This window comes from Nothobranchius furzeri, chromosome 6 (assembly GCF_043380555.1).
Source record: "Nothobranchius furzeri strain GRZ-AD chromosome 6, NfurGRZ-RIMD1, whole genome shotgun sequence".
Lineage (NCBI taxonomy): Eukaryota > Metazoa > Chordata > Actinopteri > Cyprinodontiformes > Nothobranchiidae > Nothobranchius > Nothobranchius furzeri.
This window is the reverse complement of record NC_091746.1, coordinates 64,710,692-64,782,780: the sequence shown is the minus strand read 5'-3', so window position 1 is coordinate 64,782,780 and position 72,089 is coordinate 64,710,692. Positions and strand designations below refer to the sequence as shown.

Genomic DNA, 72,089 nt, shown 5'->3' with positions numbered 1-72,089 from the left:
CAAAACTGAAACTGTGCTACAAAATGTGTTGATTGGTTTGAAATCCAGTTTGGTTTAATTATTTTCTTTCAATTACAGTTCCTTTGTTTTGTTTACTGTCTCCCAAAGAAATATAAATTGAGAAAGCCCCTGGCAGTGTGCCAGCCGATGGCTTCCTCCAGAAGGCTATGACAGCTCAGCAGAGCACCAGTGTAGCTTCTTCTGGGGAGAAAAATACATAGATAAGCTCAACAACGGGGAAAAAATAAAACAGGAAATAATACAATTTGAGAGTAGTGGTAGAAGGAAGTAGCAGATTGTGGAAAGTGGTCAGTATGTCCTCATGCAGTCTAAGCCTATAGCAGCACGACTAACTCAGGATAACCTAGCCTTTTAGATGGAGGCATATGGGAGGCAGGGTCAGGGAGAGCCATCTCTACCGACTGTATTCCCCGCTGTGCAGTTGATGCCAAAGCTGTTTCAAACGAGCCACCGCCATCTTAGTTTGGCTTAGTCGCATCAATGGGACAGCAGTAGCTAAGGAGGTAGAGCGGGTTGTCCAGTAAACGGAAGGTTGCAGGTTTGATCCCGAATGTTGGGTATTTTATAATTGTACCTTTTTGAGGCCTAAAAGCTGCCCAATTTGTGTTATTAACACTTCATGAATCTCTGTGTTTGCCAACTGTGACTGTTCATGAAAGGTTGAGCAGAGAAGCTTGTTTGTAGTCAAGGATGTTGATTCCAACCAAACCTCTGTACCTCTGTAACCTGAGAAGGCCCCGCCTTCTCCATCCTTTGCTAAATAAAACCCCTGGCAAACTGAGAACACATGGGAGTTACGTGGGGTTAGCCTCGGAGGAGGTTCCTCTGCGTTATCTCTCCATTATTTTGGGGACTCAGGGTAAAATGACTTCCTTGTTGTCATGAGTGTTATTTCAGGTTCCAGGGTTATTACCCCACATTTAATTACCTAACATTTTGGTGGAGAATGCGGGCATGCAGAGCTGGTGAGCAGAAGGCTTTCCCCAGGAGCAGAGGGGGCCGGGTTAGCTCCATGGAGGGGGTTTCTGCGCCCAGCTCTCGCATGACGATTCATGGACATTACGAATAATCAATCTACTCTCTCTCTGTGTTTGTCGTCCTTTAAGGTAATATGGGATAAAATTAATTACCTATCACCGAATCAGACCAGAGAAGGCTGCTGTTGTGTCCTTGGGCAAGACACTCACCCCGCCTTGCCTGCTGGTGGTGGTCGGAGGGACCGGTGGCGCCTGTGTTTGTCGGGCCTCACCTCTGTCAGCGTGCCCCGGGGCAGCTGTGGCTACATTATACCTCATCCCCACCAGCGTGTGAATGAGTGAATGACTGAATGTGTTGTGAAGCACCTTGGGGGTTTGCAGAAACCCAAGAATGCCCACCAAACCAATGTAGTTAGCAAGACCCAAAACTGTTCGGGCCAACGATAGGCCTGCTGAGGCCACAATAGAGCGTGGCTAGACTGACCTGCAGAGCACAATCCTTTTGTTTCTGCTGCTGTCTGTCTACATTTCTAGGCTACAGAAGTGCTGCATATATCTAAGTAGAAGATTATACACACACATAAAATAGATAATAACATTTTTATGTATAATTTGTCAAACAAGCAGACAATCTAAATCACATCAAATGTCCGTTTTAAAATGACTTCTGTTAACAAACACGTAGATTTATTTTATACTTCTGTCTCAACCCCAAAAGCTCCATACAAGCATCTGAATCTGCCTCCATAGTTGCTCCCATGAAATATCTAATCCTCTCACATCCTGTTTATGTCAGACTGACATCCATCTGCAGCCGAATGGGGCTGCTAATGCCAAAACCATGGTGAGGAAAACACAAACTTCTCAGAAAGAGGGAGCCTCGATGGAAAGCTCTGTGATACGGGAAGCTTGAACGCTGGATGTCATCGCTCTAAACCAGATGTGCAGACCAATCAGCATACGGCTTCTCGAGATGCTCAAAACACAACTGTGAGCTACACACACAAAACGTGTTTTTGTCAGATATTGTGCTTATAATGTATATTTGCTAAACACTTATTGCTCAGTTGGTTGATAACACAAGTTGCAAAACCTTCCAATCCCATTGCAGAAGCTTGTTGCATTTGGCCATGCAGGCATGGTGGAGACCAGCTGCTAAGCACAAACCAAGCATCAGAATAAAGAAGAGCGGAGGTTTAGTGACTAAGAACGTTGAATGTTTGTTGATGCCAGGCAGGCTGGTCTGAATAGTTCAGAAGCTACTGTTCTACTGGGGTTTGAACCCACAACCACCTCTAGGGTTCACAGAAAACAATCCACAAAAGAAGATAAAAGAGCAGCTGTTTTGCAGATAAAAATCCCTTATTGAGATCAGAAGATAATGGCCAGACTGGTTCCAGATGGCAGAAAGACACAGGAGCTAGAATGACTGATTCCTAAACAGATTTAAAAGCCACAACGTCCACACACACCATTATAACTGAAAATTAAATAAAGAAATAGGAAACTGTAAATGTTGCACTTACAAGTCTTTTACCCCAAACATGCTGCAACACAAGCACCAGGGATAAAACTAAGTCCTGTAGATGAAGCTGATGTCCACAAAAATCCACTTGTCCCTGAACACCACGCCAGATCTCTAATCACAACATGAGACATGTAATCCAGCTGGGTCGTCAAAGGGCTGCTTTAGAGAAAATATCTGTTCATTTACAGCTAATAAATCTGGAGAAAAGTGTTCTATCTGTGCACTCGGTGGTCCACAGTAGATGATATGTGCATGGGTCAACCGGCCTCCCTGCAGGAAGTGTGCAAAACGAAGAAGCCAGAATCAATACTACTAATAAGCCATCAACAGAACAAAAGAGGTCAACGCCTCCAGACAGCAGGAGATTAGAGCTGGCATCCTCGTCTGGTGCTGGGCTCTGCTGAAGTTATACTGGGATGTGCTGGCCTCACAAGAACATATCTGCAGCCCAGCAATCACATTTTGGTCCATTTGAAAGTTGTTTTTTTTATATGATGAACAAATACATGTTCCTATAAGCTTGTTTACATTTAATCTAAAATAATGTAATGATTTACGTCTGCAAATCCACAAAAGAAAAAAGATTTAGTTTAAAGCAAAACATTTTTATGTTTACATTATTTTCATAATAACAGTGATGTGTATTTTAATAAAATCAACCCAATCTCATAACTATTTATTTTCCCTCAGTTTGAACAATCTTTTAATCATAAGATTTGTACTTTTACTAATTGTACTGCATTAATTTAATCCCATATAATTTTATGGTTACCGCAGCAGCCGGGAGATGTTCAGCAGGTTTATCAGTATATCTCTGCTAAAATAACTAAGTAATGGGACAGTTGTGGTGTTTAAAAGTTAGTTAAACTAAGGGATCAAACACTATGAAATATTTGGACAGGAGTTGTTTCAGGATTCCGTTATTAGCCCCAGAGGTGCTGCACGCTGATAGGCAGGGCAGGCAATTGCTTTGGGGCCCCCTGGCCATAAGGTGCCCCCAGAGGGCTGGCAAACTTTGAAAGCAGAACTGCAGCAGTAGTGGCCCTTCTGGCCACACACTTCCTTGTCTGAACACCCCTCTTCTTTGATTGTAGTTTAGATATGCTAAACATTCTTTTTGAATTCTTGCCAGATAAATCAATGTGGCTACTTATACTGAGCCAGGATCCTCTGGAGGTTTCTTCCTGTTAAAAGGGAGTTTTCCTCTCCACTGTCGCTAAATGCTTGCTTAGTATGAGGATTGCATCAAGTCACTGACACCAGTCAAGCAATTTGCTGGGTTCCTTACATAGGAAGCTTTTGTCCGATTGGCTTAATGAACTGACCTGTACTGGAATGTTTACTGTGTGAAGTTCCTTGAGGCGACTCTTGTCATGATTTGGCGCTATATAAATAAACTTGAATTGAAAAAATTTGAAAAGTCAACATCACTCTCTCACGCCTTATTTTCATCATGGGGAGCAGGTGTCTACCTCCAGCAGTCATCAGGTGAGAGGCAGGCGATTCCCTGGACCTCCCATTAATCTAAGGGAAACACAAAGACAAACAACCAATCACACACACAAACACACACACACACAAACACACACACACACACACACACACACACACACACACACACACATGCGTAGGAACAATTCAGAGATAGATCACCAACCTGAGAGCTACTGTATAAGTATTAAGCCATACAAAGGGTTTCCAGTTTGTTACTGGCACAATTCTGACCTTCTAATGGATCAGAGTTAATTTACCCTCATAAAAACCTTTTTTATTGTTTTCTAAGCATTTTTCTTTCTAACCTTGTCATCTTCAAATCTATATCAATGTGATTTTGATTAAAGAAAAACTGCACCAGAAAAAAGATTCAGCTTTAGATGCATGGGCTTCTGTGGGGTACCCAGGCAGATAGGGTGGGGGTGGGGGTGGGGGGATCTGTACCCCCCAGATTCAGATCGAACCCGTTCCGTGACCCCAACTAAGGCCAGAAAGAAAACAAAATCGGAGGTTAAGCGCTTGAAGCTCCTTTTTCCAAATACATTGAATGCAGCATGACGTAAACAAACACCGACTCCAGAGGCGCAAAAGTGGTTGCTGCTAGGATGCAGGATGAAGCGAAAAAGGCAAGCAACAATTACTGCGTAGTTAGAAAAGACCAACAGTGTAAGTAGGCGGGACCGAATTTCTAAATAACGTAAAAATACGAAGGAACTTCTTGGTAAGGCTGAAAAGTTTGGGAACGACTGCTCTAAGTGATAAATGAATATCGTTTTTTAAATATATTTTATGTGCAGTTTTTTTAGGGCTTTTATGTTTTCTGTAAAGATTGGTATGCTGAAAATCATTTAATGTTTTGCATAAAGCATGAGGTTTTGGTTAGTAATTGATTGGGAGAATAAATGACTGATTTGGATAGTGCTGATCAGGCAGAAATTTGTTGCCAGCGTTCCATTGCATAATGGTTTCAAACCCGCATATAAAAGTGTCCGTTTTTTCGTAAACCATTGGATGAAATTACACAAACTGACTGAGCTCTAGTTAAGGCGCTTGCAATAGTTTGTGTATGTGTACGTGCGTGTGTGTGAATGTATTTGGGGGAGGGTTAATTGGAACTTTGTCCCCCCAGTTTGAAAATCCTATCTGCGCCCCTGTACCCAGGTGCCTGCGGGCACCACATTGGTGACCCTAATTTTGAGTCTCCAGCATAATAAGACTGTTTTGTCTGTGGGAGGAAGCCAGATAAACCCCACACATGTAGAGCACACAGAAAGGCCACAGCTGGGATTCAAACCAGTGATCTTCTCAACAGTACTGCCAACTGCGCCACCATGCAGCCCAAAAACAAAGATATGTATTTAAAAAACGATGTTCCTCTATCGGAGGATGGCTGATATGATCCAGTAGCATGTGTTTAGAACCACCAGCATGTTTGTAAAAAGTTATGATCTGTTTCATTTAGAATGTTTAACATCTCACTCTAACGGTGCCTAGAGTAAGTTCATGAAACTCGGTTTTCCAGCTTGTTCACAGAAAGTTACGGTGAGAAGGTCAGCATTAGTCAGATTACCATTGATTTTGATGTGTTGGGACATCTGTGGCAACCCAATATTGTTATAAATATAAAACATGTAGCGTTATGAATATGCCATTTCTGCCCTTAACAGCTGCCCTTTGACACAGTGACAGTGTGCATAAATTACCAAGGTCGTGTGCTTGCTTCTGATCTTTACATTCCAGCAAAGAAGACAGAAGAAGGACGAAGAACGCTTTTCATTAGTTAATCAAAGAACTTTATTTCTAATAAAGCTAATCAAAACAACTGTTCGTCAATAATAATCAGGTGACTGATCTGTGTAATCACAATGTTATGATTTATGTGTTTAATGAATAACAGGACTCGGGCTAACTGAGCTAGACATCCTGATCCACACAAGGTAAACACATGACACATTGTTCACTCATCCAATCAGAACTTCCGTTCTGTTGCGTGGCAGAGTCCTGTGGTGTTTACTTAATCTGTCCACTCCGATTCGCTAAGAATCAAAAACAACTAAGCTTAATAAAACAGTACAACGCCATTTTAAGTTAGTTCCAACGAAGTTCAACTTGGTTCAACGCAGTTCCAACCAAGTACTCGACCAGCTCTCAAATCCATCTGATGTCCATCATCGCTAAGTGAAGTACAGACTGGCCAGCTGTATTTTCTACTTTTAAGCTGAGAACTGTCAAGCTGGAAAATTCTGTCGTTTTATCAACAACACGACAGTTCCTTCAGAATAAAAGCTGAACTGTCTCTACGTGACGCTGAACCCTGCCGTTGTACCGAGAGACGATCCACAGACTGGTTTGTCGTGCTGCCGACGCTGTTTCACCTGGTCCAGCACCAAGGAGAGTCCGAGGACCTGGCATCCGGATCTAACACGGAAGTCTCTGCACGGTAGGTAGATCTGCATAGATCGCGTCTCATGTCTTCCTCCTGAAGTCCATCTTCGGTTAGTTAGGGCAAACAACATCTCGCACTCAGACTCGCCTCCACCAGATGGAGATTCTGAACTGACACACACTGACACACACACACCAACACTTCAGCATTACATTCATCTGCATCCATCATTAGAGAGTTAGTCCTGGTGATTGTTTCAAATAATTATAAAATAAATATTCTTAAACGTCCCATCTCTCTCTCTCTTCTTGTCTCTAATTCAATTCAAAGTGTTTGAATAAAACTTCCTGTAGTAAAAACAACCTCTTTTGATTCTAAGGGCCCGGTTCAAAGATTAATGATCCAGCTCAGGTTTGGATCAGTGATATCTCTGGACCTTAATAAAAGTGTAGGAATATACCAACTATATTCCGCTACAAACATTTGTCTCGATTCTTAACTGTTCTTAACAAAAATGTACTGGAAGCCTTCAGGGAACTCATATTCTGTCAGGAGTTTTGCAAACTGACTAATTCAATGTGAACTTTACATTTTCATTTAGTAAACGGACACCTTTTGATATTTGAATTTCACTCAAACGTATGTAATCATTATGTAAATCTGCATAAAACACAACATACTTGTGCATTTTTATAATAAAGGTGCATTTGTGCACTGAAATGGTTCATCTTTGATAAAAGTCAGTTTTCCAGAGCGAACTTTAAGTTTCTTGTGTTAAAAAACGCAGATAAGCTGGATAATAAAAATGACTTTTAAAAGTGACCCAAAAACAGATCTGACAGGATTTCTGACACACAAGTAGTTCAGGAAGTGTGTCTGTGTTCTGCTTTAATTATATATTGATGAAACCCTGAGGTCTGACCTCATTTTAAACCTAATAGACATTTTGTCAGCCAATGTGGGACCTGATGTAAAATTGCCCAAAGGACACTTCACATTTTCCTCCATGAGGAAGTGATTTATCCTCAGTCAGAACGTTTTGTTCCAACGTATTTTGTGTTATTGGTAAATCAGTGTAACGTGATGACGGAGCTATTCCACCAAAGGTTATTTACCCTCTCTCCTCAGGAAGAACTAATCTGCATGAGACTGCCTCAAGGTCATGCATTTGCTTCTGAAACAGTTTCCTTTCCAGCTCAAGAGAAGAATGAAGACAAAGAATTCTTTCTTTTTAATAAATCAGAGAACTCTATATAAGCTAATCAAACAAAGTTAGCCAATAATAAGATGTGAACCAATCTGTGAAATGACAATGTTATGATTAGTAAGCTATAATAAATAATATAAGTTTAAATGTTTCCACTAGACATAATGATCACATGTAAGGTTAAGTCACATGACACATTTGCTTTTACTGATCCAATCAGAATCTTCCAGATCTGACGGAGGCGTGGTTTTGGTGGTGCTTGGTAAATCTGTCCTCTTTTGATTTGACCGTAAATCAAAACATCCAAATTATAAAACTATGCCCACGTCATCTTTAACTTCAGTTCAAAGCGTTCTAGAGAAGTTGTCGGAGTGGCCAATCCGTAACTTTCCTCTTCAGCCGAAAGAACCGACGACAAGCTGGATAAATCTGTTGCTGTTACACCTGCTGCAACGGTTCCTTTCAAAATAAAAGCTGAATCATCACGATCCCTTTTTGGGTCTTGCTAGATGCCAATAAACTGTTGTGACCTGGAAGTATCTCAAAGACAGGACTGGTCGGCAGCCGCGGCTGGGCTACAGGCTTTGGCTCCAGAAAGGTCAAGCTGGACCTCTACACCTCCTGATCTAGACGGGGACTTCCGCCAAGGGTATGTAGACCGGCAGCATGGCGTCTCAGTGTGTGTTACGAATCTCCAAACCAAAAGCTTAGCACGAAACATCATCTTCACTCCCAACAGAACTAATCATTTCCCCGAATTTGCTGGTTCTGAACAACATTCCATATTACACCATTCTCCGTCTCACTTCACCTTAGTTACAACATACATTTAGTGCTTAAAGTTAGTCTAGTTTTAATTTGTTTAGTAATAAATCTTTAAACTTTTAAAACTTGACTCTTTCTTTTGTCTCTGAGTTAATACGAAGCTGTTACATAATCCCTGCAATAAAAAGTTCCAATCTTCTGGTTTAAGTTATCCACAGATCCATAAGATTAATTTCATATTTCCTATGGAATCTCACATTTTATGGTTCATTAAATAATATGTAAATTTAATCGTTACATCAGTCTTCAGAGAGCAGCATCACTTGGTCTGACGACCAGATGAAAGTAAGAGTTACTCTACTATACTGTTGTCTTTCATTCTCTATGTGATCCACACAGGAGTCTGTTTCACAGTGCTGTGGATTTATTGGGATAAACCACTATTTTAAGTCTAATGTCTCATTTTTGTCAAATGAACGTAAGCTTTCTTCCACCAGACCTGAATAACAAAGGGAAAACAAAGGAGATGTGGGTGGATCTTCAAAGACGCCAGCCTGCCGTTCCTTCACCGGTGAACATCTAGGGAACGGACATTGAGAGAGTGGATCCTACAAATACCTGTGTGTTCACCTGAACAATAAACTGGACTGGTCTCACAACACAGACACACTGTACAGTGTGGTCTGTTGGAACAGCAGCATCACAGAGAGAGAAAGGAAGAAGCTGAACAGGGTGATAAAATGTCCAGCTCTGTCCCGGGCTGTCCTCTGGACTCAGTACGAGAAGTGGAGGACAAGAGGGTGCTGTCAAAACTCAGATCAATGAAGGACCAGGAGTCACACCCCCTGCAGGACGCCCTGTCTGCTCTGGAGAGCAGCTTCACTGACAGGCTGATCCATCCTCGCTGTGTGAAGGAGAGATACCGCAGGTCTTTCCTTCCTGCTGCTGCTAGACTCTATAATGGTCACTAACCCCTTCATCTGGTACGATCCACGACAAAGATCATCACCGACATGTGCAATATTACTACTACTATCGCTATTATGTGTAATAATAATAGTGATTATCTTAATTTACAATTAAATTCTTGTGTGATATCTTTTGTGTGCTGCTGCTGCTATCCTCTGTCCTTGAGCTGTTGCAATAATGTAATTCCCCCACCGAGGGACAAATGAAGGTATTCGTACCAGGCTCTTCGCTTCAGGAGGGCGCGCTTTGTTTTATCTCCTCATCAAATCGCACAGGAAAAAAAATAGATGTAGAATTCACAGTAAAACGGCAGCAGCTGAAGTATAGGAAATACAAGAATTGTTATTTCATGGTGTGAGAACCCTACTGACCAGTCCTGTGAGGGACTATGTGCCGGTTGGATGATCCGTTGGTATAAAGCTGGTTCAGAATGCTGCAGGCTGTCTGCTCTCAGGTAACGAGTGTGGCACAAACGTGCTGCTACCATTTTGTCTGTTGAACATCATTTCTGGGGGTGACGGTGGCTCAGGGGTTAGGAGTTTGCCCTGTAACCAGTGGGTTGCTGGTTAAAAGCCAGGCTGTGTGTGTGTCAGTTGTTGTGTCCTTGGGCAAGACACTTCACCCTCCTTGGCTGCTGGTGGTGCCTCACTATTTCTACAACTCTGTGGAAGAAGAAGGTGGCCAGTTCAACCTCTTAATTGCAAATACTTGTTTTTATCTCTTTTATATTGTTTTTCTAGAGTAGCAGCTTTGTGACAGTGAAATTATTTTCCTGAACTAATGGAACAAATATCTGGGTGTATTAAAATGTGAGTTTAGAGCCTAAAGTAATGTCTTCTACCAGGTGACACTGGACAGATTAAAGGTGTATGATGTAAGAATGAAGAATGACATCTAGTGGCCACATTTAAGTACTGCAGTCTACGTTTATGAACAAAGAGGGACCCTCTCACTGCCGCTCCGTGAGTTTGATGGCTGCTGCCAGCCATGGATCAGAACCAGATGATTCTAGATGAGTCATAGACAGAAGCTTGATAAGAAGATAAATAAATTTGACTGTAATATTGAGTTGTTCTTATTCGAAAAAGCAGCCTAGATGTTTTTTGAGCCAACTGTTTCAAATTCACCGTTAACAGACTTAGTAAAACCTTAGCCTCTATCCTTCTTCACCCGATATTAGAGTCAAACAAAATTATTTTGTGGCTTTTAGGGGTACAATAAATTAATTTAATGGTTAATTAAAAGCTTTGGCCAACTAGATCTGAGAAGGCGGCCGTTTACCAAGACCCTCAGGCACTCCCCTTTCTGTGATGCTTAGAAAGCTTATTTCACTTAATATATGGAGTAAACCTTGGTTCGCTGGAGTTTTCGACAATTAAAATTGCACCCACATTTTCTAAGTTAAACACGTCTCCTAACATCGGTAGTTTCTGCTTCAGGCCCCCCCCCCCCCCCCCCCCTCCTGTGCAGCGGCCGCAAACTCATTGATGCACCTGCAGCCTCTCAGAGTTGCTGCTGCTCTAAACATTAAAATAATTATTTCATTTTCTGTTCCTCACTTCTGATTACCTGCAATGGTGTCTGTTTGTTGCAACCACCAGGTACAAAAACTAACTTATTTTTATGTCCTGTCTGTTTATCTTCCTGCCTCTCCTCTCAATCCTAAAGAAAAACTGCTACCTGGCTTCATATATATTCACCTTATGAGTTACCTTTGAACTGCAGTTCTAAAAGATCTACCGACCTCAAAAACAGCAGAGTGCGCGCTGTGCGCCGGCCGCACCGGTGAGGAAAAATTGCAGGAGGACAAAACAGGTGATGCGCATCAGGCACAAATAAAAGACATAAAACATAAAAGGAAATGAGCCGACATGAACGATCGAGTGTGAAATTTGTTTTTGAGGTGGTGACACCTGATTTGATAATGTTACTGTGGCCGTGCTCAGGACGCAGATGTCTGGAGAGCGTCAACGATCAGAGCTTTGAGCTGGTTAAGGTTAGGATGGGGGTGAGGGGAAGGTTAAATTGCAAGAGGGTAAAGGTCACAATTTGGTCCAATGTCCGTTTTACGGCAGGCGTCAGTACCGACGCTCTGGCACAGTGCATCGCCTCCCGATGTGCAGGGGCTCATCGCCTGCTGTCTTTTCCAAGGACTGCATCTCGTCGGTCATTATCACGTGACAGCGACTAGTCCATAAAAGGCATAAAAAGTCACTACAGAGCAGTGAAGTCGACTAGTCGACTAGTTGATACAACCCCTATAAGGTGTTATATCAAATACAGGCCATTTACCATTTAAACCTGTAGATTGAAATAAACCCTTTTATGAGACCAAACTAAGAATAATTGTATTAAACGGAGTAAGAGTCTCGTCTTCTGCATCAGACCTTGGATTTGCAGAAGCAGGTAAATTGTGACTGAAAAGAAGTCAGACATTGGAACTGTTCTGGCGCAAGGTTACAGACAGCCTGTGTCTTGAGGTGAAAAGCACACAGTTAACCCTTGATGAAGCAGGCTGTGGAGAAATCAATGTCGGGTGACCTTTGACATTACAGTGGACAAATAACTTTGGACAATTCCAACGCTACATTAATAAACAATCCTGGAGATTTTTGCTGGCCTGCGTTGAGTTACGAATGCCGGCGCTGACTCGGCACCCCACAAGCTCACCGATTGTAAACAAAGACCACGTCCCTCTTTAGCTTTTTTAAAAGAAGAAAAATTGACACTCTGTTTTAATATAATCTTCCTTCCAACATGACTAAGACATTAGATTGTTTTGCAATCACTTCACTGTAAAATTCTTACTTATTGTACCTTTAAGTAAATATCTTACTGTGAATGTTTGTCTAAAAATCCTGAAAAATGATTCTGTTTGAAGTGAAGCAACCAACTAAATGCAATCAGTCAACCTCATTTTACCGGTAGGAAGTACTCAGTAAAGGAAGCTACTCGTAGAGAGCGATAACCCTCCCCACCCCCATTGTGGTGAACATAATCTTGCAGCCCGATGCCTTTTCATTGTTCTAATCTCGCTTTAAAATGAGCTTTAACTTCTGTGTTTGACAGCAAAACAGCTGTCAGGAAATTAAGATAGCTGTACTTGTTAAAACCACACTTATAACATTTATTTGTAGCTTGAACATGAAGTCGTCACATAAAATAACTCGACCTGTTTGTGCAGATGCTCACTTTACTGGACTCTGCATCTAGGATGGCTGGATTTCCTCAAATGCATTTATGTTTGGTGAGCTTTCTTTGACCGCGAGCCATTTTCCAGTCTGTTTTCAGATGACAGCAGAGCTTCCTGGCAGCTGCAAAGTCCGCTGTGCTTTTAATTCAATGTTTTGGAAAACTACTTATAAATACTTAAACAGAGGAACTACAGGTGCCCCGTTTCATCTCCTTTAAGTGACCGCCAGCAAAAATACCAGGCTTCAACAATAGCAATTATCAAATTATGGCTTCAGCTCAGAGGGACCGGGACAGCATGCATCAAACTTTGACAGGTCAAATAAATGTTTAGATTACAAAGAACACATAACATTGTCAAAAAAGGACAAAATCCTTCTAAAAGTTCAGCATAAGTACTAGAGAAGTGTCTGCAAGAAGCTAAAACACTTCTAATCTGCAGGATTATGATGAGAAGTCTGTAGAATGCTCAAGTAAATTATCTTTATATAGATTAGCACACAGCCTTGCCATAAGGCCAAGAGTCTTTAGGTCTTAGACAACTCGTGTAATAAAAAATAAAACACAATAAGTGGCATGATTTTCGTAGCAACATTGGAATGTAAATACTTTAGAAAACCTTTTAAACCAATCAGCTGTTTCCTACATAAATATGAGCAGCTGTGGCATTTGGGGCCAGAGGAGCCGGGCCCCATCGGATGTTGCTGTGGAGTTTTATGCTCATAGTAATCAGCGTAAAAAGATCATTAGTATTGAAGTGATATTGTAAAAGGTTATAAACATTTGTGTACATAAATCAAAGTCTTTACTAGAGTAATGACAAGATAAGCTGACTAAATCCTCTTGAAGCACCGGGAACACGGGCTGGCCCATTAGCGTTTGTAACAGACTTTTCCACATGATCCAAAAAACTTTGAAATTAAATGTTGCAAATGTGTCCATCCATACATCCATGTTTGGCCGCGGGGTCGAGTCGCTGGAGCAACAGCTTAAGCAGGGAGGCCCAGACTTCCCTCTCCCCATCCACTTGGGCCAGCTTCTCTGGGGGAGTCCTAAGGCGTTCCCTAGCCAGCTGAGAGACATAGTCCCTCCAGCGTGTCCTGAATCTTCCTTTAGGTCTCCTCCCGGTTGGACGTGCCCGGAAAGCCTCTCCAGGGAGGCGTCCAGGAGGCTGACCAGATGCCCGAGCCACCTCAACTGGCTCCACTCAATGTGGAGGAGTAGCGGGTCTACTCCGAGCCCCTCCCGGATGACCGAGCTTCCCACCCTATCTCTAAGGAAGAGCCCAGCCACCCTGTGGAGAAAACTCATTTTGGCCGCTTGTATCAGCGAACTTGTTCTTTCGGTCGCTACCCAAAGCTCGTGAACCCCACCTATGCTAACCACCGATGATGTGTGATTTAGTTTTATATATTCAATCAATGAATCTGTGACCTGTCTTTGTTGCTACTGGACCTGTAAGTAATAACATTTTTTCACCCAACAGTGGATCTTTTTAGAATGACTTTACTCGTGTTAGCGTTAGCTCATTGTTAGCGCTTGTTTGCACTAGCTACAGCATTTCGCGGCAGTGTTATTTTGCAGCAGTTATGCACTATTTCACTAATTTTTTCAGTAAACCTGTGTCAGAGAAACCAACATGTTCTAAATGAGTTTTGGTGGCTGCTTGACATTTAACAGCGGTAGGCCAAAGTGCAGCTGTCTATAAAAGGTGGTTTCTTGTCCAACCACTTCCTGTGAAGGTACTCACCTTTATCAGTCCTTCTCTCAAGCTTGTGTCTGAAAGCTGATCAGCTTTTTCAAACACCATGAGTTAGAATGGCATTCGTATGTTGTGGTCTAAAATACTGAAGAAAAAATTGGTTCTTTTAACCTTCAAAATCTAACCATGACTTATGTTTTTCATCATGAATAATTTTACTTTCAAAAATATAAAACACACCAGTATTACTTTCTATGGGATCGAGCTATTAAACACACCACTCAATGCATCATGATGCTCTGTAAGAATGAGAAAAAGGCTCTTTCAGGTTTTTTCAAAGTAGATGCAGATTTTTCTGGAACACACACAGCGCCCTCTGCTGGTGAGATCAATCCTAAGACTCACATTCTTTTGGACTCCTGTTAATCATTTGATTTCTATCATTAATGTAGTCAATACAGGCCAAAGCAAAGTAAAACTATTCATAAATTACTTATAAAAAGTTAAATTATACAAAGTGGTCAAATTGTATATAAATTTGTACACTTGTTCATTTAAAAAAATGACACAAGTCAGGCTCATTTAAAATTTTTGATTCTGATGAAATAAAATTTTACATGTGTTTTGGAATGTTTTATGTTGTTAGAAGTTATTTCATATTATAAAACAGACAGGAATTTTAGCTCCAGATGTGTGTGAGAAGGTAATTATGGCTCCAACTGTGAACAACAGAAAAAACCAAAGTCACTTTGTTCATTTAGGTACTTGAAAAAGCTCAGGAGGCAGAATCCAACACTTTTATTACAGACTGCATGTCCTCTTGTAGCATGATACAGCAATTATCAGATAGATGTACATAGAAATATTTATATATGGCTCTGCTTTAAGGTACATAAAATCACTCAACAAAATACCCTGTTAGGACAAATGATACAAAGTGCACAAATAAAGTCGGTTCAAGTCAAGTGCATCATGTGACTAAACTGTTGTTTTTAAGAGAAGGACAAAACCAACAGAATGAAGCTTACATTCAAAACCTCTGTCATCTGAGGACCGTCTCATGGGCCTGAATTAAAGGTACCGACCCCAAGCAGCGTATCAAAACGGCACACGCCCACACTCACCCACACGCATATAAATACAGACTTAAATATAAACATATTTGGCACCATATATTAGCATAGAACATAAAATAAAAACTTGCTGTACAACGCTGTTTAGCATACGGAGGTAATTCTTCATTTTGGCAAGTTACAAGAACACCCAGGTTTAGAAAAAGTTCATGTGACATGCTCATTAACACATTTTAGAGTCAAGAAAAAAGACACCGTATGCAAGAAACGTTTCTAAACAGTTAAATGGTCTTCCCTAAAAGCCGACTGAGCTAGTTCTCCGTGTCGATGAAGCAGATCAGAAAAACCACCGCGTTTCCTCGGAAAGTTTGAAGTCGGTCACAGCTCTTCAGCGCCATAATGAGTAATGTAAACAAATGGCAACAAATAGCATGACCTCTGAACCCCCTTAAAGCTGAGGTGGTTTAAGTGAGGTGATGGTGTATTGCACTCTGAAAGTCCTCGCTGCACAAAGAGGTCGCCCTGGCCTGTTCAAACCATCAAACCAAAAGCTGGTCTACAGATATATAGAATTAATAAGATATTCAGTAATACTATGTTTATTATAACATCTTCTGTATATTAACATCAATATATAGATTATTTTAACATTATGATATGAAAGATACATATTTATAAATTGCTATGAATATAGGCAGCTGCCTGGGTCGGGCAGCGCCAGATATAACATAATAACTATTCTATGTTCACGTATTCTCATCCAAACAAATACAAATAAATGCGCACAGCTCACAGAGTAAACCAGCGTCAAACTCTATAGTGAAAATGAACTGAAGCCTCCCATGCACAGAGAGGGTTAAATACAGGTTGAGACTGGTTTCCAAACAGGCCAGTGGGAACCTTAAAACCTCAGCACGCGTGCTAATTAACAGCAATCTCTTGTGGACGTGTAGAAAAATTACACCCTGACCAGATAGATCGATTGGAGAGAAGTGAAAGCACTGCAAATAATTTATCTGGGGCTGCATTTAAAATGTTAAGTTACAATAAATATGGCCAGTAAAGGCCTGGAGCCTACAGCGAACTCTTTACAATCTCGTTTCCAGCCACCCGACCACCACACACATTTAGCTCATGTCTACTTTCACTAACACACACACACTCAGAGCAGCTGACACACATATGCACTGGAAACTATACGAACAGACAAACGATCCTTTAACCTCAGCGAATCTGTGTTAACCTCGGTCTGTGGTGGGGCTCAGTACTACGTGTCGAGTTGTGAGCAAGTGAGCAAATCCTGCAGGAAAACTCCAGCTGTGCATGTTTGTCGGAGACAAAAGAACACATGCAAGTTTTACGCCTCGTGCCTGACTGACTCCTGACTCCTTGGGTAACTCCGCTGTATCTTCCACAGATGTACCAAACCACCTATCAGAACCTCCGACCCTCAACAGGAACAAACACGCAACACTCCACTCTACATGTAAATAGCCTGGTTCCAAAGACATGCAGGCAATGTCCACCATCACGGATGGCTAATTCACTAACAAGTTTACGGCAAACCTTGGTGAAGCAAGGCTGGGGGGAAAAGGGAGCCGTTTAAAAGACGCCAGCGGCATGCATTCGGCTAAGAAAGAAAAGCAAAAGCAAACAAAAAACAAAAGCCTGTTATCTTATTCATAACATAACTCCACGTTTGTCTATGCAAAAATCACTCGACATGGCAAGCTTACAATATCAAAAATCTTCAAGAAGGAAAAACTGCATCAAGCTCTACCTCTAAGACAAGCCAGCTTTATGATAAAACCACACCAACTATCTGTAGTCTACAATCCTGTGCTAACACAATGCGCTTGTTCCGAAAGTCCCCCTAAAGCAGAGGGTTAAAGATGGTTCCTTCTCTTCTCTCCATCGTAGCGCCTCTGCGTTAAACCACGACACACTGCCGCTCGCCTTACTGTCCTTCAACTGAAAACATGTGCAGAACTGGCTTTTAACCCCGGTGGGGATGATGTTAAAGGAAATTAAGTTTTGCACCCAAAATGTACATCAATGATGGTGGTTCTCACACAGATACCACCTGGTATGACAATGCGAGCACTGGACTGAGCAGCCGCATGCAGCATACAGTCGCAAGCATGTTTGCCTCCCCGCAAGTGCAGGGGGGACAGTACGATGCCCCGAACAGAGCCTTAACGGGACCATGACTGAGCCAAAAAGAAGCTGTAATGGTCAGAGAGCTGCCAGGTTGTCAAATTGCAATGAGTGGAGCCATCTAGAGCCCGGTGAGGTCCACGATGGCTTTGATGAAGATGGTGTCGTCTCGGATGTAAGAGTTCTTGCCATCAAGCTTGGAGAGAGGGCAGAAAAGCGGACAGCCGCTGGCGATGTTCATCTCACTGACAGGTCTCTGGAAGGACGAGGAAGTGACATCTGGTCGAAAGGCATCGATGATGTGCTCCCTGCTGCTCTGGTCCAGCAGCATCAGAGTCACCTGGAGGTAAGACCAGAGAGAGAGAGAGAGAGATGTCGATACCACGTTTACCTTCAGTTACTGTAACTAATAGTTAAGGTATGGGTACTAAAACAAGGGGCTTTAGTAAAACAGTTCTATGTAATTAAAAGTAAACCAGTCTCAACGTTCAGTGCAACACAACATCGTGTTGACCAGAGAAGGATTCCCCCTCGTGGTCTAATCAACGGTGAATCCATTCCTGTGGTGGAGGCTACATGGGTAGTTCCCACAGGACACCAAGGTAGGCAAAAACAGTGACCACGGACAGTGCTCCAACTATTCACACACACACACACACGCACGCACGCACACAGCCTACTGGGAAATTCAATCCTAGGGTGCTGAAAAGGAGGATCTAATCAACTGTCAGACTTTGGATTCAAAAGGAGAAGTGGGGCTTTTGTACTGGCCACTGTGGGGGGGGGGGGGCTTTGGGATAGTGGGGTTCAGGGGTCCCTTTAGCAGGCTGTTCATTCTCTACAACCAAAGACTAGAATGCAGACTGAATTCTGCCAGAAAGTAAATGAGAATGACCAGATTCTCCTAAGACGTACTGGTCCAACTGGGGGCCCGGGTCTTATACCACCCAGTAACTACAAAGGCCAATAGCACAAATGCACGGGCATGGTCACTTCCCAGTGTTACAGCTTCATCTGCTGTTCAACCTGATTGAAAGACTGCTTTAGGTCTCAAAGTGCACTGCTTAGAAGGGTTTCAGATTTGGGCTGACAGCAGCTTCATACCATCTAAAACTCAACACCTCAACACATTCTTTGTGGAAATTTACTTTCAGAACTGCCTTCGTGTTAGAGCTGCGCAACGTTACATTTGAACATCAACACTGCAATGCACGTGTCCGTAATAGTCACAATGCAGGTTCCTCTGCAATGTCGGCCTTAATGTGTTGTCACTTACTGTTAACTCATTCGCTGCCAGACAATTCCTGATCGGTAAAGCCCTTCGCTGCCAGCGTTTCTCACCGTTTTTACTGTTTTTTTTAAGAGTGACAGAACGTTGCACACTAGGATGATGTTGACACCAAAACAACCAAAACAAAGCGGAGACTCACCTCTTACGTCAGGAAGAATCCGCACGTTTCGAGCGTTTTCCAATCTTTCATAATCCGTTGTTGAATTGTGATCGGCAGAAACTTTTCCGGTTCACGCCTGACTTTTTTTTTTACAGCAGCGGCCCCAAACGATCTCCTAACACGTGGATTTTCTGCTTCCTGATCACATGACGTGTGACGTACGCAGATGAAGATCGGCTTTAGAGCTGAGATTGTCACGATCTGCCCCTTCCCTCTTGACTGTGTCTCTCTCCTGCCTCGATTAGTCCAGATTGTTTTCACCTGTCCCTCGTTAACCTGCCCATGTGTTCCCAATCAGCCTCGTGTATTTATACCACATGTTTTGCTCCTGTTCCTTCATCAGATCATTGTTGTTTGTTGTCACCGTTGTGTTTGTTCCTGCCGTTCCCGTTCTGTAATTAAATTCGTTTTTACGTTCTCCGTGCCTGCTCTTCTGCCTCCGGAACCCACCACCACACATGGTCCACCATCTCCAGCCACACACCGTGACAGAATGATCTGACTAACCTGGACCTGTGGTGAGCTACCATCTGTTTTTTGGAGGATTATTTTTATTTTTTCTCTTTTTCAGTGGAGGGAGATTCCGGCCTGAGGGGCTTCGGCGCATCCTACAGGTTTTCGGGGTGGTCGAGCCCGTTTGGGAGATTTTGGCGCATCCTACCTGTTCTCGGGGTGGTCAGAATCATTTCTCCTCTCCTGCTGTTTCGCCCCGTCCTGTTTTTTCCCACGGAAGCTGCGGATCCTGGAGTTTTGGTGAGACAAACACCCCTGCGCACGCCAGCGTTCTTCGGAGTGGTAGGGCTGGTCTTCCTGCTCCTTTCCTGCTTCCCTTCACCCGAGCCTCCGCCGATGACCCAGCAAATCGGGAAGTGCACCTACTCCGACCAGATGTCGAGTACCTGCCGCCGAGCTGGGCTTCCTCACGTCGCTCCTGCAGTCCCACCCACTTCCTGGTCCACGCCTGCGGGGCCTACGCCTGCAGGTCCTTCTGGCTGCAGCCTTTTCTGCATCCTGCTACTGCAGCCCAAACCAGAGCTCATGAACTCACAAGGACCAGAGTTGTGCCGCCTAATTCAGAGGCCCCTGCTCTGCCATCCAGGACTGAACTCAAAGAGCCCGCAGAAGCCAGAGTTGTGCCGCCTATATCAGAGGCCCCTGCTCTGCCGACCCAGTGCTCGAGTTTCCAGTATCCGAGTGTCCGAGTTCCTGAGTCTACGTGTGCGGAGTCAAGTGTTCCTGTGCCCCGTGTTCCAGTCAGTCCCAAGTCAAGTGTTCCTGTGTCCCGATTCCACGTGTCCCAGTTCCCCGAGTCCTCCGAGTCCAAGTGTCCTGAGTCCGAGTGTATTCGAGTCCCCAGTCAAGTCTTCGAGTCCCCAGTCAAGTCTTCGAGTCCCCAGTCAAGTCTTCGAGTCCCGAGTGTTGTGTGGCCTTGTGGGCGTCTGGTATCCGCCCCTTGAGGGGGGGTACTGTCACGATCTGCCCCTTCCCTCTTGACTGTCTCTCTCCTGCCCCGATTAGTCCAGATTGTTTTCACCTGTCCCTCGTTAACCTGCCCATGTGTTCCCAATCAGCCTCGTGTATTTATACCACATGTTTTGCTCCTGTTCCTTCGTCAGATCATTGTTGTTTGTTGTCACCGTTGTGTTTGTTCCTGCCGTTCCCGTTCTGTAATTAAATTCGTTTTTACGTTCTCCGTGCCTGCTCTTCTGCCTCCGGAACCCACCACCACACATGGTCCACCATCTCCAGCCACACACCGTGACAGAGATGTTTGTTCTCACGGTGCGAGGGCTCGTTCCGACGCCCACACAGTAAAAAAAAAAAATGCTAATGACGACTTTGGCAGTGACCGTTTGGATTTAAAATGATAACTTTAGTCGTTAATGCCAGTGAATGAGTTAACGGTACCCGACACACAACTATCCACCAATCACAATTGCTCTTACTCAGTTTGTGGAAGCAGACCAAGAGTGGTTGGTCATGTGAGATTTAGTTGTTTTCCAAATTTCATTGGCTATGTATTGCATTCAGCACTATACAGTAAAACAGAGGGGACGTTAGTGAACGATCAAACAGAGCAGGGCCTGTGGGCCTTTGAAAGAAATATCTTCTGTTAATGTGCCCATTTGTCTTTTACCTTCTGGTTGAAGGGCCATTTGAGCAGAGCATCACTCAGTCCTCTCATCACCACAAAGAACAAAGACAGGTGGCTGCCGCGCCCCGTCCCGTCTCCGTTCAGATAGATCCGTAGGCACATCTTGTAGCCGTATTTACTGGTATAGAAGGCTTGGAGGGACAAAGGAAAGACAGATTTAGCTGTTCGGAGTGACTGGGTCAGTCTAAGCTTTAAACACAAGGCTTATCACAATCATCGTGGAAATAAAGTTAGAATTTTGCAACAGCAGGGACACATTCGGAAAGTAAACGCCATCTTCTGTTGCTGTATTGCAACTCTTTTACTGACCAATCAAGACGATTGTGCTTGGGATGGCAAAAGTCTGTAACACTGTTACCTGGTGAGAACATAGCAGGGGCCCGACCTGCAACAGCATCCTGTCGCTTTTTAGCAAAATCTGAGATTCTCCAGATGAAGACTCCATCAAAGGTGGTGGCTGACATCTCCCTCAGTCGTCCCTCCATCTCAGCCACCGTAAGGTCCTTCAGTCCCACGGTCCTCTCCAGCTGTCGCACCTGGAAGGTGGACACAGTGATTACTCTGGGTCAGTAGAGACAGAAGTCAGCTACACCTAATCAACAGATTTGCTTCCAAATTGAGATTTAAACACTTGTCGTTTTTTTTAATGAGGGAAATTATTTGATTTGTCATGATTTGTGGGCTCGACACACGGGAGGCGACAAACGACCGCAATCAGCGAAATTTGTCGCCGTCGCTTTTATTACCTGACACACGGGAGGCGATCCGCAGCAGCGGCCAGCGGCAAAGCCGTCTACGCGTTCTGTTCCATGGCGAAATCGAAACTGTGATTTTACTATATAAAACATAATAATAATCAACTTCTCCTCCATGTTTGCTCGGAGATGTACGGAGCATCCTGTCCGCTCATTGGTCAGTAAATGAAACCTCCGTTGATTGATCCTCGTCCGAGCGACAGCGATGAAAAGTTGAAAATGTTTCAACTTTCTGGGATCGCGTCGCTGGGTCGCCTGTGCACGACACGTGCACAAAATTTCACACGCACGTTTTTCGCGTTTCGCTTGGTAGGAGGGAGACCCGCGATTATCGCTTTGTCGCGCATGTCTCACTGAAAATGAATGGAGGAGAGGCGATGTCGCCTCCCGTGTGGCGAGCCCATAACTCTGCGCCCTAAAATTGAGCGACTGTATGATTTATCAACCATCAGCAATAGAGCAATCGTTCTTTTAAGTGATATTTTTTATGCTTGTGAAAATATTCGTGCACTGCGACATTACATACTCCCAGGTCAAGTCAGCATGTTTTTAGCAATGCTCCATGTACAAAAACATTATACATCATTCGAAAGCTAGGATTCTTGTATTTTAAAAACCCAACTATTTGAAATGTGGGGCTGAAAATCCCGTCCACGCAGCTAACAATGATTATAGTGTTTTTAAAGCACCAAATGGCTAATAACAGCTAAACAGATAAAAGACTGAATATTTTACATAGTAAGAACCACGTTGGTCAACAATGATCAGAGGTGATTTTTGTGGCCTAATGGTAGAGTGTCCGCCCTGGGACTGGGAGATTGGGGTTCAAATCCCGGTCGGGTCATACCAAAGAGCTTAACAATGGGACCCAATGCCTCCCTGCTTCACACTCATCTTTAACCCTTTGATGCATAATGGTCACTACAGTGGACAGGTACTCAAAATTATTTATTTATTTTTGCTATTAAGCACAGCTGTTGAAGACTTTATTGCATGTGAGCCCCTCCATTTGGGCTTCAGCAAGTCAAGCCAACATATTTCATGTTCAGATTGCACGCTGTCCACTGAGATGGACGTGTAATAAATTATTTGTAAATTAACAAAATGTTACAAAAAAAATGTGTTGAAATTTGTTTCATTCACACCTAAAGATGAATGGAAAAAAAATGTTTAAAAAATCATGGTTGAAGATTTCATAATTCATGCATCAAAGGGTTAAGAGGTTGGACCAGGGGGGTAATACTACCACATAGCTCCCAAGTGTGGCCGCTGCTGCAGCTCACCGCTCCCCACGGCATGGGTCGGATGAGATGAATTTCACCAGTGTGTGATGAATTAATGGGACTTTAACTTTAATCAAGAAAATGTCTCATTTGTTTAAATGGAGAACGTGGGAAACAAATGTAAAACTGGAACCTGTCACTAGAGTCAGTGTTTCCCAACCCAGGTCCTCAGGACACACCGACCTGCATGTTTTCCATGTCTCTGCTTCAGCACACCTGATTTACACTGCCTCCTCGGGAGGACATCAAGTGCTGCAGATGCCTGTTATTCACTCATTCATTTAAGTCAGGCGTGTGGCAGCAGGGACACGCTAGTGTTTAAAAGGGCAACGCGGAAAACATGCAGGACGGTGTGCCCTGAGCAGCAAGGTTGGGAAACACTGCTCTAGAGGGAGGTTAGGAGTTGTTTGTTTATTATGTAAACAACTGTTTTGTGTATTGGGTCCACACTAAAAAGAGGCAACGGAGCTATGGATTAAATAAACGGCGGTATTTCCAGTCCTAGTTCGATCTCATACCTTATTACTCAGAGCTTCGATCTTATCTTGGTCCAGTTTATGCTGCCGGGTGCTGGCCTCCATGGTTGTGGCAAACCTTTCCACTTCTCTGTTTAGAACACACACCACGTTTTCAAACGTGCCGGATTTAACCTCCAGTTCTGTGCACCTGCGGCCCAGCTCGACCACCTTGGTCTTCTCGCTGTGGAGCTGCAGCTCCAGCGCTGCGCCCACCGAGCTGGGCAGGGGTGTGAAGGAGGTAGAAACAGAGAGAGTGGGAGGAAGAGTGGGAGGTGGAGGGAGAGGAGCTGAAGCGGCTGGACCAGGGGGACCAGAGCTGGAGGAAGAGGAGGAGGAGGAGGCGGCAGCTCCCTGCACGGGAGGCCCAGAGGAGGTGGTGCTGAGCAGGGAGACTCGAGCCTCGAGTTCCCTGAGGGATTGTTGGAGTTCTACCAGTTTGTGTCCGGCTATTTCCAGTCCCTGGGGCTGCAGGCCCTCCATGCTTACTTTCATGCCCATAATGTAGTGCAGGAGCAGGTTCAGGTGCTCATAGGCAAAAGCACGTTCATGGTCATGAATCTTCTCTTTCTCCACCTTCAAAAAACAAGCAGGCATCACACCAGGAATATGATGAGCTGTAACCGGCTGAAATGTAATTGAACTACATTCATTTCCACATGTTACATATATGACAATAACTTGATTGAAAAGGGGACATATTAAGCTAAACTTAACTTTTGCATCCTTATGTTCTGCCATGAGGGTCTCTGCTGCCTCTATACACACTCCAAATGTGAAACAAATGGTCCGTGTGTTTTCTGTCAGTGTTTGGATTTAGGAGTTATGTGCCTAAAACTGCCCTTTTCAGAAAGTCCCAGTTTGTGATGTCACAAAAGGAGAAAGTAGAGTAGAGCCACCTTTCATGTCCAAGAGAGAGCTACTGCTTTCTACAAGCCCTTCCTGAGTATTTGAGCATCTCAGCTTGTAGCAGCCTGAACAGGAAACATGTGGTCGTGGCCAGCTCTAGATTGTTTGCATTAAAGTGATTAAGCCCTGAAATTGCTCATTCTGGAAGGTACTAAAATTGCTAATGATCCAACTTCTGAAATTGCATACGTGAGAGAGATTTTGTGCAAAGAACTTCATGAGCATGTTGGGCATCGACCATAGAACAAAGAAAAACTTAAGAAAAAGTCATAGTATGTCCCCTTTAATATTTTAGTACTGTAATACAGAAACCACAAGTATAGACCACAGAGCTGCCGGTCTAAACCATCGACATTTATAACAACTAGACACAGGAAAGTAATGCAGAAGTTACAGCTCATTTGTCATGACTTCTAACTCTCCTGAAGGCTAAACTAATGTTTAGTTGTTTTTAAAAAGTCAGAGCAAACAATGACTGATTTTTATTTATGCACCAAAACACTGTGGTGACGCCTACAGCTATTATTTTCCATACAGTTCTATTTCCATGTTCAGCACAGACTTCCTGTTTGGACAACCAGGCTCCTGTAGCAGCATCTGTCTGGATTTAGAGCAACACCATCCGTCCTATTTGTGATCGATCAAGTAGAAGATTGGCTGGTGTCTGAAAATGTTCTGTCTGAATGCTACAAATATATCTATTTGATTGGTTTCTTTGTTGATTGCAGTGATTCTAGTGTGATAAAAGATGTTTAATCACAATTAAACTGCTCCGTTCTGCACCTGCTGACTTAAATTTGCAGGTGAACTCTGGGGTAGAAATGGTGTTAATATCCCAGTAATCACCCAATATGGGTCATTTTACTACTGACCGAAATAAACATGATCAAGTTCTGTTGTTCATTTAGAGTAGCCCTAATTTAAACTGCTGCAGTCCCATAGAAAAAACAGACACACTCGACGGTTACCCCAATGCACACTGGAAGCAACAGCAGCATGGAACGGTTCTACGGAGCTGGCAGTGGAGTGGAACAACATCATATATGACATCAAAGAGCGATAACATTATGATTTCCTTTTTTTGGGCTTATTGCATAAACAAACCATAAGCTATTTACTCTCGAGGGATTTTGTGATCTTGGGAGTCAAGCGAGGAGCACGGCTTCGCTGCTGAGACTCTCCTGGTGTGCACTGGAGTGCTGTGATTATCGCGAGTGAACCGTTCCGCGCCACTGATGCTTTCAGTGTGCAGCCGGGGTTACTCTGTATAATTAATCGATCGATCGATCGACCAATTGACAAATCAACCAACCAACCAATAAATCTTTATTGATAGACTTTACTTCCACAGTTTAAAAAACAAAACATCACAGAAAACATCAGGAAACAGAATGTTTATAAATACTATAAAAGTATTTAAAGGCATAACCAAACTTCTGACTTATAGTTTTATGTTAAATAATGGGCTGCTACATCATCCACAGTAGCTGTTGTTTAACTGCTTCTGCACCAAAAATAATAAGACGTAAATATTAATGTGGCAAGGTGGAGAAACAAGGGCCCGGGCGGGATTCGATCCCGAGACTCCCGGGTGAGAGTCATGCGCTCAAACCAGTCAGCCAAAGGGACATCCCCTTGGCCAAGTAGCCAGGGCGCATGATCTATCGGGACACTGTGACAGGACGCTCACACTGTCACATTAGTACAATTTTCATATTTGTGTATATTTTAGTATTTCCTGTTTGACTGTGACTTAAACAGCTGTAACACTTTGTTCCTGATCGTCTGACTAATCTGTGTGACTGAAGCAATCACTTCCTATTTGGTCTCTTTTTAATCACTCTTTCATGTTAAACTCCCTTTATCGCCTTTATTATGTTATTTATGTTAAAATGAGGTAAGAAGGCACTGTAAAACACACAGACCATGAAAAAACACAAGCAGGATGTACTTACAGACATGTCACATCCAACGACATGAAATCGACATGGAGTTCTGAATTTGCTGCAGAATTTAATATGGTCCACGTACTAGAGGAAAAAAATCAGAGCGTTAAGTCTGATGTTCTTAATTCAGAGTTAAACTCAGCAAACACGATCCTGGAAGGGATGTCCCTTGAGTGTGTTTGAAAAAAAAAATCTGAAATAATTCACAAGTATACAAAAGCATGTTGTTACCGGGCCTTTCCACCAAACCCATAAGCATCTGCGAAGCGTAGTACGCAGCATCTCGCTGCCTTTATACTGGTTCTGTGCGTTTCCACCAGCTGCGAAGCGTCGCGTTTTGGATGTGTCCCAGAGGTGTGGCGACGCATTGCTCCGCTAATGTTATGCTTCCGAATCTGTTTTTCACGCGTTACGCTTCCAGAACACTCCGCAGATCAGATCGGGTTAGACAGGAAGTCAAACATGAAAACAGCGTATAGTATCTGGAAACTTTCAAAATAAAAGCCGCGTGCAGGTTTCCTGTTTCTTAACTAGAAAAAATAACGTATCATTACCTGTGACACCTCCGTAGCCGAGCTAAACAGAGCAGAGAATCAAACACAGACCTTTCTGGATACATGCTATCGTTTTTCTCCTTTCTTGCTGTATCCTGTGAACTGGTGAAATCACGTGAGATCTTACAACTCTCCGGTGATTCTGCGAACTTGTGGGACCGGCTGAATGAAAAGCTTTTGTTGCAGATTCACGTCTGAAACACCCCAATGGGCCTTAAGCTTCAAGTGGAAAGGCCAGCTTTGAGTAAAAATAAAAACTGTTCACTGCGTCTCTTTCCCTGAACAAATGAAGACAAATATTGGCGTTAGCCATCTTAACTTTGTGTGTTTTGGAGTTACCTTTTCTCTGGGTATTTTCTTTTTGGCACAGCCTTCACAGATCATCGGATACTTGGGGCAGATCTCATCGTGTGCCTGAAAGAAGTCACAGTGTCCCTTATAACGTCAAACAATGGAGCTGGAAACATCTCATCAACACAAATCCTTCCTAAACCTTGATGTTTTTGAAGTGAAATGGCTCCTTGCAGTACTTGCAGTTAAGCGTCCTCTCTGGACACTCCCGCTCATTGTGGCGCTCCTGTTCGTTGAAGCGTATTCGTTCTTTGCAGGAAGGGCATGGGATGATCATGAACTCACATTTCCCTTCATGATTCAGCTGTGGGGGAAAAAGTTGTTTACATCAGGTTACAAATACAGTACGGTAGTCATGTAAATATAGACTGAAACTGTGCAAACACTTCAGGTGTTTTAAATATTTATGCTTCCTCATGTCCTGAACACATCCTTGTGAGGTCCCAAAATCATTCTGCATGAAGATTAACAAACTAAACATGATGCTAGGAGTGTTTAGCTTGATTTGGTCATGATATGTCTGATTAAAAGAAGAGAGGGATGAGATGAAATATAGAAGAGAGCGATGCATAAATAAAATCCACAAATTCAGTATTTACTACGGATATATTACAGTTACAAAAAATCTTTGTGTGTGTGTGTGTGTGTGTGTGTGTGTGTGTGTGTGTGTGTGTGTGTGTGTGTGTGTGTGTGTGTGTGTGCGTGTGTGTGTGTGTGTGTGTGTGTGTGTGTGTGTGCACAGATACAGCTGGTTGAAGCACACATATGAACAACATCACAGACACAGATGCAGGTATCAGAAATATCCAGGCTCTGCGGGATCTGAGTGCACAGAAAACTGAGCAGGGCTGTGAAAATGAAAAACCTGCCTCTGCAACATTTATGTGAGAAAAATGCATTCTTGAGGAACGGCAGGTTCTGACTGATCAGCTCACCTCATATTCTTTGATGGTTCCTTTCCAAGTACAACTCTCATTGATGCAAACAGCAGACAGGCTTTCAACTTCCCTTCGAACGGCGTTGTCAGGGAAAGCCTGAAAATCACAACAAGGTCAGAACAAAAGTATCTATTTGCAACACTTTCTAAATGTAACACATCAACTTTTATTAGTAAAATAAACATAAAATATCATCCTTTCATGTTGAGTTTTTGAGAACGATTATGAATAGGGATGTTAGGTCAGGGAGGTGTTGGACCCAAAGAGGCATTCAGGTAAAATTAAAGAGGTTTCATGAAAATACAACAAAAAGAAATCCAAATGATGGAAAAAGGCAAAACAAAAAACATACCATGGGCTACAAGATATAACAGGAGGGTCTGACAAAAGTGAATGAAACCAGGATGATTAAATACTGAAGGAGGTGATTCTTAGACAGGTACAGGTGAGTTAATGAGATACAGGTATGCATGAGTAGTGACTGAGGAGTTGAGGGAAGGTGAAGATGGAACCTGAACAAAAACAGAAGACAGAAGACAAACCAAAGCACAAGGAAAACAATGTTAATATAAAGGGAACACAAGAGAGAACAAGCTGATGAAGAAGGGGCAAAAACCACGACCAACCAAACAGAATCTAAAATAATCCAACAAGAAAACTCCCACCAATCCAAAATAGCCACAGTCTACGACACAGATATCAATGATGGTCGATGAATGAGATATATATCGTCCATAAGCAAACGGCAACAAGATGCAAATAAACATGGTTTTTTTTCATATGGGCCTCCGTTTTACTCCGATACAGATATTAAAAATTACTCTGATACAGATATTAAAAATTACTCTGATACAGATATTAAAATTTACTCTGATACAGATATTAAAAATTACTCTGATACAGATATTAAAATGTACTCTGATACAGATATTAAAAATTACTCTGATACAGATATTAAAATTTACTCTGATACAGATATTAAAATGTACTCTGATACAGATATTAAAAATTACTCTGATACAGATATTAAAATTTACTCTGATACAGATATTAAAATTTACTCTGATACAGATATTAAAATTTACTCTGATACAGATATTAAAAATTACTCTGATACAGATATTAAAAATTACTCTTATACAGATATTAAAAGTTACTCTGATACAGATATACAAAATTTACTCTTATACAGATATTAAAAGTTACTCTGATACAAATAATAAAATTTACTCTGATACAGATTTGAAAAGTTGCTCTGATACAGGTGTTAAATGTTACTCTGATACAGATGTTAAAAGCTACTCTGATACAGATGTTAAACGTTACTCTGATACAGATGTTGAGGCTACTCTGATACAGATATTAAAAATTACTCTGATACAGATATTAAAAATTACTCTGATACAGATATTAAAATTTACTCTGATACAGATATTAACAATTACTCTTATACATATATTAAAATTTATTCTGATACAGATATTAAAAGTTACTCTGATACAGATATAAAAAATTTACTCTTATACAGATATTAAAATTTACTCTGATACAGATATTAAAAATTACTCTGATACAGATGTTAAATGTTACTCTGATACAGATGTTAAATGTTACTCTGATACAGATGTTAATAGTTACTCTGATAAAGATATTAAAGTTACTCTGATACAAATAATAAAATTTACTCTGAAACAGATTTGAAAAGTTACTCTGATACAGATGTTGAAGCTACTCTGATACAGATGTTAAATGTTACTTTGAAACAGATGTTAAATGTTACTCTGATACAGATGTTAAAAGCTACTCTGATACAGATGTTAAACGTTACTCTGATACAGATGTTAATAGTTACCCTGATACAATCATAAAATTTACTCTGATACAGATTTGAAAAGTTACTCTGATACATATGTTGAAGTTACTCTAATACAGATGTTAAACGTTACTCTGATACAGATCTTAAAATCTACTCTGATACAGATGTTAAAAGCTACTCTGATACAGATGTTAAATGTTACTCTGATACAGATGTTAAAAGCTACTCTGATACAGATGTTAGTTGTTACTCTGATACAAATAATAAAATTTACTCTGATACAGATGTTAAAAGCTACTCTGATACAGATGTTGAATGTTACTCTGATACAGATGTTAAAAGCTACTCTGATACAGATGTTAAAAGCTACTCTGATACAGATGTTAAAAGCTACTCTGATACAGATGTTAAAAGCTACTCTGATACAGATGTTAAATGTTACTCTGATACAGATGTTAAATGTTACTCTGATACAGATGTTAACTGTTACTCTGATACAGATGTTAAAGGCTACTTTGATACAGATGTTAAAAGCTACTCTGATACAGATGTTAAAAGCTACTCTGATACAGATGTTAAACGTGACTCTGATACAGATGTTAAAAGATACTCTGATACAGATGTTAAACGTTACTCTGATACAGATGTTAAAAGCTACTCTGATACAGATGTTAAAAGCTACTCTGATTCAGATGTTAAAAGCTACTCTGATACAGATGTTAAAAGCTACTCTGATACAGATGTTAAACGTTACTCTGATACAGGTGTTAAAAGCTACTCTGGTACAGATGTTAAAAGCTACTCTGGTACAGATGTTAAACGTTACTCTGGTACAGATGTTAAAAGCTACTCTGATACAGATGTTAAAAGCTACTCTGATACAGATGTTAAAAGCTACTCTGATACAGATGTTAAAAGCTACTCTGATACAGATGTTAAAAGCTACTCTGATACAGATGTTAAAAGCTACTCTGATACAGATGTTAAACGTTACTCTGGTACAGATGTTAAAAGCTACTCTGATACAGATGTTAAAAGCTACTCTGATAAAGATGTTAAAAGCTACTCTGATACAGATGTTAAACGTTACTCTGATACAGATGTTAAAAGCTACTCTGATACAAATGTTAAAAGCTACTCTGATACAGATGTTAAAAGCTACTCTTATACAGATGTTAAAAGCTACTCTGATACAGATGTTAAAAGCTAAGCTGATACAGATGTTAAAAGCTACTCTGATACAGATGTTAAAAGCTACTCTGATACAGATGTTAAAAGCTACTCTGATACAGATGTTAAAAGCTACTCTGATACAGATGTTAAATGTTACTCTGGTACAGATGTTAAAAGCTACTCTGATACAGATGTTAAACGTTACTCTGATACAGATGTTAAAAGCTACTCTGATACAAATGTTAAAAGCTACTCTGATACAGATGTTAAAAGCTACTCTGATACAAATGTTAAAAGCTACTCCGATACAGATGTTAAAAGCTACTCTGACACAGATGTTAAACGTTACTCTGATACAGATGTTAAACGTTACTCTGGTACAGATGTTAAAAGCTACTCTGATACAGATGTTAAAAGCTACTCTGGTACAGATGTTAAAAGCTACTCTGATACAGATGTTAAACGTTACTCTGATACAGATGTTAAAAGCTACTCTGATACAAATGTTAAAAGCTACTCTGATACAGATGTTAAAAGCTACTCTGATACAAATGTTAAAAGCTACTCCGATACAGATGTTAAAAGCTACTCTGACACAGATGTTAAAAGATACTCTGATACAGATGTTAAACGTTACTCTGGTACAGATGTTAAAAGCTACTCTGATACAGATGTTAAAAGCTACTCTGATACAGATGTTAAAAGCTACTCTGATACAGATGTTAAAAGCTACTCTGATACAGATGTTAAAAGCTACTCTGATACAGATGTTAAACGTTACTCTGGTACAGATGTTAAAAGCTACTCTGATACAGATGTTAAACGTTACTCTGATACAGATGTTAAAAGCTACTCTGATACAAATGTTAAAAGCTACTCTGATACAGATGTTAAACGTTACTCTGGTACAGATGTTAAAAGCTACTCTGATACAGATGTTAAAAGCTACTCTGATACAGATGTTAAACGTTACTCTGGTACAGATGTTAAAAGCTACTCTGATACAGATGTTAAACGTTACTCTGATACAGATGTTAAAAGCTACTCTGATACAAATGTTAAAAGCTACTCTGATACAGATGTTAAAAGCTACTCTGATACAAATGTTAAAAGCTACTCCGATACAGATGTTAAAAGCTACTCTGACACAGATGTTAAAAGCTACTCTGATACAGATGTTAAACGTTACTCTGGTACAGATGTTAAAAGCTACTCTGATACAGATGTTAAAAGCTACTCTGATACAGATGATAAAAGCTACTCTGATACAGATGTTAAACGTTACTCTGGTACAGATGTTAAAAGCTACTCTGATACAGATGTTAAACGTTACTCTGATACAGATGTTAAAAGCTACTCTGATACAAATGTTAAAAGCTACTCCGATACAGATGTTAAAAGCTACTCTGATACAGATGTTAAACGTTACTCTGGTACAGATGTTAAAAGCTACTCTGATAAAGATGTTAAAAGCTACTCTGATACAGATGTTAAACGTTACTCTGATACAGATGTTAAAAGCTACTCTGATACAGATGTTAAAAGCTACTCTGATACAGATGTTAAAAGCTACTCTGATACAGATGTTAAAAGTTACTCTTATACAGATGTTAAAAGCTACTCTGATACAGATGTTAAAAGCTACTCTGATACAGATGTTAAAAGCTACTCTGATACAGATGTTAAAAGCTACTCTGATACAGATGTTAAAAGCTACTCTGATACAGATGTTAAAAGCTACTCTGATACAGATGTTAAACGTTACTCTGGTACAGATGTTAAAAGCTACTCTGATACAGATGTTAAACGTTACTCTGATACAGATGTTAAAAGCTACTCTGATACAAATGTTAAAAGCTACTCTGATACAGATGTTAAAAGCTACTCTGATACAAATGTTAAAAGCTACTCCGATACAGATGTTAAAATCTACTCTGACACAGATGTTAAAAGATACTCTGATACAGATGTTAAACGTTACTCTGGTACAGATATTAAACGCTACTCTGATACAGATGTTAAAAGCTACTCTGATACAGATGTTAAAAGCTACTCTGATACAGATGTTAAAAGCTACTCTGATACAGATGTTAAAAGCTACTCTGATACAGATGTTAAACGTTACTCTGGTACAGATGTTAAAAGCTACTCTGATACAGATGTTAAACGTTACTCTGATACAGATGTTAAAAGCTACTCTGATACAAATGTTAAAAGCTACTCTGATACAGATGTTAAAAGCTACTCTGATACAAATGTTAAAAGCTACTCCGATACAGATGTTAAAAGCTACTCTGACACAGATGTTAAAAGCTACTCTGATACAGATGTTAAACGTTACTCTGGTACAGATGTTAAAAGCTACTCTGATACAGATGTTAAAAGCTACTCTGATACAGATGTTAAAAGCTACTCTGATACAGATGTTTAAACTGACTAACGCTGGCTGATACCGATGCTGACGCAGTCATATTGTGGATACGGTATTTAGTTATAAACAATACATATTTTACCCAATGGAGATGATGAACCTCAGTTTGGAGAAAGATAATGGTTATGACTGGACCGACTAGCTAACGGCCAGTTATAAAATGGATTACTGCAGAGTTAAAATACCTGTAAAAGACTCATGATGTTTTATGCAGACATTACCGTCATTGATTTTATTTTAAACATGTTAAAGAACAATATTGATACCAAAAATAAATGTTTATGTTTATGACAGACACTTTCACCCAAAGTGACTTACACAGAGGTGAGGCAGCAAGGTGAGTTAAGGTTCTTACCCAAGGACACAATGGCAGAGTGATTAAGTATGACTTGAGATTGAACCAGCAACCTACCAATTACTAAACATCTCACTCCACCTCCTGAATCACTGCCACCTGATAAACATTCCCGTCCCATTATATACGACTCAGGTTGCAATCTTTATATAGGTAGAAATATATAGCACATAGCATAAATAGCAGCAGGAGGTAGCGGTAGCTCTTCTAGTGGATCCTATTTACACCAGAATGTACGGTCAAGTGAGCGTGATGTGAAAATGACGCTAATGTAAAGTGAATTAAACAGCATTTGTTTTGGGACTGAGGTTTTTGTCTTGGTCTATCTGCAACTAGCTGTTAGTTTGTCATATCTGATCAGAACTAATTTCTATATCTCCAAACTTAGGCTGCTCAAAGGGCCATCTCCCATATTTAAGATATTGTTAGAACATAGCCTTTGCACATAAACTCACTTAACCATCCCACTGTCCTAATGGGTGTGACCCCGTGAGGAAAGTTGACCATTGAGCAAGGTTGATGGTTTATCCCTTGGGTCCATGTGGCAGGGGTGAGGTGGTGCTCATTCCTCACCCCTGCCACATGGACCCAAGGGATAAACCATCAATCTTGCTCAATGGTCAACTGTCCTCACCGGGGTCACCCATAAAGACAGCGGGAGGATTAAAAAATATCTGGACTCATAGCTAAGCGCACATTTATACTCACACATCCTTGTTTCAAAATTGATGTAGACTCCTCAAAAATGTCTTCCTTAATGCACGCATTGCATTTCTGGGGTCCATTACTGCAAAGAAACATGAACAACTCTAGTTTACATAATGACCAGTGGATTTGTAAACAACAAAGAATAACACACAAGATCTTTCAGCTCCTTACCTCACAGCCCTGTTGAAGCAGTAAGAGCAGAAGCGATGTCCACACTGGGCCTGGAACGGCCGTCGGAGTATGTTGTGGCAACAGTTGCACAGGTGCTTGTCCTCCAGCTTATTTCCCAGGATCTTCTTAGGGAAGCCAGGTTTATTGCTCTCCATGGACGAAGGAGGGGACGGTTCCTGTGCGGCCATGGTGTCCCGTTACACGTCACACCTAGGAAAGACGATAAGATGTCAAAGGCTGGAGATGTGAAGGAAATCTCCTACAGTTTAGACACTTTGGAAAAGCAATGATTAACAATGGATTGTTTTTTGTTTTTGAGCTTCTTTCCAGTAAGTACAAGCTGAAACATTCATGGTATTTCACAACTGCAAATAAAAGAAGTTCTTATGATGGATTGTGGAGTATGAATGTAAAAATGGACCCCAATGCCTCCCTGCTTGACACTCAGCTTTAAAGGGGTTGGATTGGGGGTTTAAACCACCAAATAGTTCCTGAGCGCAGCCACAGCTGTAGCTCACCGCTCCCCATGGGATGGGTCAAATGCGGAGATGAATTTCACAAGTGTGTGATGACTATGGGACTTTAACCTTAAATCTGGTAGAACCTCAGAAGGCAAATCACAATTTTATCACACCTTTAACTTAAGCTTTAAAATATTTTTTTTCCTATGAAGCAAGTAAAGCCCAGTTCACACGGCAGGATTTTTAAAATTGTTTTAGAATGTGAACACCACAGGTGGCGATTGCAATATCACAGATAAGACCAGTTCTGGTCCTACAGTGAGTGATATTTGGCGACATGGTAAAAACCATTGTCATGATTACGTAGACACCCCATTGGGCACTAGGGAGCGTAATAGTGCCGCCACTATATTGGATGGATTCTTCATTCTGCAAACCCAGCTGGAATCAATGCAAAGTGAGCAGCTATGCCCGTTTTTTGTGCAGTCTACTTTTGCCACAACTGGCACACTACTGAAAACAGAACAGGTTTTCTGGGCACGTTCAACCAAAATGATAATGATAATGACCCGCACTTCTATAGCGCCTCTCAGAGTAAGGACTTCAAAGTGCTTTACACTACAGTGTATCATTCATCCATTCACACACTCATTCACAGCCACAGCTGCCCTGGGGCGCACTAACAGGGGCGAGGCTGCCGAGCACAGGCGCCACCGGTCCCTCCGACCACCACCAGCAGGCAAGGTGGGTTAAGTGTCTTGCCCAAGGACACAACAGCAGAATTCTCTGTCCGGAGCCGGGATCGAACCTGCAACCTTCCGATTACTGTACAACCTGCTCAACCTGTTGAGCTACTGCTGCACCCAAAATGAGACCAAAAGGAAGACCCAGGACACACGGAGGGACTTAGACTCTCAGCTGGCCAGGGAACACCTTGGGATTCCCCTGGAGGAGCTGGCCCAATTGGCTTGGGAGAGGGAAGTCTGGGCCTCCCTGCTTAGGTTACTGCTCCCGTGACCCGACTCCAGAAAAATGGAATTGAATGGATGGATGAACTGGCTAACGATCCTCTGGAGGTCCACTCAGGGCTGGCCTGGGCCAACTGTTACGTTCCCCACTATTGTGTGGCCGTATGTGTGCTGTTTCTCTTTTATTTTATTGTGTTTATTTTATATGGCACATTTAAGTACAAACCTGATAAGGACACGTAAGTTGAAGGACAGACAACATGAATACAAGTCATCGCTGGAGGGTGGCGTCCCCGTCGTTGTGGAGATGTGCTGGGATTCCCTCACCGTGGACGTTTTCTCCGATGACACCTTTTTTAGCACATGATCTTTGACTGTAAACTTAGTTAAGTGTGAGTTTGTGAGAGCCACGGTCTCTTACTTGGGAAAAGAAGTGGGGCATGGTTTCGTTAGAATGCTTTCTGACAAAGTAAAAGCAGTCTGATTTCCTGGTTCCAAGGACTAGAAAAGAATTAAGACGTTTTTTGGGAATGGTTGGATATTATCGTTGTTTCTGTAACAACTTTGCTACTGTGGTTTGTCCTCTCACACAGTTATTGAGTCCCAAAGTCCCCTTTAAGTGGAACCAGGAAGCTCAGGCGGCCTTTACTTCCTGCAAACTTCTATTGACAAATGCTCCTATTCTTAAAGACCCAGACTTGTCTAAACCTTTCTTTATGGAGGTGGATGCGAGCCAGGTGGGAGCAGGAGCTGTTCTTTTGCAAAATGATGAGAATGGTTTCGTTCATCCTGTTGCGTATTAATCGAAAAAGTTAAGCCCTTGTCAGACCCGTTATTCTACCATAGAGAAGGAAACATTGGCATTACTGACGGCGTTACAACATTTCCATGTTTATGTAGGTTCCGGTGACAAGCCCCTCACGGTCTACACAGACCATAATCCGTTAACGTTTTTGGCTAGGATGTTTAATCATAACCATCGGCTGATGAGGTGGGCTTTACTGTTACAGGAGTATCACCTAGAGATTAAGCATAAGAAGGGAACGGAGAATGTGATGGCCGACTGTTTGTCACGTGTTGCGGAAGTGGTTGAAGATAGGATAGATTAGAATTAAGTATAGTTTATTGTAAACAACAAATTTGTTGTCGGGGGGGGGGGGGGGGGGTACGTTCCCCTCTATTGTATGGCCGTATGTGTGCTGTTTCTCTTTTATTTTATTGTGTTTATTTTATATGGCGCATTTAAGTACAAACCTGATAAGGACACGCAAGATGAAGGACAGACAACATGAATACAAGTCATCGCTGGAGGGTGGCATCCCCGTCGCTGTGGAGACATGCTGGGATTCCCTTACTGCGGACGTTCTCTCCGATGACGTCATTGGGAAGTCCCCACTCCGAATTGCTGCAGCCACACCTGCAGCTTGTCTTGGATTGATTGTGTTTGTTTCCTTGAAGGTTAAAAGGAACGTTGGATCCATGCGTCAAGGAGCTACTCCTAACCCATCAGTAGTCTCGATTTCTGCTCCGTTGTGGACACCCTGACTCTGTAGAAAACTTGTGATTATGTGCGTGTGTTTAGAGGAAAGCCTCTACACGGTATTCTACCCTAAATTGAGTCATTGGTTCCTGGTATCTAGTGTCAACTCTTTTGATGGTGTTTACACGTAGACAGAAGGCTGGTTATTCTCCGTTTGTTCAAGGGCTCATTTTGATTGGCTTCGGGAAGACTTTTTGCTCATAGAAACTCTTAGTTTGGCCGTGCCACCTTAAGTAAACGTTGTGTTTGAAAGTAACCAGCAATCTTTTGTTTGTAGTCGGTTTTCCAGCTTTTAGTTCAAAAACTGTGATTTTTCTTTAGTACCTTTTTATTGACACAGGAGTTCTTTTTGTTGGGCTGTGTCTAGTTGTATTTTGTTAGAACTTCCAGCCCCAATAACTGGTGTAAACTGTGTAACAAAAACCAATTTCAATTTCTTCATTAAAAAAGATAAATATTTCTATACCCACGTTTCTTTCTCATCTGTTGTTTTCTTTCGCTGACATTGTTAAGGGGGGGGGGGGGGGTACTTAACACCAACACGCCCACTACAACTGATTGGCCGGCTCAAATACACACCTACTGTTAGGGGGAGCATCTGACTGGCAGATAGAATCAACCAGCATGATTCATTATCATTCATTATCACTGTGACGACCTCTGCCCTGGCAAGCCTAATGCAGCTGACATACTCTCCTGGAGTCCTGAGAACCGCCACACGAGGACAGCAGAGAGACTGATAGACAGCTGACTCCAATCACATCATCAACACCTGGATCCTATATTAAGCCTCCTATTTTCATCAGACAGGGGGACACAGTAACAGAGGTTAGAGCGTTAAAGCTTGTACTCTGTCATTTGAGCACTGTGATCTCCCTTCCTTGTTAAGCCACTGGGTTCTGTTAAACATCCTGTGTAAAGTAGCTCATTCCAGTCCTCATATTTTTGGTGGCCCCTTTTAATAGGGTTTTGTTGAGGTTTCTCCCTGGTTAACGCCTGTAAGAGCTTGTTAAGTTGGTTATGGTGGCTGGCACCCTCCCTATTTTAGAAAGGGGGAGTTTTTTTAGGTTAATTTCTGGTGTCTTGTTATAAAACTGTTGACCCCTTGTGTTAATAAATCCTTTTACTTTACCTTTGTTGGAAAACACTCCTCTCCCGACTCTCAGTTGTTTCTCCTCATTTACCTTAAAGTCTTCCTTAAATTCAATTATTCTGTGTTCACCCCCTTACCTACTCCTAGACGGAAAGAGGGGATGTAACATAATGGGGGCTCGTCCGGGATAATTGTTCTGAACCTTTTTAGAGTGTTTTACCCTTCCAACGGACGATTATTAGTTTAGTGGGGGCCTTCGAGTATTTAGGGTTTTGTGGATACCTACCCCATAGGTGGTAACGGGTGTTTTCAGTTGACAAGTAGTAGTGGTTTTGGGTTCATTCAGTTTCTTTACTTTTTATTTGGTGTGACGTGTGCCTTTGTATTAACCTTGTGATGTTTTCACTTAAAAGGGTTTCTCGACGCACCTTCGCGGGAAGCGGTCGAGGGGTGCAGGAAACGTGACCTGCTGGAGGTGGCTGCACACCTTGGCCTGAGCGTCACACACGCAACGCTAAAGGAGGACTTGAAAAAGGCTGTGTTGTCTGCCTTAGTTGCTGAGAACCTACTGATGGATGAACACCAAGGTGAGGATGAGAAGGACTCTGAGAAAATGAGCAAACCGGAACTGACGGAGGGGGAAGGCATTAAGGATGAGGATATGTCAGCACTTCCTGTTGACAGACCGGAGGCCGCTGCTGCCGGTATGCAAACTCCTCCTGCTGGGGCTTCGCCAAGGACTTTGCCCCGTTTTGATTCTCCCTCTCCAACTTCCTCAAAAGCTACACCAGAAAGCGTCAGGCTACAAGTACGTTTGGCTCAGCTAAAATATGCAGCCGAGAAGGAGCAAGTCCAGCTACGAAAGTTGGAATTGGAATTACGTCGTGTGGAAATCGAGTCGCAAACAGCGATCGCCCTGAAGAGAATGGAGTTGGAATGTTTGTCTCTACCCCAATGCAAGGGGCAGTCCCAGGCTTCAGACCAGTCCTCCCATCCAGAGATGCCAGGGACACCACTAGGTGCCACGGAGGAAGACCGAAAGCCGGACATTCAGCAAATGCCTTGCGTTGGTGCCGCCCTTTTCAGAGACCGAGGTGGACAGCTACTTCCAGCTTTTTGAACGTCTTGCTGCGGCCCTCGGCTGGCCTCGTGAGGTGTGGTCGCTGATCCTACAATGCAGGCTCACAGGGAAGGCACGTGAGGTAATGTCGTCTCTTTCAGTTTCTGATAGTTCAGATTATGAGCGTGTTAAAGCGGCTGTGCTAAATGCTTATGAACTGGTGCCCGAAGCTTACTGACAGCGATTCAGAGCTATGTCCCACAAACGACATGAACAAACATTTGTGGAATTCGCCAGAGAAAAGGCTTTGCTTTTCGATAAATGGGTATCTGCCTCTAAGGTCTCCACTTTTAATGACCTAAAAGAGCTGTTCCTCCTAGAGGAATTTAAGAGATGTCTGCCCGAACGCACAGTGCTTTACTTAAACGAGCAGAAGGTAACTACTCTGTCCTCTGCGGCATTACTAGCGGATGAATTTACATTAACCCACCGTGTGGGTGGAAATTACCCCGCTAGAGACGCTAATCCTCGCTCTGTGGTGAGACCGGCTCCAGTGGTTTCTGTTTTTAGTCGTTCTAGCCCGCCAAGAAGGGTGAACCAACCTACGTGTTTTTATTGTCATAAAACTGGCCACTTAGTGAAAGAATGTTATAAGCTTAACAGAAAGAATGAGCAGAGAGGGTCTCCACCACGGGAGGTTGGGTTGTTAAACAAGCCCCAGGAAGCTAACGGGTTAGCTGTCAAGGATGTGAATGAATGCTTTAGTCCTTTCTTGTCATCTGGATGGGTTACGCTAACTGAGGATGCTCCTGATCCTGTACCAGTCACAATTTTGCGTGATACAGGGGCTTCTCAAACCCTGATTTTGGAAAATGTCCTGCCGTTTTGTGAAGACAGTTCAACTGGTGTATCAGTTCTTTTAACAGGTCTGAATGCTGAACCTGTTCCTCACAAAGTGCATACAATCTACTTATCCTGTGATTTAGTCCAAGGAACCTTTGACGTTGCTGTGTGTTCTACATTGCCTGTAGCAGGAATCACACTACTTCTAGGAAATGACATTGCTGGAGGGAAGGTTACTCCTCCATTGCAGCTTGTGAATGAGCCCATCGAGACCTGTGAGCCGTGTGAGAAGATAAACACTAGACTTTTCCCTGCATGTGTTTTGACACGAGCCCAACGTAGGAAAAAGGACCCAGAAATAGACATTTCTAGTTTGTTTAATGATGGTAGCAGCCAAAGGAATGGTCACTCTGAAGTAAAGGATGATGACGAGGAGGTTGCTGCAGCAGACAAACCTCCTCCCTCCGCCTGGGTTTCTGTTACAAGGTTCAGTTTAAGAGAAGAACAAAAGAAGGATGAGTTTAAAGAAATGTTTTTCCGCCGTTGGAACTCCTGTTAATAAAACAGTTGAATATTTGATAATGGATGATGTGCTGATGCGTCGTTGGGCAAATCCTGCAGCAAAAGGTGCGCCCTGGGGCATAACAACACAAATTGTTATACCCCAGAAATATCGGTGCAAAGTTTTAACCTTGGCACATGAAGGTCAGTGGGCAGGTCACTTGGGTATAAGAAAAACATATCAAGTGCTTTTAAAGCACTTTTTTCTGGCCTGGAATGAAGAAAGATGTCTCTGCTTTTTGTAACTGTTGCCATGTTTGTCAGCTTGCAGGAAAACCCAACCAGAAACCCAAATCAGCTCCACTGCAACCTATACCTGTGGTGGGGAACCCGTTTGATAACATTGTAGTAGACTGTGTTGGTCCTTTGCCCCGAAGCAAGTCTGGTAAGCGGTTTCTGCTGACAATGATGTGCACTGCTACGCGGTTCCCTGAAGCCATACCACTGTCATCTATTACGGCTAGGTCAGTTACCAAAGCCTTGACGTCCTTCTTTTCAGTTTTTGGGTTACCTCGGGTGCTACAAACCGACCAAGGATCTAACTTTAAATCTGATTTGTTTAAAGGAGTGGCTAAAACCTTAGGCATTCAGCACGTCACTTCTTCCGCTTACCACCCTGAGAGTCAGGGGGTTTTAGAACGCTGGCATCAGACTCTTAAGAGCATGTTAAAAAAGTATTGTCTAAGTACAGGTCTGTCATGGGATGAGGGGGTCCCCTTTTTGTTGTTTGCTGCTAGAGAAGCCCCACAGGAGTCGTTGGGTTATAGTCCGGCACAACTGGTTTTTGGTCATACCCCAAGAGGACCTCTGAAAGCTCTTAAAGAGCAGTTTTTACAAATCCCTGACTCGAAGAAAGAAAAGGTAAACCAATACATAAAGCAGTTTAGATGGCGACTAAAAACGGCCAACCAGGTGGCCAGAGACCATTTAGATGTAGCTCAGACACGGATGAAGGCTCACTACGATACCAAAGCAACCAGTAGAGACCTACAACCGGGCGACCAAGTCCTGATGTTAAACCCGCTCGGGAGTTCTAGTTTGTCAGCACAGTTTACTGGTCCTCATGAGGTTCTGAGTAAGATCAACGCCACCACTTATGTCATTTCCACACCTAACCGCAGACGAAAGTCCCGAGCATGTCATATCAATATGCTCAAGCTTTATCATTCCCCTCAGGTGCAGAGCACACCATCTGAAGCCGCAGTGTGCGCATCTGCAAGCTTCATGCCTCCCACCGGGGGAGACTTTTCTCTCAAACTGACTGACGGTGTCAGTCCTCGGTTGAAAAATTCCCAAGCGTTGGAACAATTACCTAACACTCTCTCTCATTTAGAGGACCATATGCAAAAAGAACTGGTGGATCTGATTAAACGGTATCCAAATCTGTTTTCTGATGTTCCGTCCTGTACTGATATGATATCTCATGAAGTCGATATACAAAAGGTACCTCCTATTAAACAGCACCCTTATCGAGCAAATGCTATCAAACGGGAGCTGATAAAGCAAGAAACGGATTATTTACTGGAACATGGTTTGGCTGTTCCCAGTCGGAGTCCTTGGAGCTCCCCTTGTATTATAGAAAAGAAGCCAGACGGCACTCCTCGGTTCATAACGGATTGTAGAAAGGTGAATGCCGTTACAGTACCAGACTCTTACCCGCTGCCGCGAGTTGACGACTGTGTAGACAGTATAGGAGATGCCTCTTTTATCACAAAGATCGATTTATTAAAAGGATACTGGCAAGTTCCACTGACGCCCTCTGCGTCCGAAATATCAGCATTTGTTACCCCAGACACATTCCTTCAGTATACTGTTATGCCCTTTGGGATGAGAAATGCCCCAGCCACCTTCCAGAGACTGATGAACACCGTGACTGGGTCCTTACCACACTGCAGTACTTACCTTGACGATATTGTGGTACATACTTCTACCTGGTTTGAACATATTACCACCTTGCGTGATCTTTTCCAGCGACTTTCAGATGCCCGATTAACAGTTAACCTGGCCAAGAGAGAATTTGTGAAGGCTACAGTCACCTACTTAGGAAAAGAGGTTGGGCATGGATGTGTACGTATGTTAAAGGATAAGATACAGGCTATCTCTCTATTCCCCTGTCCGAAGACACGCAGAGAGTTAAGACGGTTTTTAGGGATGACAGGATATTACAGATGTTTTTGTAAGAATTTTGCCACTGTATCCTGTCCTCTAACTTCTCTATTGAGTCCAAAAGTTCCATTCATTTGGAGTGAGGCTGCCCAAGCTGCCTTTGAAGCCTGCAAGATGTTGCTGTGCAGCGCCCCGGTGTTGAAAGCCCCAAGTTTCTCCAGGCCCTTTAAACTGGAGACAGACGCTAGCGACGTTGGAATTGGTGTGGTGCTGCTTCAAGAAGATGACGCTGGAGTTGACCATCCTATCGCCTATTTTTCAAAAAAATTCAATGGCTGTCAGTTAAATTACTCCACTATCGAAAAGGAGACGTTGGCCTTGCTGCTCTCATTGCAGCATTTTGAGGTGTATGTTGGTTCAATGAAAGACCCACTGATTGTGTACACTGACCATAATCCTTTAGTGTTTTTGTCTCGTATGTTCAACAGAAACCAGCGTTTAATGAGGTGGGCCTTGTTCATCCAGGAGTACCAATTGGACATACGCCACAAAAAGGGGACTGACAACATTGTTGCCGATTGTTTATCCCGAGGATTCGTTGAATCATAAATGGCTCATGGTTTCTTTTTTTAGTTACTATGTGCAAAAGGTGTGGTGAGTCTTACCCTGGTCAGGTACAGAGGTGTATCCCCTTTGGGATATAACCTGTTTGTTGTTTTTGTAGAGTTGCGTGTAATGGGTTAGTGTTGGTAAAATTCTGTTTTACCATCTCGGGAGCACCCCAGAAAGAGTGGGGGCTACGCCCTCTCTCTCGGCTGGTCTTCAATGTGTCCCAACCGACACATGTGCTTAATCTGCCCACCCTGCAGCGCATGAAGAGCAGGGTCCAGTTAGATAGTTTTTGATTAGGCAGTTAGAGGGGACGCTCACCTTAGCACACACCATGCACGTTACTAGCCGGCTTGGTGCCCGACTTAAGAACTGTCAAGAAAGTAAGTTTTGTGAGGTTCTTGTTTTAACTTCCTTTCTTGGATCTTTTGGGGGGGGGGGGGGGGGGCTGTGACGACCTCTGCCCTGGCAAGCCTAATGCAGCTGACATACTCTCCTGGAGTCCTGAGAACCGCCACACGAGGACAGCAGAGAGACTGATAGACAGCTGACTCCAATCACATCATCAACACCTGGATCCTATATTAAGCCTCCTATTTTCATCAGACAGGGGGACACAGTAACAGAGGTTAGAGCGTTAAAGCTCTGTCATTTGAGCACTGTGATCTCCCTTCCTTGTTAAGCCACTGGGTTCTGTTAAACATCCTGTGTAAAGTAGCTCATTCCAGTCCTCATATTTTTGGTGGCCCCTTTTAATAGGGTTTTGTTGAGGTTTCTCCCTGGTTAACGCCTGTAAGAGCGTGTTAAGTTGGTTATGGTGGCTGGCACCCTCCCTATTTTAGAAAGGGGGAGTTTTTTTAGGTTAATTTCTGGTGTCTTGTTATAAAACTGTTGACCCCTTGTGTTAATAAATCCTTTTACTTTACCTTTGTTGGAAAACACTCCTCTCCTGACTCTCAGTTGTTTCTCCTCATTTACCTTAAAGTCTTCCTTAAATTCAATTATTCTGTGTTCACCCCCTTACCTACTCCTAGACGGAAAGAGGGGATGTAACAATCACCTCTGACTGTCTTTTTTCTCACTGATGTGAGTAGCTCACATTGGTGCTGTAGGGAATGACCCTTCTGTTGTGTCAACTATTTTAGACATCTGGGGTTTCCCCCTAGTTTTTAAAATGTTACGGCAACAGCAGCGAGCGGGGTTGGGAACATGGGATTACGGAAACTGAGCCCAATTCTCGAATTCTTGAGCTGACAGAGCTGCAAACTAGGGTTTCTCCCCCATTTTTTTTTTCTTTTTGTAAAACTGATACAGCCAGTATGGCCATCAGAGAGATAAATTCTCTAGCTTCAAATGCATTGGGAACATAACTTGAAAGTGTAACTTCTCTTCTTTAAAAGCATTTTTTTTTCATTGTTCTGATGGCACAAACCATTGCAGAGTTACGGTAATTGAAAGCTGACATGGTAAATGTGTCAGAGTTCAGTGTTAGCATGTTTTTGTGGGCAGCACCCATTTATTCATCCATTTTCAGCCACTTATTCAGAGTCAAGTCACTGGGGCAGCAGCCTAATGCCTGGTTCATGCTTCTCCGTCAGCTCCGCAAGGGACTGACATGCACGGATTGACGGAAGCGTTTTGTTCTCATACTTCTCCGTCCCCTGGAGAGTGTTGCAAAGCAATTGCCCGGCGGGACAACAGAGGGCATAGCGCTGTTCTGTGGTATCCTGTCATGTATCCGGTCCAAAATAGTATGTTTATATTATGTTTTGTTGTATTTAAGAGACTTTTTAACAGACAAATTTGTCTCTCATTCTCCTCCACCTCTTCATGCGCTCGCCACCTCCAAACCCACGTTTCCTGTCATTTCCGTCCACAAATAAAACGCTTGCTGTGTATCTTTTCACTCCTCCAGTCACTGGGGAATTAAACGTTCATGTTTTTAGAGTTTTTTTGCGAGGTATTCTTCAAGCTTCTCCGTGTCTGCCGCTTGTTATCCTCGGCTCTCTTTATGTTTTTGAGGGCGCAATGGCGGCGCTGTAAACAACAGCGGCGTCCTGACCAATCACAAGCTTGCGTTGTCCGTCTCGACTGACGGATGTTTAGAAAAGAGAGCTCGACTCCATCCGTCCTTGCGGAGCTCTCCGGCAGGCACACAAGGACGTTGCGTGTCTCCGCACTGATGCAGATGGAGAAGCATGAATCAGGCTTAAGCCGAGACACCCAGACTTCTCTCTCCCCAGCTACTTGGGCCAGCTCTTCCAGGGGAATTCCAAGGCATTCCCTGGCCAGCCGAGAGACGTTGCCCCTCCAGTGTGTTCTGGGTCTTCCCTTGGGTCTCCTCCCAGTTGGACATGCCCAGAAAACCTCGGAGGGAGGCTACCCTCTCGTTCAGTAGGGATGCACCGATGGATCGGCATTTGATCGTAATCGGCCGATAGCGCCCCTATCGGTATTGAATGGAGTTTTCAAAATAGATTAAAGCAGACCGATCAGATAGGGTTGTCATGGTAACCAGTGTAGCGGTAATCCCCAGTAAAAAAAAAAGTTGACAATAATAATCACCGTCTTGTTTAAAAAAAACTATATTATCTTGGTGGGTTTACCGTGGCTGTGGTGTAGGCGAGATGACCCTTACCAGCCACCGTATCATCAGCTGAAGTTGCCGGCGGCACATGCGCGCTTTGCTGTTTACAACCAAAACTTTCTTGAAGCTAAAGCTAAAATAATGGCCAAAGGAGGAGACGGCAGCGCTCAGGAGGACAATTTTTATCCCTCAAAGAAGACAAAGTCAGAATTACGGGCATCTTTTAGATATTTGACGAATGCCGAGGGAGTTTATAGAAGACGGCTATCCTGTTTGCAGCACGTGCAGAAAAAGTGTCTGTGAAAGGCAGCAACGCTTCAAATCTCATGACACATCCGCGTGACCATCACCCACAACTCTACAGTCGACGCAAGGCAAGCTAACGTTAGCGTTTTAGCTAAAATGCGTGATCCGAGGATTTGGGTGGAGGGAGAATGCAACAAGTGGCTATATAAAGCAGCCGCAGCGCCGCTACCTGCATATAAACCGTGTCGCAGACACCCCCATGTTGAAATGACGCTATGCATTACGGGGCTCCCAGGGGCAGATAAGAGTTGGTCTCTCTCCGAGAATAATTGTAAATTTAACAATGATTACTGCCTGATGACATTTTCCCACATCTGCAAAGCTCACTGGAAGGACACAAACCGAGGACAATATTTTCCTGATATAGGGTTTATTACTCAAGTAAGGGTAAAAAAGTATCTGATTAGAAGACTACTTGAGTACTGAGTATCATCTGATCTAATATTTTTAAATGATGACATCAAACAGACATAAAATAAGAAGTTATGGGCAAATATTGGTATTTTAAAGACTAAAGGGAAAAAATGTAAACAAATAAACAACATCATTACAAAATAACACATTTTAGGCAAAATTTAGACACAAACTGAGGACAATATTTCCTGATATACAGGGTTTATTTAATTGTGTGAAAATGTAGCACGTTTAAAAAATATATACTGCGATAATACCGAAAACCGTGGTAATTTTGGTCACAATAACCGTGAGGTAAAATTTTCACACCGTGACAACCCTAATACAGACCATTTTAGATTAGGTTACATTTCCTTTATTCCCAGATTATGTAGTGTGTAGCACTCATTATAATGTTGTAGAAAATTTCTGGCCAATCCACATGATCGGTATCGGTGATCGGTATCGGTGATCAGCATTCTTTGATATCGTATCGGTGCTCGGCAGCAAAAAATCTGATTGGTGCATCCCTATCGTTCAGCGAGGTAAACCCCAACATACAGGCACCAAAATGGGGGTGCCAAAAAAGTATGCCCACAACTGCTCGGTATCTCTCAGTGGGAGCAACTCCAAAGTGGTAGAACGTCCAACCCTTTTAGAGGAAGTTAGTTCCGGAGCCAGAGCCATGAGGTGAATTCAACTATATCTAGCCGGAACCTCTCAACCTCAGCCACCAACTCCGGCTCTTTCCCCACCGGAGAAGTGACCTTCCACGTACCAAGAGCTAGTTTTTGTAGTCAAGGAACAGTCCGCCAAGGTCCCTATCTTTGGCTACCACCCGACAGCGTCAGATGTGGGCAGCACGTCTCGGTTAATACAAAAAAATCTCTGCAGATGTTTGTTTATAAAAACATATGAAAGCATTTCTTACCTTTTGTTTTTCTCCTTACAATATTAAAGTAATAGCTTTTAATAATGTGATAGTAATATTTAAAATGTAATAGCTTTTTAATGTGGAATGACCTACCAAGCACTACAAGAACAGGGGCCTCCTTTTCGACTTTCAAGAAACTCCTGAAGACCCTGCTCTTCAGAGAGCATCTTCTAAACCAGCATCCTCCCTGCACCTGTCCCCCCTCTCTACTGTCCACTCCTTGTTCCCTCCTCTTAGGGCTGCACGATATTAGGAAAACCTGCGATATTCGATATCAGTGCTTAATATTGCGATATCGATATTACTCACGATAAATGAACAAATACTAAAGTATGCAGTGTTGATGTCGTCTGGCGTGTGACGTCTGCTCTGGGTTCAAAGCAAACAAAAACTAATGCATGAATTCCATTACAACATAACATTTTTATTGCAAAAATATGCAGCTGCACCTACTACTGTATTAGCAGCAAAACAACAAACTGCATGCATGCAGTTTCTCAGTGACTTTAAAACATCACCTCCACCATAAAACTTTTTCTGATGCTCCAAATACAGAAAAACATCCTTACCAGGGTTTTTTGAATAAAAAAAATCAGAAAATAAGTTTAAATGTTAAATAATAGTTAACATCACTTACATGCAACAGCAAATTCTCTCATTGCTACTGAGCATTTTCTCACTTATGTGGTTATGATATAAGGCTGTTGCTGCAACTGGGAAGTGAACTGTGCTGGGCCAAACTAGGAGAATATTAAGATTTTCTGAGGAAAAGAGAAACAATTGTCTACCTTTCAGAAGAGGAACTGGCAAAAAAACTACATGGAAAATATGTGAAAACGTTTGTTTTTAACCCCAAATTGAACAAGTTTACCTAGATCTTAAAAAGCAGCTCAGATGATGAAACTGCAACTATGATTCTGATAACAAGCTAACAAATTAAACTAGCTCCTCTTAAGATAACCAGCTAGCAGAGCTTCTGACTGACAGTTTATGTGCAGCAGCAAATCAACTATCCTTTTTCTCTGAAGGAAAATCCAACTAAAAAAGCTTTAAACAAAGAAATCCTTGTTTAAACAAAATCCGATTTTGATACATTCCGGTCAGAAAATTACTGTCATTTGTAAAAGTAACACAATGAACGTATTTTTAGCAACAATTCTAAAACAAAACTGCATTAAACCAAATGTAACCAAATTTTACTCATTCACTGCCAGCCGTTTCCTGATCGGTAAAGGCCTTCGCTGCCAGAGTTTCTCACTGTTTTTACTGTTTTTTGAAGAGTGACAGAACGTTGCACGGTAGGATGATGTCGACACCAAAACAACCAAAACAAAGAGGAGACTGACCTCTTACATCAGGAAGAATCCGCGCATTTCGAGCTTTATCCGTTCTTTCATAATCCGTTGTTGAATTGTGATCGGCAGAAGCTTTTCCGGTTCGAGCCTCACTTTTTTTTACAGCAGCGGCCCAAAACGATCTCCTAACACATGGATTTTCTACTTCCTGATCACGCGACGTGTGATGGCGCAGGGGCTCGTTCCGATGCCCACACAGTAAAAAAAATGCTAATGACGACAGTGAATGAGTTAAGAATTCTGAGTTCTACAAACTGAAGTACTAAGTGTGCCAATCAACTTTCACCAGCTGGCTGGGAAATAACTTCCTTCAGTTAAACTCTGAAAAGAGTGAATGTCTGATCGTCGCTCCTGAGAGAATGGTTTCCCTGATTAGTCAACAACTTGGTCATCTGACTTCTGCCGTCAAGTCAAACTTGAGAAATTTGGGTGTTTTGACCAATCGATGTCTCTAGAAAGTCACTCAAAAACACTGGTCTGAAACTGTTTACATAATTTTGAGAAATATCTCCAAACTGCGAAGGTTGGTGTCAAAACATGAACTTGAAATGGTTCTCCATGCCTTTATCTCCTCCTGTCTAGATTACTGTAACACACTCTTCACGTGTTTTAACAAAAATGCCCTTGACCGCCTTCAGTTGGTCCAGAACTCTGCAGCGAGGCTCCTAACTGGAACAAACAGAAGCGCTCACATCACTCCTCTTCTAATGTCTCTGCACTGGTTACCCGTTAACTTTAGAATTCATTTAAGAATCCTGACTATAACTTTCCATGCTCTACATGGCCAAGCTCCTCCCTATATTACTGAACTGTTTCCTTATTTTTTATCTGTAAAATAACTTTTTAAATATCTTTCTGTCATTTTGTAATTTCATGATTATGCCCTATTATTTTAAACTTCAAAATCTCTTGTGTTTTCCTATTTTATTTTTATTTCATCTTAATGTTGTTTTATATTTTTTTATGTTTTACGATTATTTCATGACTTTAGAATTAGTTTTGTTGCTCTTTGTGATTTTTTTTCCTGTGATGAGTGCAATATAAATAAACTTTATTCACTTACTTTATTAATGATATTTAGTGCATCATTAAGAATTATTAAACAAAGGGGTCCTTTATTAACAATACTATTATTGTTAACTATTAAGGGTCCTTAAGGTTAGGAAAAAGGGCCAGGAGGGTAATGAGTAATGCATTACAAAATATGGTTAAGCAGTTGTTATTACTTTATTTAATCGTTTTTTAATGCTTAATAATGCATTAAGTGATTTTGTAAAGGGATCTTTATTGCAAAGTGTTAAGTGTTAAAAGACTGTTTATAAATTATTTCATAAAATCACAATAAAATGGGACAATTCATATTTTTTGTGCACGATTATTGCAAGTAAATGCAATGCTTAAACAGCTGGAATGAAACAAATACACCACGAAATACATGTCTGATAATATTTACTTAAATAGCTGTTTTGTTATTTAAAGTAGCAGGTAAACAGTTGAGATAATAATCTGATGAGAATAACAGAAGATAAACAAAGGCAGAAAATGAGGGTGGAGTAGCTAATAATCTACTACTGGTGGGTGTTTGAATGTGTGTGTGTGTGTGTGTGTGTGTGTGTGTGTGTGTGTGTGTGTGTGTGTGTGTGTGTGTGTGTGTGTGTGTGTGTGTGTGTGTGTGTGTGTGTGTGTGTGTGTGTGTGTGTGTGTGTGTGTGTGTGTGTGTGAGTGACAGAGCATCACAGGCCAGCTGAGGCCCCACACCCTTTGTTTACATTTTGTTTGCATCCATGGCTCCTCACTCTTCACCAGAAACTAGCCGGTGATGGTCTCCTATCTGTCGGGTCGGCCTGCCGGGGAACGGCGCAGAAAAATTAAACACCCATTGTTGTCTCTGCTTCCTTTTCCTTCCTTATCGCTGTTGCTAAACTATCAGCATCCTTCAGTCAGTAAACGGTACCCAGAACTCCGCCACGCCCCTTTAAACCACCAAGCTAGCTTACGTGTTGTCACAGACTATTTCCTGGCAAAGCATTTTTGAAGAAGAAATGCTGTTATGGATTAGTGGAGTTTGACTTACCAGCGTTTCAGTCTAAACTGTCATCGCGTCTGGAGGCTCTGAAATCCCCTTTCCCGCTCGTAGGTTGACGCTCGTGCGCGGTGCTGATATTATATGTGGTTTTGCAGCCGACTGGAGGTGTTTTCTTCAATGTTAGCCACATAATACAGATGTGGTCCCCCAACACGACGGCTGTTATTGTCTAATATCGCCATTGCACTTCCAGACTGGGCGTTACGTCATCCGGGGAGGCTGAACGCGGTTTTACGCGGGTTGACAGGCAGAGGAGATGTGGGGGCGCGCGAGCCATTGGTCCAGCACGCGGTGGGGGCGGGAAACATCCACATGACTGGTTTCATGCAGGCAGGCACATCTCCTACCTTTCTGTTTTTAACGCCTCATGGTGCTTCCATCCGTCCTCTCACGGCCAATCACGCTGCGCTTGCTCACAGAGGTGCTGCTCGCTTCCAGATGGAGATCTTGTGTTTATTTCAGGATCCAGTTCCGTTTTACATTTATTTGTTTGTATTGTAGTACTCATGAACTTGATGACCCGTCTGCTGTCCCTTTAAAGCATGAAACACGAAACAAAACAAAAAAACAATACAAAAAGCAATCTGAATTTTCTTTAATTCGTGTATTTATCGTCTTCAAAACTGTTATGTAATTATTGAAAACATTTTAAGCCGTAATAAATGATAACTGCATTTGTGCCTTTTTGAGTCAGAGGACTCCAAAGTGCTTTATACTACCCTGCTGAAAAAAACTGCATATGTTGTGTTTTGGATGGGATGCTGGTGAAAGGATGCTGGACCAGCTAAACCAGCACCAAAACATAAACATATGCTGGTCTATGCTGTTTTATTTCAGCGGGTGTTTTTTTCTTATCACCACACAACGATGCTGAGATATTGTAGGCACAACTGCCCTGGGGTACACCGATGGAGGCGAGGCTGCCATGCAGGTGCAACCGGTTCCTCCAGCACGGAGGAAGAAATGTCATGCCCAAGGACACAACGACTGACGGAGCCTGGGTTTAAACCAGCAACCCACTGGTTACCAGTTCATCTCCTAACCAAGGGGTAGAAAACCCTGGTCCTGGAAGGCCACTGTCCAGCACGTTTTAGAGGTTTCCCTGCTTCAACACAGTTGCTTCACCTGTGCAGCAGCTCACCAGGCTCTGCAGAAGCCTCCTAATCATCTGCTGATGAAAACCAGGCGTGTAGAAGCAGGGAAACCTCTAAAACGTGTTAGATGGCAGCTCCTCAGGACCAAAGTTCCCTACACCTGTCCTAACCCAGGGCCATCGTGGCCTTTCAGGAGCAGTGTCCTCTGCAGAACCCAAATAACTTCTTCAGTCCTTTACAATAAAGGCTAATTGTGCAGGATCAAAGGAACAGCTGTAGCCAAAAGATGTCATATTGAACTGAATCCCTTGTGTTTTGACTTAGTAACAACACACCCATAACCCTTGGTTAAAATAACAATTAAAAACAGAACAAATACAGCTGGGTCCGGATGGAGACCACTCCCTCAAGGAACGCCTGAAATAGCAGGTTTCAACTTTCTCTCAACATATCGTCTCACTTCCTCCCCATTTTTCTGTTGTAGCAAAATATAGGTTCAAGAGCCGCTCGCATGTTTTTAGTCTCCTCTAGTCTACGTGTTGGTGTTGTCCCATATGTCAGTGTTGCTCTGAGACCGCAGCAATCAGGTTGTTTTGTTGCACTTAAATTCGTTTGACCTTAAAAGAGAGGTTACAGAAGTTAAAATTGAATACGCTGCAAACCCAAAACGTAACTGCTACTGTCAGATATTTGACCAAATATTCCTGTGATCACATTTCACTGCGGCTGCTAGCATTTATTTGACTGTGGCCTGCAAATGTCATCTGAGTGCAAGATCCGCCGGAGCAAGGTTCAGCAGACACTAAAGGCTGTTTGTTCAGTTCTCAGACCCCATCTAAACAATCCATGATCTAAAAATAAACAAGATATGATTCGCTTCAAGGCAGCGGAAGTAAAAGAAAGAGACAGGAAATATTTTATTTTTTTAATAACTATTCTAAGGAACAATAGTTTTAGATTAAAAAAATACACATTTGTCTTTTAGTGAAGCATTTGTTATAAATCTACATTTAGATTTAATTATAAAGAATTTCAACAACCCTTTCATTAACATCTATCTGTTTATAAGGCACACTTTTCTCTACAAACACAATCTAACCAGAAGAAATAACTTGCCTTTTGTGCAAAACATCTTCAAGAACATTATATAAATATGATTTATTTGAATTTGACTGCTGATTAAAACATCTGAACAGCAGTTTTTGACCTTTCAAGAAATCTTTGAAAACACTGAAAATCAACCATTGAACCTACGGACCTGAAACCTTAATAAAAACAATCTCATCTTAGTGAAATGCTGAGTCAATCTAAAACATAAATACTCTGCTTTGCTAACGCTACCGTGCAGCTGCAGCAAAGGTTCGTTTGAAATGAGGGATAGAAGAAGTCCTGAGTGAAAAGCAGAGAGGCTATTATTGCACAGCAAATGTTCACACAGATTTTCCGACGCGGCTCTCTGTGCTTTGGCAACGAAGAGGCTACCAAATGTGTTTGCTGCTGCTCTGCAGAGCTCACACAGCCACTCTAATTAAAAGTGAAGCTTCCGTCTGGACAGACCAGCAGACAACCGTCGTCTTTTAAGTCCCCTCCAGGAGCTTCCTGAGGTTCCTCTGAATCTAGGAATATAAGAGAGAGAGGCGGTAAAGTTATATAAAAACAGTGTCGATTTTTCCATGAATGGTAAACAAAATGCTGTGTGGACTGAGATTATTGCTGCTTTAGTGTGTTGAATATAAAGACGCAAATGGTCAGCTTAGCTTAGCATGAATGTGATCAGTCAGGAAAAAAAAGTCACTTTAGTGTTCGAACGAGAGGAAAAAGGCTCAGAAGGCATCTAGTGTCTTCTTCAAATGGTGTTATCTGGTGTTCAGCATCCAGGAACATGAGGTCTGAGTGGAAAATTACAGATGAAGAAAACTGGTGTCTCCTACTGTAGGCTGCTAAAGAGTCAACCGTATAAAAATACACACCCTAAACAAACACTGTAAAAGCAACAATCCCTGTGAAAAAGTACCAAGGGATTACCTTACTGCCCAGAAATCCGACAAAAACCTGGAAATATGAAGAATCTAGGAGCTCGTTTTTCATTTGCTATATTTGCAAAAATAAGGGTATGGAGCAGGGTTGGTCTAAAGCGAGGCCTTGGTGGCCCCTGGAAGGTGGCCCCTGTAGTGCCCCCAGCAGGCTGTTGATGTAGCTAGACAATTCCTATGATTAGTTTCACTAATATGCTTATTCTAGGCCAATTTTTAGTTGTGTAAATAAGAAAAATTCAGCGTATGGTCACAAGCTCTGGGTAGTGACCGAAAGAACGAGATGGACCAAAATGAGTTTTCTCCACAGAGTGACTGGGCTCTTCCTGAGAGATAGGGTGAGAAGCGCGGTCATCCGGAAAGGGCTCGGAGTAGATCCACTGCCCCTCCTCATCGAGAGGAGCCATTTGAGGTGGTTCGGGCATCTGATTAGGATGCCTCCTAGATGCCTCCCTGGGGAGGTTTTTCGGGCACGTCCAAACGGGAGAAGACCTAAAGGAAGACCCAGGACAAGCTGGAGGGGCTATGTTTCTCAACTGGCCAGGGAATATCTTGGGATTCCCCCGGAGGAGCTGGCCCAAGTGGCTGGGGAGAGGGAAGTCTGCACCTCCCTAGGCTGCCGCCCCTGTGATCTGACCCCAGATAAGCAGTGGAATTGATAGGTCAGGTTTATCTTCATGACAACTCTGAGGGGGGTACAGTTTTTGTGACCCACCCATTTAGATGTAATTAAAGCTTAAATTATGACTAATTAGGGGATTTTCCTTTTGATTGGTAGCAGAAGAGCCATCAGCGCTTGCAGTTTGCCCCCCTGCTTGCTGCAGGGAAGACCTCAGCCTCGAAGCGGCGCTTCACAACTAGCAGCGTTCATGGTTCATGCGGCTTGTCTCTGCGGTGAGCCAATATTCTCCCTAACTGTAGGGGGCAGCATGGAGCTCTACAGCATGCATCCAACACTACACCATAGTAGAAGTAGAAATGGCTGTTGTTTACAACATGGCATTCCAGCATTTTTTAACAGCGTCCTCGTCTTTTCCGACAGTGCGAGCTATTTCTCTCCAAGGATTATTAACATGTTGATCACGGTGATCTTTGAGAGCTGAATCATACAAATGTCTGTATTTACGAACCTCTGCCATACTAGTTCTTGCCAGTCCGCCATGTTTTTCCGCGTCCAACCGTCCGCGTGCTTAGAAAATTTCTTAGGTGAGCGGTGCGGACAGTTTGGGCAGTGCAGAGGCACGACGGAGGGGCGTGGTTGTTAAAATAACGCAATGTTGCCGCAGGGAGCCGTGCGAACCTCGCGGACGCGTCAAGCATAAACCAAGCTTTACAGCCTAGGAGACAGAAGGTAGGAGAGTCACTCAGTCTTGGTTTCTGGGAGTCAATCAGCTGCCCCCATCCTCACAACCCTGCTCTCAGCTCCATTTTTGTATTTTCCTGTAGTGACGCAGCCAAGATGGTGGTGGTGGGAACTGCCCACTGGGCATCAACACAGCTCTACATGAACCTACAAGTGTTGTAACAGAGGGTGGGTCTATATTATATATCCATTATATAAACATTGGACTTCAATACCTATGTGTGATTTTGTTTGCCTGAAATGTCCTTTTCTACTCTCAAGAAGTAAGAAAGAAGGTAATAAATGCAGGATAATATCCGCGTTTGACAGGAAAAGAAAATGCAACATTTTTAAAGTTTTTTGTAACTTCAACTAAACTCCGTATACGAAGGTATTCCAGAAATAAAACTTGTCCCTGCAGGCTGGCTGGTTAGCTCGATGGCTAATTACATTTGTGTGGACTCTGTGGTCCAGGGCTTGATAATCATCTTAAAGGTTAAATTGGAAACAACTAAATATTTCGTGTTTTCCTTGAAGACGTTTCATCTCTCTTCCAAGAAGCTTCTTCACTTCTGAACCTCAACCCAAGTTTCAGAACAGAAAAAAAGAAAAAAATAATAATTAAAATAAAAATAAAGAAAAAAGAAATAAGTTTAAAAAAAAAAGAAAAACAAATAAATGGTAAATGGCCTGTATTTGATATAGCGCCTTCTAGAGTCCTGGAACCCCCCAAGGCGCTTTACAACACATTCAGTCATTCACCCATTTACACACACACATTCACACACTGATGGTGATGAGCTACGATGTAGCCACAGCTGCCCTGGGGCGTACTGACAGAGGCGAGGCTGCCGAGCACTGGTGCCACCGGTCCCTCCGATCACCACCAGCAGGCAACGTGGGTTAAGTGTCTTGCCCAAGGACACAACGACAGCGACAGACTGAGCGGGGCTCGAACCTGCAACCTTCCGAATACGGGGCGAGCACTTAACTCCTGTGCCACTGTCGCCCACAAATAAAAATAAAAGACAAGAAAAAATAAGAAAGATAAATATTAAAAAAAAAGAAACTCTACTCAAGTTTCAGAACTGAAGAAGCTTTAATTCAATTACAGAAATGAATGCACTTTTGCACGATGTTCTAATTTTTCCAGTTTCAGCTGTATAACGAACTGAGCCAGAATGATCTTCATGTTTACCTTCTTGATACTAAACTAAATCAACCAGCTGCTGGATCTGGACTCGTGTTTATTCTGCAAACATAAATTAGAATTCAACTCTTCAATGACTTTTAATGCAAGCACAGGGAAGTCCTTTGATCAAAGAATTTTTGCAAACTTTAGGATCTTGTGCATTTTTATTGGGCTTCCCTTTCTTCATTGTAATATTAATGAGTTTTAGTTTAGATGTCATGTTGCACGTACAATCAATAAACAAACCTTCTCCAACTTGAACAGGTTGGTAGATAGCTCTCCATACATTTCAGCATTCACCTCAACCTGTGACCTTTGGCTCCCAGTATTCCTGAAACAAGGTGTATCAAATTATTAATGTGATTATGAATGTATTGCACTGACCCTCAGCTCCCTGTGGCTCTTACTCATTACGAATGAGTTCTCCCATCGACAACAGGGAGTTCAGGCGGTGCTCGAGAGCCACGATCTTAAATGTCATGTAACAGGAGGACAAGACGAGGATGACGACTCTGCGACGACAAACACAGCAACTGCTCAGACAACAGGGAACAATCGGAAACACAAACAAACGAGGCAAAAAAATTCCCTTTCCAGAGAGGCCAACACTGTTGTGGCTTCTCAGGTTTCACATAATGGCCGTTCACTTACAAAAACAGGTAGATAAAAAGGATGAGATGTAAGGACTTTGGCTGTGAGGGTGAGTCTTTCAGGGTTAGTCCATGTGCTGCTGCCTTGCCTGAGCAACAAAAGAAACAAAGAAATAAATCCAGTGTGGAAAATTACCAGTAAGAGAAGGAAACACACACCGATTCTAATTCATACCACACTTATATCTAAAGTGGAACTAAACAGCACGTGTGTTGACCAAAAGTGGCGTGAAACATAAGTAGTGTTTGTTTTGATTATCTTAGCATGTGTTTCATGCATTGTGACTTTATTCTTTTGAATAAAGTTTTGGGGTTTTTGTGAAAAGATTTCAAACAGTCCCTCCGTGCTCTTAAAGGGCCGTAGCTCAGGAGGTACAGCAGGTTGTCCAGTAACCACAGGGTTGTAGGGTCGATCCTACCTCCTGGCAGAGAGTGGTGCTGTTGTGTCCTTGGGCAAGACACTTAACCCACCTTGCCTTTTGGTGGTGGGAGGGACCGGTGGCACCTGCGCTCGGCAGCCTCACCTCTGTCGGTGTGCCCCAGGGCAGCTACGGCTACGATGTAGCTCATCACCACCAGGGTGTGAATGAGAGTATGTGAATTGCTGATTATGTTGTAAAGTGCCTTGGGGGGTTGTGGAACCTTGAGCTTGGTTTATGCTTGACGCATTCACTTTCTGCTTGGTGATGCGGCTCGCAGATGGAACGCGTTTCACAACTCACAGGGTTTATGGTTCATGCGGCTTGTCTCTGCGGTGAGCCAATATTCTCCCAAACTGTAGGGGGCAGCATGGAGCTCTACGGCATGCATCCAACACTACACCATAGTAGAAGTAAAAATGACTAATGTTTACAACATGACATTTCAGCTATTTTAACAGCGTCCTTGTCTTTTCCGACAGTGCGAGCTATTTCTCTCCAAGAATTATTAACAACATGTTGATCACGGTGATCTTTGAGAGCTGAATCATACAAATGTCTGTATTTACGAACCTCTGCCATACTAGGTCTTGCCGGTCCGCCATGTTTTTCTGCGTCCAACCGTCCGAGTGGTTAGAAAATTTCCTAGTTGCGCGTTGCGGAAATTTTGGGCCGTGCGGAGACGCGGTGGAGGGGCGTGGTTGTTAAAATGATGCAAAAACGCAACTTTTCCGCACGGAGCCGTGCGGACCTCGCGGACGCGTCAAGCATAAACCAACCTTAAGAAGGTGCTATATAAATACAGATGGTAAATGCCTCAGTTGACTGGGGAAACACTTCTAACCCGACAGATAAGCTAAACCAACTAACAACGACCAAAGTGAATGACCATCATTTCACCCAAAGTTGAAATTTTTTCTGTTGACATATTTCCCCAGTTAGATACGTTGGATCCATTCACTCACTGTGTTTTATGCTAAGCTAAAGCTAAAGAAGTACAGCTGTGTCAGGAGACTGACTGGGCTGGCTAAAGAATGATTTTTTTTTTCCCCACTTTTCTAACTTTGGGAAATATGTCAACAGACAAAATGTCTATTTTGGGTGGAATATCCCTTTCACATTTCATGCATACTGTTTTATAAACCTTTACATCAAAGTAACCAACCAAAATGTTGACGCTTGTTCAGTGGCTGGCCATTAAAAGCCATATCTGCTCTGAAGCCAGCACGCTGCAACCATTGTTGGTATGTTGTTACTGAATCCACTTCTTTACCAGTCGGTGACACTGGACACTGCTGAGCGGTGACGCACTAATAACTCGTCTGCCTGTGTGGTGATGTCTTCAGCTCATAGGCTGACTTTCTGCCAGGCTTAAGATATGCAAACAGATTCAAACACGCAACCACAACCTAGCCTATGGAAACGAAGGTCGGTGTTTCAGGGTTCTTAATGCGGCCAGAAAACAAACAGAAGATAGGGATCCGTGCCAAGGCAGCGTTTTCTGAGTTATGGTTACTGACGGATTAAACGATCATCACCTGAATAAAAAAGGCCTTTTAGCTGTTTGCTGGACTCGTTAAAGCTCTTTCTGATGAGACGGACGTTCCTCTCCCTTCAGCGGTATAAATAGGTCAATAGAGAATGTATTTTTTCCACCCGTTAACTCCAGTGACACGAAACATGAGCCTACAGAGGCTGTCACAAAGCTTTTTTCATTGAAGTACCGTTCTTCAGGGTGGGCCCGTGCTTTTGGCTTGGACTCTGGAGGTGAACGTCTGCATGGACTGAAACCTCTCTGCTCTTCACCGTGTTCAGGAATGCCCCTGGGAGGCTGGAGAAGTCTGTCAACACAAACACAGAGAAGTTACTTGAGTAAATATTAACACAACTTGAAAATATTTTGGAGATCAATCTCCGGTGTTGGCTTCCAAGACAAAGCTGGACGGAGGTTTGGTCTGCAGATTTTCTTTGGGGATGATCACCATTGTTTATATGTCAACAAAACAACTTTCCAGGTTTGAATTTTCCTGCATTTTTCCCTCTAAAGCAAAAACTGTGCGCCAGAGTGACACCTGACACCCTTTTCACCATTCAGTGTGTAACGGAGGAGGACGAAACACACACCGTCTATTTTATCATAATCAGGAGTTTGAGACCCTGAGCTGCTGCTCTCCATCATCTCCTGCCGTCTCTGCTGCACAACCCCGTCGAGGTCGGAGAAGTCTCCAGAAAAGTCCTGAGACACACGTGCATGATTGCACACAAACAGAGAGGGTGTTGAGTTTCACAAGAACAATGCACTTCTGTGGACTTCTCATCACAATGAATACATCCTGATGAAAACATTCCTGAAAACAGAAGAGCGGAGCGCTGACTGACCAGAGGAAGCGACGACGGGCAGCTGGCTCTGAAGCTGTTCCCACACGACGAAGCCACGGGGCTGCTGCTGACCTTATCCACCTGCAACATATTTACATGAAAGATGGCTTAAAATGTAAAATTACACTTTCAATCACGCTATGAGCAACATGCAAAGTATGTAGTTATTGATCTAGGAGCATGTTTGTATAAAGATGGCTGCTTATTTTATTAAATAAAAATCAGTTTATTTAGCACCACATAACAAAATTCATCTCAAGGCACTTTACAAAGTAAAGCCTGACTGATGCTTCTCTTCTTCTGCAAGGGAGAGATGCGCACACACACTGATGGAAACGTGTTACCTTCGGACTTCTCCGTCACCCGGGGAGTAATGCAAGTAATTCCCCTCCAGGACGACAGAGGGCGTAGCGCTTCTCTGCATGTTTTTGCAGTTATGTATCCGGTTACTATTGTGTTTGTATTGTGTTGTTTGTATTTCAGAGACTTTTTAACGTGGGCAAGTTTGTTCGTCATTGTCTGTCCATCCTTGCGTGCTTGTTGGAGCCCTCTGAACAACCGATAACGCTGTTGCACGTATAAAGTATAAACTAGGCTTAAACATTCCAATTGAACCTACTTATCAGTGCATTAAGTTTAATTCATCATGCAAATTTGTTAAGTTTAAGCAAACCTAGCAGATTGAATCGAGTCACTGACTTGTTGTGTCGGTGGCTTTACAGCAAGTCCCAAACTAAGCAAGCACGTAGCAACAGTGGAGAGGAAAACTCCCCTTTAACAGGAAGAAACCTCCAACAGAACCTGGATCAGTATGAGCAGCCATCTGCTATGAATCACTGGGTTTTTAATGAACTAAATTAAATTCTGTAATTGTAATAAAATAGCCTGAAGTATTTTCTTAATCTCCTGTAGTGAAAAATAAGCTTACAGTTATAAAGGAAATGGAAAAAGCCAGCCTCCTAGTTTATTGTGATAAATTAAGGGATTAGTTATGATAAAAGTTATTATTAATCATTTCTTAACATGAAAAGTGTATTTAATTTAATTGGCGCTTTAGCTCGCCTAGAAAGACGTCGGACTTTCGTGCAGAAGACCTGGATTCAATTCTGGATGTGAACATAGTTTATTTAGAGTTTCTTTTACATTAATGGTATATATTTTTTTACAGTAAAGCCCCATTCCCATCTGTACCGGGTCGGCCCGGGCCGGGTAGCGTAGGTTGTTTACATATCTGGGTGGCCTGGAATTTTCCCGGGCCAACCAAGGCTCATTCTCGGCCCTCTTCCCGAGGGGTACTGCTTCAGGCCGACCAGGGCCAACACGCCCACTGCTGACAGCAAATTCACACCTTCCATTAGAGCAAGCCTCTGATTGGTGGGTAGAATCAGCCCATTCACACCTTCCATTAGAGCAAGCCTCTGATTGGTGGGTAGAATCAGCCCACATGGGCTTAAGACAAGGATGTGTGGAATCAACCGGGCCAGGCTGGGGCCGACTGGGGCTACCCGGCCCGGGCCGACCCGGTACAGATGGGAATGGCCCATAAGATGCCCAAATTTTTGAGACTCGCCGAACTGCATTGAATTCACGGATACAAAAGATGTGGGTTCAACTTTCATTTTAGAACAATTTTTCAAGCAAGGGAAGGGAATGATCTGAGCATGCAGGAGGACTGACCCATCTTAAACCTTTGTCAGCTGTGCTGAAGAGAAAAGTACAGAACCTAATTATTTAATTAATTAGCTGCACGTTCTCCTGTCCTCTGTCCTCCGGGCCACACACACACACACACCCACACACACACACACCCCCACACACACACACACACACACACACACACACACACACACACACACACACACACGGGACTGTCTCAGCTTTTATTTTCGTTAAGGAGTGTGCACGTACAGCATGCGCGCCTCGTGCATGAGCCTACTATTGAAGCTACCATTACGCTTTTGGCCTGAGGGGGCAATCGCGAGCATAAAAATTCAAAACTCCGTAAGTCCCTTTAAAGATTGTTGGCTGATTAATGAAACTTTCCTCACTTTCACGTAATTATCTCACCACAGTGAAACAATTTATGTAAACAACATTCGAAGCTTATGATTCACCTCCAGATGAGGGCAGACAGATTTCAGGAGTTTGAAGGTGTTGTTTCGAGAGAGGAAGGAAACAAACACATGCTGGAAAAGAGAAATCCAGGATTAGTTAGAAGTCCGTACTAAAAACGTAATAAAAAGACTACTTGTTGTGTCCACTACTTCCTCACTTGTTCAATTGTAGTTACAATCACGAGGGCGTTTGGCACCAATAACGCTGTTTTAGTCTTTTTGATTAACTTCACAGACATCACCGGGATAGAAATCTGCAAACGTGAAATAATTCATCCTAAATACTGTTAAGTCTGTATAATAAAATACAGAAATACCATGTTATTACGTACTCTAGTATCTTTGCCAAAGACTTTGGAGTGGAAGCAGATCCAGTTATCAGAGACGAACATTTTACCCTGATATAACATATCTTTCTGCCAGGCACAAGTGTAAGCTGAAAACAGAGGCACATCTTTAATCAAACTAATTGTTTTCTTGCGTAAATTTAAAGTTTACAACTTACTCTGTCTGAGTATCTCATCTTTGCGGACATCCTTAAATAACTTGTGGTACTGCGTGTTGCTCTTCGATAACTAAAAACAACATTTTATTATGATTGTTGGAAATTTGGGACCAGATTAGGCAAAATTTGCTCAATTGGAGCGTTAGTACCTGGTTGGACTGGGGCTTCTTCCTGTCGAACTTTGTTTCAAACTCATACAGACTCAGCATTGGTGAAAGTTGCTCTGCAGGTTTCTGCCTGTAAAATAAAAGGTCAGTGATTGTGGATTAGTAACCAAGCAACAGCAGGGCAGGCTGTAGAACTAAAAGTTAAAGCAGAAGAGATGGTTGTATCAGGTAAAAGTTCACTTCCATCTTAGTTTGACGATCGTTTATAAACCCCGTTTTGGCTTTGCTGACATACGTAGCAGCTGGAGAGTAGAAAAATATGGCTAACCTTTACAAGTTTTTAAAGGTGCATTATGTAAAAATAACATCCTGTGGCAAAATCTGGGTACTGCAGCCCATTTTCAAACCACATGAGTGACTATCTCATTATGCCAGAAGATTCTGGATGATAACCGTTGATAAGTAGATAAATACATTTCACTGTAATATCAAGTAGTTGGTCACTGAAAATGTAGCTTGAGATATTTTTGGGAGCTAACTTTTTACTTCTAATTCAACGTTAGCATAGTTAGGGTACTAGAAATAAGGTCTGGGTTGCCTCTGTTGCTGGCTTGAGATCTTTCCAAAATGCTACTGTGTTTTGACGGCCTGTGTTGAATTACAAATGGCTTGCACAGACTTGGCTTCCCAAGCAAATACTATGTCCCTTTTTGACTTTTTTGAAAGGAGAAAAACTGGCAATCCCCCAGCCAGATGAGAAGAAAATGAATTTCAATGTGACCTTCCTTTCGATATGATGGAGACATTAGACTATTTTGTATATTTTTTCCCACTGTAAACCTCTTTCACATTGTGCCTTTAAGTTTGAAAAAAAAAATTAAATAAATTACCAACAAATATTGTGGTGGATCAAACTAAGTTGGATCCTGTTAAGAGCTAGCTAAAAAAGTGTGGGTCACTTGTTTCATCAATTCATTTGCAGTGGTTTCTAGTAGGAATTAATACCTTGTTAGTCATACTTGGAGGGAAAAAAAGTTCAGATGTGCTTGTTTGAGGACATACAATCAGCTGGAGTCACCTTAAAGCTTCAGTATGGAGTTTCTCGGCACTAGGGGGCAGTACATACATACATTTCAGGGTAGTTTTACACCATATCAACGTGACTGTCGCTAGTTAAAAAAAAATTATGGAATATGTTGTTAATTGTGGAGCAGAAAGAATGCAACTTCAATGTAACTCCTCAGACTTTGATGGTTAGTTCTATCGAGGGAATGCAATGCCGATTGTAGTTTTCTGGCACTGTAGTTTCCAGATTTGCTCGGGGTCCTGCGCCTGCTGATGACATCATCATTCTACAGCAATACCACTTGGCCAAAATATATTGCATCTCTTTTTTAAATTTTGTTCTTTCACGTGTTTTGGAAAGAGTTTAGCAGTTTTGTTTTTAAATTTGTATTTCTCACTGCCTAAATGTTTTTCAAGGTGTTAACGCCGAAAAGTCATATACCCAGCCAATCATCTAGTGATGTCATCAACAGGAACAGGAGCAGGACCCCGAGCCACCAAGAGGACATGTCTAATATGGTGTCCCCCCAAAGATGATAGACCCTCGCTCTATGTACCTGATTCTTTTGGTTATATTTTACGAAGCCACCAATATTTTCTACGTCTGGACATCATTTTATTCATTTTCAACAACATTTTCATGGATATTTCCATGGATTAAAGGTGAAACTACACACTGCCACTTTAAGATGACAGAATTTAAAGTCTTATTTCTCACTTCTGATTGGATGAAGCTATAAAACTCTATCACCAATTTTTGCTTTGCTAAGTTGATGTTTTATATCCACAAACAACACAAGCCTGGAGGAGTAATACCATGTTGTTGCGTTCAGAAATAATCATTAAAAAATAGGTTTTTGGTGAATAACACCTTTAAAGAGCAAGTCACCCCCAAATCAACTTTATTTTGCTGATAAACTGTATAATTGAATGTTTAAGAGTGCTGTAGACATCTGTAGTCCTTATTTTGGCATTTTAGTAAATCACCATCTTTGAGTAGTTGATAAAAGTGCTTTATAAAAAGTAGTAGCAGTAGTAGTATTTAAAATAAAAAAATTCTACTTAAAACCGTCATTATTGCTCTTGCCCTTTAATGTCCGCAGGGGGCTTCCGTAGCTCGCCGCAAACGGTGCATGGCATAGTAGAGTGACATGGTTAAGTAGGTAGATTTAAAATAATAATATTTTCACAGATTACATATTTTTACTTTGACTCGAGTGCTCCAGCCTTCTTCTTCCACTTCAAAGGAATTAGAAGAAGAGTGTTGCTCCCCTTTTCATGACAGACACCATAGAAGAAGATCTATGGCACACCTCCGTGTGCTTGCATTTCAAATTTTTAAGGAAGCATAAACTACGTTTGACTGTTTTTGATAAAGCTTTTCAGTAAAAATAACATTTTATGTTCATCAAGCCGATCCAAAGATACTGGTGACTTGAAGTTTAATCAAAATAAAATACGGTATGCGTGTGGAGTCACTCTTGTGTCAACAGTAGTTATGTTGTTTTAGAATGCTGCCTGTCACATGGCATTCTGCCAAAAGTAACTCAAAGTAGCATAACAATTACATACTACTGCCTCAAAATGTAACTAAGTACAAGCATGTTATATTTGAAAGCTGTAAAAACTTACGTCAAATGTATTACAATTTAATGTAACTCAAAGTAGTGTAACACAGTTACATTTAAGACTGTAATATGTCATACAAACATGCTACATTGTAAGGCTGTAACTAGTAATATCAAATATGTAGCTGGTGATGCCTGTGCATCCATGCTGCTGCTGCTCAAAACCAAACAGGACTGGAACAACAGAGGATCACCTGATGCTGGCTGCTTTCTTCCTGCTGTCTGAGGGGTCTGACTCCGTGTCCAGCAGGAGCCTGAGGTCTGGAGATGTCTGTCCACGTCTCCTCTCACCCCCATGGTCCACTTCCAATCTAGATGCAGGACACAGGCGGTGTGAAATAACAGGTTGCATTGCATACAACTTTTCACACCTAGCCACAGCATGCACACTGCAGCAAGTGAGCAGATGCGTTATCGTTTAGTTGATAATGGAGGCCATCTTCAGAGCAGATACGTTGTAATTACAGTAATGCATAAGGAGCCAAAACAGACGTGGCTTATCTAGATTAAATGAATGCAAATTGTCCAGGGCCACGTGACGTTCTGGTCAACACTAGTCTCTAAAGTCCTAAAGCAGAATGTAAATAAGCAGCATCGGCCACGTCTGGAGGCTTTCTCTGCAGCTACAACGCAAAAAAAGTGGCCTCCCCCCTCTTCCTCATCTTCATTCCGACTCACGTAGAGCTCTTCCCCCGGGAGTCCTTGCAGCAGGGAACTTGTTCGGGACCAGGGGTGAGAGGTGAGCCCGTCGTCTCGCTCACCACTACCATCACGCTTTAGGGCTCATTCCTCCGTCTCCATCGGGGTTTTCGCTCAGAGCAGGGCACTTTTTTCCAGGAAGTCTTGGAAGTTTTTCTTTCTTTCCTTTGGAACGATTGCTCGACGGACAGGAGAGAAGATCCAGCGAGGAGGAGGAGGAGCCGGGAAAGGGGGAGGGAGCAGCCGGGATGAACGTCAGGAGAGACGAGGAAGGACGGAGCGGTGTCCCGCTGGGAGCGAAGGACAGAGTTTAACTGTGTGCTGGCTGGAAACGCTGCTAAAATCCCACCTTTACATTAAAGATAATAAAACAAATAGTTTATGCCGCTTAAATATTTACTAATTATTAAATTTACTCTTGGTGTATTTGCAAGCGTTTCCCAGCAGGGGGCAGCAGAGTTTAATTAATACGATCATTACGTGCTTTCTTTTGTGGAAGCCCATTGCTGCCGCTCTGATTAAAAAAAAGGTAAGTACAAGTACTTTGTTACGGTACTTCAATTCAGTTTATTTAATTCACAACACAAGAGTCATCTCAAAGTACTTTAGCAAACATTGCAATTGAAGCTCCTTATCAGTGCAATCTGTTCATAACTTTTATGGACAGGATTTCTAGGCACAGCCAAGGTGTTGAGGGGATCTGTTCTGGTGGCCTGAGGACCAAGCCTCTGCTTTTTGCAGATGATGTGGTCCTGTTGGCTTCTTCAGAACGTGATCTCCAGCTTTAGCTGGAGCGGTTCGCAGCCGAGTGTGAAGCGGCTGGGATGCGAATCAGCTCCTCTAAATCCGAGACCATGGTTTTAAATCGGAAAAGGGTGGAAAGCCTTCTCCAGGTCAGGGATGAGGTCCTGACTCAAGTAGAGGAGTTTAAGTATCTCAGGGTCTTTTTCACGAGTGAGGGAAAAATGGATCAACAGGCTGATTGGTGCTGCGTCTCCAGTGATGCGGGTGTTGTACCAATCTGTCGTGGTGAAGAGAGTGCTGAGCCGGAAGGCAAAGCACTCAATTTACCGGTCAATCTACGTTCCTACCCTCACCTATGGTCACAAGCTTTGGGTAGTGACCGAAAGAACGAGATCGCGGACAAAAGCGGCTGAAATGAGTTTTTTCCGCAGGGTGGGCTCTCCCTTAGAGATAGGGTGAGAAGCTCGGTCATCCGGAAGGGGCTCGGAGTAGACCCGCTGCTCCTCCACGTCGAGAGGAGCCAGTTGAGGTGGCTCGGGCATCTAGTCAGGATGCCTTCTGGATGCTTCCCTGGTGAGGTTTTATGGGCACGTCCAACTGGGAGGAGACCCAAGGGAAGACCCAGGACACGCTGGAGGGACTATGTCTCTCGGCTGGCCAGGGAACGCCTTAGGATTTCCCCGGAGGAGCTGGCCCAAGTAGCTGAGGAGAAGGAAGTCTGGCGTCTCGGCTTAGGCTGTTGCCCCGTGACCCGACTCCAAATTAACAGTTGGAAATAAATGGATGAGTTTGGTTTGTTATGCCATCTAGTTTAGTTGGTAGTTTAGTTTAGGTGATTAGTTATCACCTGTAAGCCTCTTTGGACAAAAGCGTCTGCTAAATACATAAACAGTTAAAAGTTTCCTATGTAAGGAAGCAAAGCAGATAGCTGTCTAGCTACAGATGCCCACAGGCACAGATCATCATCTCATAAAATCACTGCAGAGGTGGTAACAACAACAACAACAACAATATTATATTATTAAACATACAGATTTGGGATTTTTTTGTATCAGAGTGGTATGGGCTTCTTCAGATTTGGGGCAAATTTCGCTAATTAAAAAGTATTTTTTCACCATATTTGGTCCATGCATGATCTATAATTAGATTTTATTCCCTGAAATTTCCTAAGCCGACATCAAACACACATAACCTTCAGAGTTCAAAACATAATTATAGTAAATGATGAATAAAATAGCATAAGGCCATTTTTATTCAAGATATTCAAGATTAATGAAAACAAACATAATAAATAAACGGTACTATGATATAAAAAACACATTATGTTTTGTCAAATTTTAGCTTTATTGTTGTTTGTTTTTTCATACAACGCAGAATTAAATTAGCTGTAATGTCACAAGTTCGCCACAAGATGGCAGAGGCTGATAAGTTCAAACAGTCACAATAAAAGTCTCATCATCTGGGTTAAAAGTGACCTTTCTTTGGAGACGACAGCGTTTTTACGTGTCTGATGTTTGATAAAACCGCTCTAATAATTTTTTTCACATCACAAAATTATTTTAATCTTAACCAAAACGTTTCTCCCATCTCGGCATCTTCCATGAACGCCACTGGTGACTAAAGATTGCCCTGGTCAGTCTTTTCACTTTCATAGAAAAAATGTTTTCTGGGTCAGTTTGGGAAAATTTAAACAACCAAAAATAAATCTCGCAGATCAACTTTGACCTATTCCAATCTATGATGAATAGGGCTAAATATTTAACTAACAACTGTTACAGTAAATAGAGATCAAAGTGTCAGTATTGAGACACATGAGCTGCTGTCTCAGCGTTGGTGATGAGTTGCAGTGGAGTCCATCGTAATGTTTCAAAGCGTCCCAAACTGTTTGTGAGAGTTCTCCGTTTCCTTGTGTTTTTGCTTCTGTGTTGTTAAAATCGGAAATGTCGTGTAACCAATTTTCTGTCACAGAGCCATCACGAGGGTCGAGAACCCATCTCAACCCTTTCTCCATTCAGGTTCCATGAGTTAGAATGAACAAAGCAGCTGGGATGAGGATCGGCTCCTCCAGCTCTGAGGCCACGGGCTTGAGTCGGAAAAGGGTAGAATGTATTTTCCAGGTCAGGGACGAGGTCCTGCCCAAGTGGAGGAGTTTGAGTATCTTGGAGTCTTGTTCACGAGTGAGGGAAAGATGGAGCAAGAGATCGACAGGCGGATTGGTGCTGCGTCTACAGTGATGCGTTTTACCGGTCCGTCCTATGATCAGGAACTTTGGGTGGAGACCAAACGCGTGAGATCGTGGATAGAAGCAGCTGAAATGAGTTTTCTCAGCAGGGTGGCTGGGCTCTCCCTTATAAGGTGAGAAGCTCGGTCATCCAGGAGGGGCTCGGAGTAGACTCGCTGCTCCTCCACATCGACAGGAGCCAATTGAGGAGACTCGGGATAACTCCTGGACGCCTCCCTGGTGAAGTGCTCTGGGCACTGGGAGGAGACCTAAAGGAAGACCCAGGACATACTGGAGGGACTATGTTTCTCGTCTGGTCAGGGAAAACCTTGATTCCCCCAGAGGAGCTGGTCCAAGTGGCTGTGGAGAGGGAAGTCTGGGTCTCTCTTCTGAGGCTTCTGCCCCCGCATCCTGACCCTGGATGAGTGGAGGAAAATGGATGGATGGAGGACCAACAAAGAAACATGAACCAACCTTGGGAGGGGTTGACGAAGTAGTTCCAACTAAAAATGAAAACATAAACATGGGCAGTCTAAGGCACACCTGTATATTGTCCATGCTGACTAATCAGACCCTCGAGATGCTCCACCTGTGAGGTGGGATGGATTATCTTGGTGAAGGAAAAGTGCTCACTAACACACATGTGGACAGATTTCAGAACCATTTTTGAGAGTCATGGGTCTTTAGTGTATGTAGACAAATTTTCTGAATGTTTGAGTTCAGCTCATGAAAAATTGGAGCAAAAACAAGTGTTGTGTTCATATTTTTGTTCAGTGTAATTCACTTTTCCTGACTCCAGGAGTCACTGTTGTGGCAATTTAGGGTGCCTCTCCAGGGACAGAGGACTTGTCAGAGTTTATTAAGCATCCAGGAGACAATAGCACAGCCATCAACACAACACAAGTTAGCAGCCAGTTGGGCGGCCATTAATCTTGCTGACATGGAGCTCAGGGGTTAAAGGTGGGAGAGCTGCCAGAGACGCATGTGCTTTTATATTGGAACAGAACTGGGAGGCACTGGGATTGAGTGTGTTTCGTTAACGTCGTCAGATCTGATTCGCTCTGCTGCATGTAGAAACAGACATTCCTATCCCGAAGTCCCGCTGACCTCCTCAGCTGATAAAGGTTAGAAGTTTCTGCTTTGGTCAGAAGTTCGTTGGCGTTTAAAATGGCTCTGGTTGTATTTCCAGACTGAGACGGTTGTCTGTAATTAAACTAAACAAATCAATTATATTTTGTGCCAAAATGCACAAAATAGATGTGAATAAATGTGACTGTTTTCCCGCCGTTCAAGATTTTCCAATCATTTCCCGCTTATGTTGTTGGAGTTTGTGTCTCCAATAGCTGCACACAAGACTCATTAGCTGTTTATTGTCAGTGAAAATGTGCACACGTGGGTTGAGTTCAGGGTAACTCGTCATCCTATGTGCTGCCAAGCAACACCCAGGAAAACGATGACAGAAACCACTAAATATATGTACCCATTTTAATAGTATTTGAGTGTAATTATCTAAAAAACAAGAGAAATCAGCTACGACTGCTAGAACGACATCAACATTTCTATCAAATGCTTTAAATTCAATTCAAGTTTATTTATAAAGCACCAAATCACGACAAGAGTCGTCTCAAGGCACTTCACATAGTAAACATTCCAATACAGGTCAGTACTTTAAGCCAATCAGAAAAAAGTTTCCTATATAAGCACCCATCAAATTGCATCAAGTCATTGACTGGAGTCAGTGACTTTACAGCAATCCTCATACTAAGCAAGCATGCAGCGACAGTGGAGAGGAAAACTCCCTTTTAACAGGAAGAAACCTCCAGAGAATCCTGGCTCAGTATAAGCAGCCATCCTCCACGACTCACTGGGGATCGAGAAGACAGAGCAGGCGCACGCGCACGCGCGCGCGCGCGCACACACACACACACACACACACACACACCAAGTCATGTTTCTATGGTTACATTGTGATTTCTTCGTATGCTTAAAAAACAACTTTCACGTTCTTACATT

The 72,089-nt window shown here is 42.5% G+C and overlaps 2 protein-coding genes across 5 annotated transcripts; both read right to left on the bottom strand.

Annotated features, from left to right (window-relative positions):
* Positions 1-15,024: 15,024 nt before the first annotated feature.
* Positions 15,025-52,123, bottom strand: LOC107374859 (TNF receptor-associated factor 2). The gene is made up of 11 exons (XM_015943146.3): positions 51,873-52,123; positions 34,983-35,192; positions 34,812-34,890; positions 28,326-28,424; positions 27,533-27,694; positions 27,379-27,453; positions 26,495-26,569; positions 23,634-24,206; positions 21,436-21,613; positions 21,060-21,208; positions 15,025-17,811 (listed from the first exon to the last, which is right to left on the bottom strand). Exons 2-11 carry the CDS (start codon positions 35,168-35,170, stop codon positions 17,593-17,595), a joined length of 1,797 nt encoding a protein of 598 aa, XP_015798632.3. The 5' UTR covers positions 35,171-35,192; positions 51,873-52,123; the 3' UTR covers positions 15,025-17,592.
* A 1,748-nt stretch (positions 52,124-53,871) lies between these two features.
* Positions 53,872-67,353, bottom strand: LOC107374858 (uncharacterized). Of its 4 annotated transcripts, none has more exons than XM_070552438.1 (14): positions 67,091-67,353; positions 66,607-66,723; positions 63,762-63,849; positions 63,613-63,682; positions 63,440-63,543; positions 63,266-63,361; positions 63,108-63,179; positions 60,994-61,074; positions 60,739-60,850; positions 60,339-60,455; positions 58,197-58,284; positions 57,953-58,078; positions 57,792-57,876; positions 53,872-54,594 (listed from the first exon to the last, which is right to left on the bottom strand). In XM_070552438.1, the coding sequence occupies exons 1-14, from the start codon at positions 67,180-67,182 to the stop codon at positions 54,556-54,558; spliced, it is 1,287 nt and encodes a 428-aa protein (XP_070408539.1). In that variant the 5' UTR covers positions 67,183-67,353; the 3' UTR covers positions 53,872-54,555. The 4 variants fall into 4 exon arrangements, with proteins under 4 accessions (XP_070408539.1, XP_015798629.3, XP_070408541.1 ...); XM_015943143.3 differs by having other exon boundaries at positions 57,953-58,057; positions 67,091-67,352; XM_070552439.1 differs by lacking the exon at positions 53,872-54,594 and adding an exon at positions 57,429-57,605.
* Positions 67,354-72,089: the final 4,736 nt, after the last annotated feature.

Coding starts and splice junctions, on each gene's coding strand:
- LOC107374859 (XM_015943146.3), bottom strand. CDS start 35,170: ATGGCCGCACAGGAACCGTCCCCTCCTTCGTCCATGGAGAGCAATAAA. Junction 27,454..27,532: donor TTCACTTCAAAAACATCAAG/GTTTAGGAAGGA, acceptor GACTTCTTTCAG/GCACACGATGAGATCTGCCC. Junction 17,812..21,059: donor AATGGCCCTTCAACCAGAAG/GTAAAAGACAAA, acceptor TCTTACCTCCAG/GTGACTCTGATGCTGCTGGA.
- LOC107374858 (XM_070552438.1), bottom strand. CDS start 67,182: ATGGTAGTGGTGAGCGAGACGACGGGCTCACCTCTCACCCCTGGTCCC. Junction 63,850..66,606: donor AAGAAAGCAGCCAGCATCAG/GTGATCCTCTGT, acceptor TTTATTTTACAG/GCAGAAACCTGCAGAGCAAC. Junction 57,877..57,952: donor GGAGAACTCATTCGTAATGA/GTAAGAGCCACA, acceptor ACCTTGTTTCAG/GAATACTGGGAGCCAAAGGT.